Source organism: Xyrauchen texanus, chromosome 37 (assembly GCF_025860055.1).
Source record: "Xyrauchen texanus isolate HMW12.3.18 chromosome 37, RBS_HiC_50CHRs, whole genome shotgun sequence".
NCBI classification, from domain to species: Eukaryota; Metazoa; Chordata; class Actinopteri; order Cypriniformes; family Catostomidae; genus Xyrauchen; species Xyrauchen texanus.
In genome coordinates, this window is record NC_068312.1 from 35,394,651 (window position 1) to 35,455,598 (window position 60,948).

Below are 60,948 nucleotides of genomic sequence, written 5' to 3' on the forward strand. Positions count from 1 at the left end.
GGGTCAACTATATTATGAAGGCACATTTTTACTTAAAGGTTACAATGTGTCCTTAGAACAAAGGAATTTTCATGAAAGTTAGGTAACATTGTCACATTTGTATTGATGCAGGTTGTCACGTGTGGTTTAAATGTCATCCATTTAAATGGATTCTTCTTATACTTTTTACAATTTGCTGAAAAGTCTATAATAGGCTGTTAAATGCTGCTGTAGATTTAAAGTGAAGCGTACATTTTGTTGGTTGGGGGTTATGGTGGTGGGATGAAGTGGCATCATGTCACCCACAATGTTCACATGAAATCCACGCCACTGGTTTAATAGCAGGTTCCATTTCGACAAATAATCCCTATGCACTGTGACAACATGCCCCGCTATTGGGAGATTAATGCCACGAAAGCCACGTACATTTGTGTGCATTGACCTTTAACTTTTTTTCCTGTGAAATTTCAGTTACTAGTCTGTAGCCTTTGCGGTTTGTGACTATGCAGACATTGGCTGTCTGAAAAAACGGTTGACGGTTTGCCCCGGAAGGCAAAATGGGGGCTCGACAGATGCTTTGCACTGGGGATCATAAGAAATAAACATTTTGTTGTTGAATGAATGCTTCCTGTGTGTACAGCCCCTCACTACTTATCACCTTATTTGGCTTGGTTGTTTTCTACAGCTTTTTGCTGAAACCTTAAAAAATGCCTCTGGCTCAAAAAGTAGGCTACTTCTGAACTTTTCATCACCACCTAGAGCTCCGTAGCAAGTCAGGGAAGCAGTATGGGACTTCAAATGTAAAGAGCTCAAAGAAATCTATTGTTGTGAATCTCTAGAGTATCTCACCGCGCTGAAGTCTTCCGGTCGGCACGGAGAGCCTCTGAACTGGCAGGAGAGAAGCATGTCTTTGATGTCATGTCCTGTTCTATTATAAAACTCCCACATGTTGAAGGGTCGTGGCTTGAAGTGGCGGAAGTCGGCTTTGCTTTTGAGAACCTCCATCACACTTTCTTCAACCAGGTGAGCATCCCGAATATCATTTCTAAAGAGAGAGCGAGAAGAGAGAGAGAGAGAGAGAGAGAGAGAGAGAGAGAGAGAGAGAGAGAAAGAAAGAAAGGAGACAGTGAGAAGTTGACTGTTGACATGTAAGGGATAATGTACAGATCTGTCTGTCTGTCATTATCCTGCTTATTACACAGCTACTAACCAAAAAAACAAATACATGGACATAAAATATTGATTTGCGTTGAAATTATTTATCTACTGAATGTGAGAAGAAATAAATCACTCGACAGCTGAAATCCATCTCCGGATTGCATTGGAGATCTGTTGGTGTTTATTTTGTTATTAAAGGTGCAATATGTAAGATTCAGAAACCCTTGTTATTAATGACACCTACGGCCATTAAGTGAACTGCAGCCAGCTACCTGTTGCTCGTGCTCGCGCTCGTGCACACACTCCATAGGGACGCGAGCGAGCGAGCATCAACCAAAACAATGAATAACGTACAAAGAGGCTGAGCTTGATTCACTGGCATCATGCTGACAGATGAGGTAGCATAATTAAAATATCAGTTATGATTGTTTTACTACAAACTTTGAGACAAAACTAAATCTACTTATCAGCTAACATAGCATAATGATACACACATTGCCGTACATACTACCAAACTATACCAGACAGTTTACTGTTGCACTATTGTATGTTTTGTATGTTATATGTTGTACTACAGATATGAAACCAGCATTGAACATTTTAGTGACTTAGAGAAGATCGTTGAAATTATTTGAAAGTTACGAAGCAAGGTAGCTTGCAATTCATCAGCTTTAGCACGCAAGATCGAGTTAGCTAAAATTACACAGATCAATCCTTATGGCACTATATTTCACATGCTTTGCAGTTACATAAGCTTACCTGTCTAATAAGAAGAACACCAATTCAGGGTCAGTTTTAATCCCCAAAACCGAACGATGGTCCCTCCAGGAAGCCAATGCCCTGCCGATGTTCTCTCTAGTTTTAAACATCGCATTCTTTGGATTTTCCCTGCAAAACCGACCCGCTCCCTTCACATGAAAAACAGTCTACAGGCTTTAATAGGCAACCTATGAAGTCCGGGAAGGGTAATTGTTTAAGTTGCGTTACAAGCCGATCACACACTGGCAAAAAAAAAAGTGAATATTACATGAAAATTGTTAAATATTGCACCTTTGATGACCATCAGATGGCTCATTATACAGCTTTTTTGTTTATTATTGCGTTTTTGTTAGTCATTGCTTTATTCTTCAATTGCTTTATTTGTTTACTCATATATATATATATATATACATACATATATTTTTGCTTTATTTGTTTGTCATTACTGAGCAATATCAGATCGCTTGATGGCAGCATTGACCAATCACAATCGAGTATTCCAACTTTTATTAATAATCCCAAAGCACATTTCTTTAATATTGACATATTTGTTTAACATTGATTTATTTGTTTTTATTGGTTTATTTGTTTACTATTGGTTTGTTTATTATTGCTTTATTTGTTTGTTATTGCTATATTTCTTTAATACTGCTTCATTTGTTCAATATGACTTTTTTTATTGCTTTGTTTAATATTGCTTTAAATGTTTAATGTTGATATATTGGAGGTGGGAACTGGATGAACCATCAAAATAATGTTTAATGAGAAATTAAACATAAACACAAAACATAAACACAAACGCACACACTGCAGCTGCATGTGGTTCTCTCTCTCCCGAACTGCCACGTCCCGCTGCATTTATCCCTCTCGTCGGCTGATTATCCCAATTGGGGTGTGGGCGTGCATAGTCACGACCCGACCCAACCTCCTCCTCATCACAGTGTGCTATTGTGTTTTTGTTTTTCTACTCCTTTGTTTATTATTGCTTTATTTGCTTCCTATTGGGTTGTTTATTATTGATTTGTTTACTTCTTAGCTTTATTTGTAAGATACAATATTTCATGTTTGTTTATAATGCATTAACTAACTAGCATTGTTAAAACAGGTGTTATAGAAATTAAGACATGCCAAAAATATTGCACAATCAATCAAGACTGAATCGCAGTTGTAATGTTTACACTGCAATGATGACTGTTGTGAGTCAAATAATGACACGGTGTCAATAGTCATGTGTTCTGTAACTGTGATGAAGAAAATATGCTTATTGCATTTAACTTACTGTATAATGTCCTCACAAAAATATGACTAGTCAAGGTTAATTCTCTGTAAACATACACATTGACAGATCATAGAATTTTGCTGAGAAAGAGAGAGACAATATGTGTGTGCATTTGTGTGTGTGTGTGTGCATGCGTGTGTGTGCCAATGTGCCGGAACAGAAACACTTGGAATGCAGCAGGAATGACTAAAGTCCAATTGAAACCCACATCACATCACAGCTGCTGGGTGTTACAACACTGCAGTAACTAAATCACGACTTCCCGTTAAGCCAAATGGAAGCCAATATGGATGCTTGAGCCAAAAATCACATTTCATTGAAGGATTTTAATATGGGAGTTTGACCTCAGTATCCCAACAAGACACATGCCATCTGCTGTTTGTCTGTCGACTAGTCACTTTTCTTGATACCGCAATATTTAGTTTGCCAGACAAGCAATCAGGGACTCCCCAAGATAAGACTACTATGACTACCCTGTATACAATCACGACTTTGGGGCTGTTCACACAGGAAGCCTTCTTGCACCTTCTTGCATTACAAACAGCTAGATGGACTGCAATGTACGCAATGGTGTTATGTCTTCCATTGAACACAAAAGTAGATGTTTAGCAGTATTAATGCTGCTCTTTTCCAGACAATGAAAATGAAGCACGATCAAGGGATTGCCAGGTTCAAAAAGTACAGACAAGTAACATAAATGTACACTTATGCAACTTTAAAAAATCTCCCTATAAATCTCTGTAATGAGGTAAGGTGGGCAAGGAATAGGCGGAACCGACAAAACAGTCAACGTAAATCTTAATGATAAAACTCAACATAAAACAAATATAAACAAACAAAGACAAACGTGCAACACGGCCTCGTGCGTCTCTCTCTCTCTCTCAAAGTGGTCCCTCTGGCTCGTCTTTATCCCCATCCCGGCTGATTAGCCAGATTCAGGGACAGCCGTGTGTCCTCATGGCCCGGCCTACCCTCCTCCTCATCACAATCTCATTAGTCTGATTTGAATATTATGCGAATGTTCAAATTTGGTGAGTCATGATTGGTAATGAGACACTTGGCAACCAATAATTTTTGGCATCATTGACGCCAGACCTGATGTGACACATTTGAATACCATATGTGGTAGAGAAGATTTTCAGTGAATAATGACTTAAATTTGGGTCTGTTCCTTACAAAAAGAAAAGAAAAAAAAAATCACATGATTCAGAAAACTTGGTATACAGAGCATGATTCATATGGACTACTTTTAAAGTGCTTTTTGTCATTTTGGGAGCTTGACAACCCGTAGTCACCATTAACTTATGAAAAAAAGAACAATATGTATGTACAGTTTAGGAGCAATGTGAGGGTGAGTAAATAGTAACAGAATAAATGTTTTAGGTGAACTATTCCTCGACAGGAGTCTTTGAAACGTCATATAAGTCTAGCTACTGTAGCATGTTTACAAAAAATAGACCAACTATTTAAAATGAGCACAGATGTAAAGCAAGAACGAGTCCTTTCTGAATGGCCCCTTCGAGAATCAGGGACTCCCCAGAGTCTGTGCTCAACCCTGAGCATAACCACAACTGCATTTTAATTTCCACTTTTAAAGTTCAATAAAGCAATGCTATTCATTTACACTCCAATGTGCTTGTGTATTCAAGTGAGAAATAAAGAAGCCAAGAGCACACAATTCACAGAGTGAAACACACCACAATGACTCAACCTCATTATTAATAAAAAGCAGCTTTTGCATGGAGGCTGATTTGTGTTCGCTCACCTTGAGTTCAATAGCGCCAGCAGCTCCCCTGCGTGGTACAGGTCGTTACGTGAGATTCTGCTGAAGCGGATGGAGTTGAGATTGCAAATCGTTACCGCAGGGAAGACCATCATGGGCGTTGTGATCTCATCTAGCTTGGTGACGTGAGGGTATTCCAGGTAGAACTGAATCCGATCGATACACACGTACAGGAGGAAGGTCAAAGAGCTTAGAAAAAACACTACCCACAGGCAGCATTTGGCTGTGATCTTCTCATTTGAGAAGATATGAGAGATGCCGTGCAGAGTCGAAGTGTGAGCGAACACTTGGAGGGGAGGGGGCTGGTCATATTCAATGTCCATAGGTTCCACTTTAAGATCCATCACTGTTGTCTTCATTGGAAAGTTCTTCCACGACTTGACTTATGGCCCAGGTGGGAAGCTATTAACAGCTCCCTAACAAGATATTCAAACACAGAAATAAACACATTTTAGTTCCCGTGTCAGTAATATTTCACATGCAAGTACCTTGCTTAAATATCAGGTGTGTTGTTTGACTCTTGTTACAATAAATGAACCAGTAGCTACTCAGTGAATCATTATTCTCAAGAAGGTGTAATTTGGGGTGCAACATCTTGGTACCAAAAATCATGTTAACATGCAAATTGTTTACATCTTATGGCTAGAAATGTTTTTAGAAAAAAACATTTTAAGTGTCTCACTGTAACCCAGATATTTGCAATTTTTTTTATGAATAGCTAAACGTAAATTATTTTTGTGGATATCAACATTATGCCACAAATGCTGTCTATTGTGTTCAACTTGCATTGAATTCAGAATTTTCCTTTAACCTCAGGTTGTTTCAGGAAGACAGACCCTTTTATATGGGCACTACTACTATAAGTTACTATGATTAAAGCATCAGCTACATTACTAATTAGTAATCACTATCAAGTTCTATTGGGTTCTCTTCATGTATTCATTTATACAGGGTATACGTGTACATTTACAGTAAGTCTATAGCCTATAAAACTTGTTCAAACACCTACAGACAGTGAGAAGAGTGTCATTCACTGGCCACACCAAGTTCCTTGGGAACCGGCCAACAAGAAACAATTACAATACAAACATGGAAATGCACATACAAATATTTATATCAATAAACCTCAGAGAAGCATCACAGATCAAACAACAATTGTCAGGTGAATTTCACAAAGCCTCATTTAAAAAAAATAAATAATCATATTTCACCACAAATTAAAAATAAGAAACTTTAGGGGAAAAAAATATTTAGCCTAAAAAAATAAGCACTATTTATGGACCATTAAGATTTTTTTTTTTCATTATGACAATTTTCATGGCAAAAAATAAAAAAATAAAAAAATATATATATATCATTCATTTCCACAATGAAGAAAAAACAAACAAACAAAAAAATTATATTATTTAAATTATAAAATATATCGTATATAGTGTACATCATGGTAGCATTTATTTATTTATTTATATATATTAATTTAAGATGACGTAGTAAATACAATTTAACTTAATTGTCATTATAATAATGTTACAATGCAAAACAAAACAAATATTGTATTGTTTTGCGGTTTTTCGGGTAAAATAAGACCCGGGCAGGTTTTTCGTGATTCCCCCTGTCATCAAATGTCACAGTACAATAAAATCACAGTTGAATCGCACCAGCATACATGCGTTTTACCTTCATATACAATAATTGTATAATAATTTGCATGTATCAGCATATCTTCGGCACGCATATCAAAGCGACGGCGATTGAAACAAAGTAGCGTGTATCTCTCACTTGTAGCACGCGATCATTACCTGAAGCACTTCAGAAAGATGCTGAGCATGAAAACAGGTGCCAGTTATCCAAACATCTCTCCAGCATTCATTCAATAATCAGCCAACCCTGCGATCCATCCGATAGACTGGTGGAAATCCATATAAACGTTGAAATGATTATCGAAAAGCGATACAGTCAGGGCGAAGAGCCAGCATCGTGCGTTCTCTGGAGCTCTTTCCTCGTGTGTGGAATGGATCACAATTCTGTTCCTAAAGCTTTAATGGCTGAGAGATGAGAGAGAGAGAGAGAGAGAGAGAGAGAGAGAGAGACAGAGAGAGAGTTGTGTGGGCGTGCCATGCATGAACCCCTGGAATTGTGAATCCAAAGTACACCAACAAAATTTACCAGAACATTTCTTGGTATTACCATGCCATGAAATATATCATAGGTTTTTTATATGTACTATGGTAATAATGTACACTATTTTTGTATATGTACCAAGGCAATACCATGTTTATTTGTTTGTTTATTTGTTTTTGGATACATACCGTGGATTTACCATGGTTTTGGATATATAGCCTACCAAGGTAATGTTTCTGGATATGGTAATACTATGTTTTTGAATATTTACCATGTTAGTACCGTATATTTTGGACATGTGCTATGCTAATACGATGGTTTTTATTTTTTATATGCACCATGCTAATACCATGTTTTTGGACAAGAAAAATAGCTAATTTCAAAAGATCAATACCTGTAGCTCGACTACAAGAGCATTCCTCTAGTTATGCGAATGTCATGGGTATAATTCCCAGAGAGTACACAAACTGATCAAATGTAAACTGTACTTTCTTCTGTTATGCGTATCTTTAAAAATCTTGATACTAACCAATCTTGAGATTCACCAACAACAAACCCTTATACCACACAGAACTGTACAGTGGTCTGGCCCATTTAACATTACATGGTATCTTTCTTTAAATGGCCTCATATTGAGGCAGTGCTGTTGCGTAAGTAAAAATTCATTGCTTGTGATTAAATATGAATAGCACATTTTTTAAAATGCATCAGGGGAGAAATGCCCACATCAGTCTGACAGGTTTATGGCTCTGTAAATGTGGCTCAGCATATGTGATCACACACAGTCTCTTTCATTCTCACACATGCTCACATCCTATCTGATATGTTTAAGTTAAGAGAAAGAATTAATATTTCTGACATTCCAGTAAGAGTTCCATAAAATAGAAACACTGTGTGGTAAAATAATGCAGTGTGTGTTTGTGTGTAATATACTTTATTTACAGAGCTGACCCTGTTTCTACTTAGCGGATGCACCTCATATAAAACAAATGTTCCCATGCACAAATGCATCCCATAGTAATACTGCCTCAACTGAATATTACACACTGTACATACTTTTATTTCTTTATTAAACTCCACATGAACCAGGAACACTGGTTCATGTGGAGTTTAATAGCAGCTATATAAAGGAAGAGAATAACAGAAAACAAAGCAATAAAAAAATCCAAATTATGGCAGTGTATGAAATCGTGTTCATTAGTAACTCAATTTATTTATGTACATCACAGTTAAGAACTATGACACGGGCGGAGTCAAATGTAAGCAGATGAGGGCAGGGTTACAGAGTCTCTTGAGTCTTAGAAGTTTGGCCCAGCTTATAATGAGCAAATCAGCAGCCTTATTTAAACATGTGACCCATGGAAGTAGGTACAGAAGAGGGCGACAGATTGCTATGAAGGTTTAGGCCATGCTCTGTCTTATGTTTGTCAGATGGATGCTGTTTGTCATCTGGGTGGGAGGAGCAACTGTCAGCCCTGTCTACCTCTGGGGCTCCCATGCTTGTGTCGCCAAGAGCCCAAGAGAGTCTCCAGGGCCAGCTTTACGAATGCCTGGAAATTATTGCTTCTCTCCCTTCGGCTGTCCTGCAAGGGGAAGAAACACAGACAGATACCATGACTGGAAACAAACAGCAAGTGTAATAAAACCAAATTGTCCCCCAGTGTAAGAAAACAAATGTCTTTTGCAATGAGGCATTTTAGAGTTTTTCTGCATCTCTCCCACACACACAGAACATTGACACTATATAATAAAATGCTGTAATCAATGATTACATATCATTAAAATAATGGTAGCACTATATTATACTGGACTGATCTACATTTATGTACTATATGATTACAACAACTAGGCCTACAGTTCAGTAGTTCGCAAGTTATTATAATCCTACAATGAGGATAGTTTAAACGTGTTTGGCTCAATGTCCTGGGCAAAGGGCTCGAGGCTCGTGATTTCGAGATCAGCGAACCGTTAGCAACGGTTGAGCATTGTAGTGCAAAGTGATATGTTTAAGAAGAGATCAAATTTACTATGATGCCTCTTCGAAGCCTCACGCTATCTGAGGGTTGTCCTCCCCTAAAATATCATTAGAATATGTGTATTGTAAATAATATAATGATATATTCTTAAAATAATTGTTTAAGAAATAAAATAATACAAATGCAAACGGGGCAACAACAAAAAACCCCTTGGTGTCCCCTTCAAAACTTGCTCTTGAGAATTGTTATGTTTATTGTCCCCCCCAACATTTTGATGAAATTTGGATTGGGACCCTCTGCATTGGAGACAGTGTGGTAGAGTTTGGAAGGTCTGGATTTGAGTTGGCAGATTGAAGATGAAAATGTAACGTTCTCTTTTGTTGATCTGATTTGTGTAAATTATTTACTCTGCCGCGTATCCTGTATCCTACTGACGTAAGGTTCGCATACTGATTTGAATGGATAAGCCAAGCCTGCATTTGAATGGGGGTCCTCCCATGCTCGAGCCGAAGAGCCCTCACTGTAATTCGAATGGGAGAGTACAAGGCACGGATATGGTGATTCTCAATGCCTTTGAACGGGATAGCCCTTACTGCGATTCGAATGGGAGATCCTGTGCTGCGATCAAATTACTTCGGCTCTGTTCAGACAGAAGCTGTATAGCTGTAGTGAGCTGTAGCCTGTTCAGAGCAGATGCTGCTGTGGCAGCCAGCTTGTGCTAAAATGTCTGCACTGATTTGGAAAGATGTTTGTAATTAGAGCAGCGGTTGTTTGAAAGGAACTTTCTTGTTGTGTGATTGCCCCTGTGTTCCAAATGGAATAAATCAAACTCGGATTGGCACTTTGAAGGGAGAAAAATCATGATAGTCATGTTGGAAGATAACTTCAAACTAAATTTCTGATAATAAAGGCTTACAAGTGAGAATTTTTGAGCCCTCTACTTCTTAGCCCTCCAAATATTTCACTGTTGATGGTAAAGTCTTCAAAGGGAATAGGGCATGGAACGATTACTCAATGGAACACACCCTAAATGAGCTAAACGGGTGAAGTAATCAGGCTGATAGGAATCACGTGTGCAGGAGTTTTCTGTCAACGTCTGTCCCCCCTATGTTTCCCCTTAGGTTAGCATTCTCCATAGCGGCGTTAAACATTAAACATAGGTGGAACAGACTTCGACAAAGGGGAAACATAGGGGGAACAGACTTCGACAGCGCCGTTAAACATTAAACATTGGGGGACAGACATCGACAAAGGGGAAATATAGAGGGGACAGACATCGACAAAGGGGAACATAGGGGGAACAGACTTCGACAGCAGCGTTAAAAATTAAACATTGGGGGACAGACATCGACAAAGGGGAAACATTGGGGGACAGACATCGACAAAGGGGAAACATAGGGGGAACAGACATCGACAAAGGGGAAACAGGGGGAACAGACTTTGACAGCACCATTAAACATTAAACAAATGGGGAACAGACATTAACAAAGGGGAAATGGGGGGAACAGACTTCGACAGCGCCGTTAAACATTAAACCAAAGGGGAACAGACTTTGACACTAACCTTAAGGGGAAACATAGGGGGAACAGACTTTGACAAAGGGGAATCAACGCAAGGTCTGCTTCGGTGAGGAAAGATGAGAATAAAATAAAGACAATGGATAATTGGCAGCCAGCATTCCCACAAAATACGAATAGTCGCTGCTGCGGCAGCTTGGTGAATAACGCAACGATTGCGATGGAAGAGCTTATCCGATGAGGGCAAATGCTTTGGCAGAGTAGTATGTCATCCAAAACTCGTCATGGGTAAGTGGGCAGAGCCAAATGCAGGAAGAATCGATGCCACGTAGAGGTAAGCAACACGTTCCAATAAGGTTTGTGTGATATCTTACGATTTCGCCAACTTGGGTCATCATGAGTTGTCATGAGATGACCCAACAGTCAAAAAAGTGTTAATAGTGCAAAAATGTCATTCAAATCTTGAACTTTATCAATGTTACAATTTGAGAATGGAGACATTGCCTAATGGGTTTGCACCAAACTAAACTTCAATATTTTCTCCTCCCTTTTAAAAGCATCTAACATTATTTGCACTTAGTGCAAAGAAGATGCTTTTGGTTGTGTATTGACTAAATGCCAGTCGTTTAAGTCATATGGGGCTGTTGACAGGAGTAGTTTCTGAAGCTTATTGCTGCTATTTCCTCCAATAATATTTCATGCCAAAGTTGAATAAAGTTAATGTCTTTATTTATTAAAAGAGTTCAATTAAATAAGGTTGATTCAATTCCACTCACATGTAAAGATAATCCAAATGACACTGTATGGCATGAACTCTGTTACTACAATCTCATGAACACGTTCACCATTAATACGATCTAATAAACACAGTAACCATGATCTCCTGTATATGGTAAAAAATACTTGTGCTTTCCCACCAACTACAGCTTCCAACTGGCCCCCATCTTCACATATATCTTCAAAAGATCACTGGCCCAGTGTGAAGTTCCCTGCTGCGTCAAACGCTCCACCATCATTTCGGTCCCCAAAGAACCCCAAATCACAGGACTTAATGACTACAGACCTGTTGCTCTCATGTATGTGGTCATGAAGTAATTTGAGAGACTGGTTCTGGTTTTTCTACCTAAAGGACATCATTGGACCCCTGCTTGACCCCCTTCAATTTGCTTTCAGAGCAAACTGATGCTTTCAATATGGGACTGCATTATATCCTGAAACACCTCGACAGATCTGGGACTTATTCAAGGATCCTATTTATAAACTTCAGTTCAGCCTTCAATGCCATCATGCCTGATCTTCTAGCAACCAAACTGTCCCAGCTCTTCATCCCCACCCCAATCTGTCGATGGATCACCAGTATTCTGACAGAAAGGCAGCAGCTAGTGAGACTGGGCAAACTCACATCCGGGACCCTCACTATTAGCACTGGTGATCCTCAGGAATGCGTTCTCTCTCCACTGCTCTTCTCCCTGTACATGAATGACTGCACTGCAAAAGGCCACAGGCCTCTGGCCGGCGCTACAGAGCACTGAGCTCCAGGTCATCCAGGCACAAGAACAGTTTTTACCCTGAGGCCATTGTCCTCATAAATGATTAAGCTTCCTCAGGACTCCCCCATAGTGCAATAACATAAATATATATCTCATGTGCATATGTAAATGCACATATTTAATTAAATAATTGTACATACCTCTACCTTGCACAAGCATTACCACTTGCACATGTACATAAGCCATTCTGTTATATGTCCTATTTGTTGTATGTTTATTTAAACTCCTTGTATATATATTACCTTGTTTTATATTCTGTGTCTCACTCTAATTTTCTGTGTGTATTTGTTCCACCTATTACCCAAAAAATTCCTTGTGTAGTGAGAACATTTGGCAATATAGCTCATTCTGATACTAACTCTGATTCCTTCTTCTTCCTCTGTGCTTACCTAAATAGCACCTACTATGCCCTTAGCGCAACACGTGTCCAATTATGGAATTACAAAGTAAAATATAAAAATACAACATACAAAGTGTAAAATACAAAGCAAACAACAAAATGGCCCCTACAGGTTGTTTTGTGCACTTGTGTAAATAGCCTCTACTTTATCATTTCCATTTAGCACTGTTTCTTCCCTGTTCTCCAAGACCCTATCAGAACAGATCTGCAACCCAGCTATGCTGTTTAAGAAGTGACTATTTGGACCCCAGTGTAAATAGCATCTACCACACAGTGTGACTATTTTCACCCCAATAGTCTAGTGGAACCACAGAAATTTTTGACAAACTAGACAATAGGTGTCGCTGCAGTAGTGTGGGGTGCACAGATGGTGTGAAGGTGCAGTACGTATCCTCCTAGTGACCCTGATTTGAATATGCCTTTTGTCCCACATTTTTTTTACCATCCGATTTCCTGTTTCCGCTCTTAATGTTTCCATTAATTCTACTGAGAATAATAAACACAAATGTGTGTGTATATATATATATATATAGGTTGATTTCATTGCAGCGATTCGGTCACAATGAATGTTGGGGAGATCAGAGAAGGATCTGATCTGGAGGTGGGGTCTGTAGACCGCACTCGTTTTCTTCCTCTTACTCCACCGACTTGGGATCGCTTGTGTGTATTGCATCACCCTGTTACTATATTCATATTTTAGTAACCATGTTTTTTGGCATACCATAGTTAAAATCATAGTTTTAATACAATTAACCTTGGTGTTATTACAGTAATATAGTGGTAATATAGTAACCACTGTTCATTCTGTGGTTATTAATTTTACAACAAAATACCATGGTGAAACTATGGTTACTGTAGTAAAACCAAGGTTATTTGATATCTATAGTATCTGCCATTAATTGCACTGGGGTGTAAATAGCATATACCATTATTTGCACCAGGGTGCAAAGAGCATCTGCCTTTTGTTTAGGTATTGTTTGTCAGTGAAACATTTTCCGGTACTTTTATTACCCATTAATTTCAAATGCAAATCTGCAAAATTATGCATATTGTAATATCATGTGTAGCTCTTATTACAACATTTCAAAATAATAAATTCTGGTATTTTGAAACCACTTTCTTGCCCACATATTTCTGCTGTACTGTTTTCAATATTTACCTCCTTGGTTTTTGGTGTCATCTCCTTTCTGATCACCTTTCTTTGGCTGCTCCTTAGGACTCTGAGGTTGCTGAAGGGAGAAAGAAATTCAAAGTCAAGTTCAAACGAAAGCACTTAAACACATCTCAGTTATACTGACAGCAAGGGTTTGTTTCAACAAGGGTTGTTACCTTGGTGGTGGATTTCTTGTCAGTCTTGTTACCTGTCAAAAGTTAAAACATTTAGATGATTAATTTTTACATTGCTGGTTTAGTTTACTATGCTTTTTGCTCGTACTATAGGTCTGCTCTCGCTGTAATTATTTTTATTTTTGTCATGTAATAACATGAAAATAATTTAAAGACAAAGCTATTACTTAATATGAGTGAATCAACCTTAGGTTACTTCAACAAGAGTAATTTTTAAGGTCAGATCAGATAGAAATTCTTCCTAAAGATAACAACGGCACTTTTCACTTTTTACAGAAATGTATTGCACAGTTTTTACAAGTCAGAGTAAAATTATAAAACAGAATTAAGGAGAGTTTTGCATACATAATATGTATGAAAGCTGTTAAACCTTTGCTATAATATATACCTTTTGTTCCAGGCATGTTGGCTGCGCTCCAAGGTCCTTGTGTCCTTTTAGAATAAGCAGTGCTGAGGCGTGGGTGAGGCCCTCATTTATGGATCTGGCCACTGAATGGCTCCATATACAGGGCCCCTTCGGGAAAGAGCGGCAGGAACAAGCAAAGAGCCCCGTCAGCCCTGCCTCTGCACTGTCCTGCACAGGGCCTCTGCTGAGCTCAGGTGAAATCCTGGTAGCATATTTATCTCTTGTACAGTTAATCCTTTCATTTTGCTGAACACCGATTGATGGTTCACTCCCAAACACTTTTCCCCAATTTTCTTCAGAATAATTGTGAATTGTTCTTCATGTAATTCTTCATGCAAACCATTGGACACAATGAGATAAAGGAACACAATATGAAGTACTGTATTTTTACTAATAAGAACAATGGTTTTGTTGTACAGTTACCTGTTTTTTATTATTTTAATTTAGACCCTATGAGTGGACCCTCTCCATGTAGATTTAAACAGCTGTTATAAAGTTACTGATATTACTGGAGTTCTCATCTCATGTGAGTGCTCATGGTTTTACACATATGTTTACTGAGTGCATCTTTTAGGGGGTTCTTGATACTTTTTTTCTGCACATAATTTAATGTAATATAAAAATGCAATGTAAATATAGGCTCTCATTTCTCGTTGCCAAGTGACACAGCTTGGCCTGTCCAGTATTAGTAACATCATATGATGGTCTTCTTTACACGCGCTGTAGTGACGTCGACGATATGCAGATCAGCTTCTGACTTGGCGGGTAGGTCTCATGATGACGTCACTCCCTTCAGACAGAATGAACCGGTGAAAACCTCGCAGGGTGAGTGGCCTTTAAATATAAAATGATTCATTGACATTGCATTTTAGTAAGTTAAAGGTGTTACGAAATCGAGTCTGGTCAAATATTGTTGTCACAGAGTAACTGACACTCGGTGTGTGATGGAGGTTGTTGTTGTTAGCTTCCTTGCTAGCGGTGGCTAATGTGTCAAAACATTGAGTGTGAAATAAGATGTTTTTATTTGTTATTCTAAATATATATATATATATATATATATATATATATATATATATATATATATATATATATACTTATGAATTATTTTATTTGAATGTGATGGCTACGTTACTGCAGATATGTTCGTAGATTTTAACAGTGTTGGGGAAACAAAATTAGCATGCATTACCTAGTAATTAATTACTGTAATTAAATGACTTTCGTTGAAAATAAATGAAGTGATTACTCTTAATTATTCAGTCATTTAATTACAGTTACTTCTGTATTGTGTTAAATACTGTATATTCTATAGAGCAATTCTATACAAAACTATAGTGAATTTAAAATCGAAATTTAACATCTAATGTTAAAATATATGTTTTCTAATTTAATGGTGCCCCCTTAAAGTCTTTTGCCAGTTCATTAATCATTTATTTGATTTTATATGATTTATTTGAAAGAATTAAATGAACAGTTTCATGTCTATTATATTTCATCTGGTCGAGTTTGATCATGGTTTTAGAAATTAAATAGTAATAAGTAATGGAATTACTTTTCAGAGAGTACAGTACAGTAATCTAATTACATTGTAGAAGATGCAATTAGTAGTAATTAATTGCTTTTTAGAGTAACTTACCCAACACTGCATGACAACAAACTAGATACATTGGATTGGATTGTTAAGTTTTTAATTAAATGTATAGGATATCAGTTTATATATATATATATATATATATATATATATATATATATATATATATATATATATATATACACATCTTTTAAATATCATTAAAATAATGTTTTGTATATTCTGCAGCTCTTGTGTTTCCTGCATCTCTGTGTGTTTGTGGTTGTCATGGCTGCTGTTTGGCAGCAGGTGTTGGCAGTGGACGCAAGGTATGTAGAAAATCATTGTCATCATTAAAATCAGCTATTTTCAGAATAGTCTCTTTGGGTCATATAATACAATACAACTTTATAAATCCAGAAGTGATAGAAGAAAAGTCTATATGATTGAACTGCATATCATAAATAAGAATGTATTAAGTGTAACAATTTACATAAGCAAAAATTTTGTCAGTCAGTCAGCTGGTCATTAATTTGACCGGGTCCTGATCTTTGCAGCTGACTGCACATTATCCCAGTAATCACATTCCTCCTTACCAAACAAATAAATAATTGGCCATGAAAATATTGATTTGAGAAATTGTTTTATTTTGTGAGAAGAAAGAGACTGTGGAGTGATATGTATGAGACATTAAACTAGCATATCTATGTGGGAAATTGCTGGGATTGATGGTCAATATAGCAATTTAGTAACATTGGATTGACCAATCGGAATTATTTTTTCCAGAGAGTGGTGTAATAAAATATTTAGATGAATAACTATGGAAAAATAACATTTACATATCTAAACATTTTACAATTTAGTCTCTTGTTATGTGTTAATCTCTTGCCATGGCTAAGTGCGTCCCTCCTTGATTGCTCTGTTCGGAAGTCCTAATGTGTTTTGCCGATGTAGGGCTTTCCTATATTCACTGCTGTATTTTGTCTCTTTTTCTCTGCCTCTCTCTTTAGGTACAATGCTTACCGCACACCTACATTTCCCCAGTTCCGCACGCAGTACATCCGCCGACGCAGCCAGCTGCTCCGTGAGAATGCCAAGTGTGGCTTTGAGCCGGGGCTGCGCAGGCAGTATCTGCGTCTGCGCAGTCAGTTGCTCGCCCTGCGTTACGGGCCTCTGTCAGAGCAGAGCAGCTTCAGAGCCAGCAGTGTGCGCAGTTCCCGCACCACACTGGATCGTATGGAGGTTAGGTGCACTCAGAAACAGGGCAAAGGGTTTGACAAATACGAATGAGGAGTTCTGGGCTTAAATAGGCCCAACAAAAAAAACGTACACAAAAAATAAACCAGACAGACAGCGAAAACTATAAACGGAACATCTACATGTACACCGATCGGACACAATATTAAAACTGCCTAATATTGTGCTGGTCAGTGTCCCACTTTTTACGACTAAAAATTCTACGGCACACCACTATCCCACATTGACTAACCATCGTCAATATTTTTCCTTTTCAAGAACTTGTCCATGTTTTCTGTCCGTCTTAGTAGCGTAATGTTTGAAATTCGGCTACGGCAAAAAAAAAAAAAAGTCACATACAGTGCTTCCGTCATGATCTATTATTACCCATCATTTACATTTTCATATTTTAATGATAATAAGACATTTAATAGCTTTTATTTTTGTTCACATTTTCATTTTTAATTACGAACTCACAGGACGAGCATATAGCAGATTATGCATGTATTTATTTATGAATAGAACAGATGAACAACAGAGACACAACACAAAGCAGATTAATGCTTTTTTCCCCCCACAGTGACAGCGGAGGCCATTCAAATATGAACAACGCAATATTACAAAAAACAAATATGATTCAAAAATTAACTGAATTGAACTCAGTCGACAAATCAAACCTTCCTCCTTTTCCGCATCGACTTAAACTGGGTGCTGACCTGTGCGTAATCAAACGCATCAAGACTGATGCTGAGGCAATTATCATTCGCTTTTGCATCTTTGCCTCGGACAGACGACTTCTCGTGGTAGTTTTAATTTGGTTCTGGAGACTGAACACAGCGTCAAGCATCTCATTGCCCTCCACATGACAAGAGTTGCAGAAAGCTTCACAGAGGGGCGATTTTACGAGTTTGCCACATAAAAAAGCGGGAGGTGTACACAGTAAACATTGAAAATATGTATTTGGAAGAGAGAAAAATATAGCAGAAAGTAATAAAATGACTATTTTATATTTAGGTCTAAGCGTTTTCTTGGTGAATTTAAATTAGTTCAATAACTGGGGTCTCTCATATTCGTTAACGATAAGGTAATATTTAATTAAAACAAAAATTATGAGACATTCAATGTCTCCTCACAAATCTGGACAGTTTTTAAATATTTCTTGTTGCTAAGTACTCTCAAATACATTATTGGTGAAGCAAAAATGTGTGTGGGAAAAGCACTTTGGTGTAAAGTCACTTCATAGTCTTGTATTCTGCAGCGCTGATGCGAGTCATATGATGACCTTAACGTGTATAAATATCACTCACTTTTGTACATTAATCATTGCTCTTCACAATCACAAAAGTGACCGATTATGGTTAACATTTTTTGAATTTCTCCAAAAGGTGAGGATATATTTTATAATTTTCCACGGCACACCTGACAATCTTTCACGGCACACTAGTGTGCTGCAGCACAGTGGTTGGGAAACACTGTTGTAGGTCCCCCTTGTGCCGCCAAAACAGCACCGGCCCGCATCTAAGAATAACATTCTGAGATGAAATTGTTCTCACCACAATTTTACAGGGCAGTTATCTGAGTTACCGTAGACTTTGTCAGTTCAAACCAGTCTGGCCATACTCTGTTGACCTCTCGTCAACAAGGCGTTTCCGTCCACAGAGCCTCACTGGATGTCAACAGAGAATGGTCTACGGTAACTCAGATAACCACTCTGTACAATTGTGGTGAGAAGAATATAATCTCTGAATGCTATTCTGAGATGTGGGTTGGTGCCGTTTTGGCGGCATGATGGGACCTACACAATATTAAGGAGGTGGTTTTAATGTTGTGGCTGATTGGTGTATATTCCTAGATATAAATAGAAACCAGATCCAGGTCACTGTGTTGTGAGCTGCAGTGCATGTAGATTGTGAGCTCTTTGTGCATGATAAGCTTAATGTCGTTGTTGTAGTACTGAAACTCTAAAATCACCCTTCTAGAAGTTCTCTACCTCCTTCATTGCTCCCTAATATCCTCTCTATGCACCTTTGGTCTTTTTTTTAAACTTTTTTCTCCGTCTTTCCATCAGGACTTTGAGGAGGATCCCAGGGCTCAGGGCGCCAGAGGTCACCGAAGGTCTATGAGCCGAGGTTCTTACCAGCTGCAAGCCCAGATGAACAGGGCAGTGTATGATGAGAGGTAAACTCTACCCAAACTCTGTTTTTTTATCATTTAACATCTAATATCCATCCATCCATCCATCGTCAACCGCTTATCCTGTTAACATCTAATAATGGTGTAAAAATAAATACTGTGTCAAACCACAAAGACCATGCAGCTATCCATAAAATCCTTATTCTAACTACTGGGTCTCTTTGATGTCTTTTGTGCCAGGCCTCCTGGTAGCCTGGTGCCCACCTCGGTGGCAGAAGCCAGCCGCGCCATGGCAGGGGACACCACCCTCAGTGAGAACTACGCTTTTGCCGGCATGCACCACATCTTCGATCAACATGTCGACTCGGCTGGTGAGGGAGCTTAAAATGACACAATCGGATTGTCACGAAACCAAAATTTGTGGTACTACAGCAAAAACAAATATTACATTAAGGACACTCATTTATTTTCAAAGTTATGTATTAAAATATGAACAAATTAAAACAATGGCATGTAGAATTTAAGTACCTTAGAATTAAGTAAAGATTGCTTTCAAAAAGCTCTAAAGTATTTATTTAAAGGAATACTGTAGTTCATCTGGAAATGAAAATTCTCTCATTTTCTCACCCTCATGCCATCCCAGATGACTTTATTTCTTCTGCAGAACACAAACGAAGAATATATCTGCTCTGTAGATCAATAAAATGCAAGGGAATGGTGACTAAAACTTTGAAGCTCCAAAAAGCACATAATGGCAGCATAAAAGTAATCCATACGACTCCAGTGGTTCAATCCATGTCTTCTGAAGTTAACGGTTTATTGGTTTTGGGTGAGAACATACTAAAATATAACTTCTTTTCACAGTAAGTCTTGACATCATCAGTCTGCTTGGCAATTTCAAGCTTGATTACACTTTCTAGCACCATCTGCTTGCATCAAGCGCTAGGAAGAGTAATCGAGGATCATGATCGTGTCTAGAGACTGCAATGGCAAGATGTACAGTGAAAAGAAGTTATATTTTTGTCTGTTCTCACCCAAAGCTGATTAGATTTCATCAGAAGACATGGATTAAAACACTGGAGTCTTATAGATAACTTTCACGCTGCCTTAATGTGCTTTTTGGAGTTTCAAAATTTTGGCACCCATTTACTTGCATTGTGAGGACCTACAGAGTTGAGAAATTCTACTAGAAATATTCTTCTACATTTGTGTTCTGCAGCAGAAAGTCATACACATCTGGTATGGCATGAGGGTGAGTAAGTGAACTATCCCTTTAATTAAACTGTCAGTGATAAAGAACAAATAAAATATTTATGATCAGTGAGTGGTTTTCTTTCAAAATGAACAAAGATATACATTTAACGATTCATAAACATGCAGCCACATCATATGTGAATTTTTCAAATGTCAAATTGCCAAATGTCAATCAGACAGCACTGGGTTACTGAATTGAGTTGGGACTCTGTATTCCGATATTGTAGAAAGACAATTTTTTTTTGAGTATCAGCTTGGTACCAAAGTACCAGTACTTTTGGTATCCCTAGACGCAACTAAAAACTTAACATTCAAAAATATCTAGGTTTGACAAAAATGATGTGTGCAGCTGCTGAAACTGTGTCGGAGTAAGGTTTTTCTACATATTCTTTCAGCAATAACATTTGCAACAATAGCTGTTTAGGTTTTATTTCCTGGGTCTAGACTGTTTTACCTTCTAATTTTAGCCCTTTACTATTTTATCTCCTCAGTTCCACGTTTGCAATTCGCCAATGATGATAAGCACCTCCTTGCCTGCTGTTCATTGGATGGGACATTGTCTGTCATGACACTGTCCCCTCCTCCACCAACTGTAAAGGTGACATTGAAGGGCCACGCCGGGCCTGTGACTGACTTTGCCTGGTCACTCAGCAATGACATCATAGTGTCCACTTCAAAAGATGGCACTCTACGTATCTGGAACACAGAAGATGGGAGATGTATCCGTGAGGTGGTCGACCCAGAGGGCAGTGAGCTGCTGTGCTGCACTTTTCAGCCCATGAACAACAATCTGACTGTGGTGAGCCCACATTGCAGCCATTATTGTTTCATTCTAAATGACATTAGACAGGAAAGACCATTTCTTAGAAACATCTACTCACATCTGTTGTAAAAAATATCACAAGGTTATTTTTTATATTTAAATGGGACAAATTATAAAAATGTATAGTAAAACTGTCTATTTACCTGGTGGAAAAAATATGTTTCCTATCCTGAATCTTATCTATTGCTATTGATAATTTTGCTGTTTAGTATTTATAGCAAACGTTTCTTGTCTTGTCTGTTCACAGGTTGGCAACAGTAAACACCACCTGCAGGTGGTGAACATCTCCACTGGGAAGAAAGTGAAGGGAGGCTCCAGTAAACTCACCGGTCGAGTTCTGTCTCTCTCCTTTGATGCTCCAGGGAAAATCCTGTGGGCTGGTGATGACAGGGGCAGCATTTTCTCTTTCCTCTTTGACATGGCCACAGGTACAGTGATATTTTCTTATATCTGATATACAGGTACTGATATATTTCTTTCATCACATTCCCAGTGGGTCAGAAGTTTACATACACTTTGTTAGTATATGGTTGCATTGCTTTTAAATTGTTTAACTTGGGTCAGATGTTTTGGGTTGCCTTCCACAAGCTTCTCACAATAAGTTGCTGAAATTTTGGCCCATTCCTCCAGACAGAACTGGTGTAACTGAGTCAGGTTTGTAGGCCTCCTTGCCTGGCACACGCTTTTTCAGTTTTGCCCTTAAATTTTCTATCGGATTGAGGTCAGGGCTTTGTGATTGCCACTCCAATACCTTGACTTCATTGTCCTTAAACCATTTTGCCACAACATTGGAGGTATGCTTGGGGTCATTGTCCATTTGGAAGACCCATTTGCGACTGAGCTGTTAACTTCATGGCTGATCTCTTGAGATGTTGCTTCAATATATCTACATAATTTTCATTAATCATGATGCCATTTATTTTGTGAAGTGCACTAGTCCCTCTGGAAGCAAAGCACCCCCACAACATGATGCTGCCACCCCCATACTTCACGGTTGGGATGGTGTTCATTGACTCCAAACATAACGATAGTCATTATGGCCAAAAAGTTCAATTCTTGTTTTGTCAGACCAGAGGAAATTTCTCCAATAAAGTAAGATCTTTGTCCTCATGTGCACTTGCAAACTGTAGTCTGGCTTTTCTATGGTGTTTTTGGAGCATTGGCTTCTTCCTTGCTGAGCAGCCTTTCAGGTTATGTCGATATATTACTCGTTTTACTGTGGATATAGATACTTGTCTACCTGTTCCTCCAGCATCTTCACAAGGTCCTTTGCTGTTGTTCTGGGATTGATTTGCACTTTTCGCACCAAACTACATTAATCTCTAGGAGACAGAATGCATCTCCTTCCTGAGTGGTATGATGGCTGCATGGTCCCATGGTGTTTATACTTGTGTACTATTGTTTGTACTGATGAATGTGGTTCTTTCAGGTATTTGAAAGAGGCACTGAGTTTGAAGGTACACCTCCTATTAGAAGCTATTTGGCTAATTCTCTAAAGGCTTGACATAATTTTCTGGAATTTTCCAAGCTGCTTAAATGCAGTTAACTTTGTGTATGTAAACATCTGACCCATGGAATTGTGATATAGTCAATTAAATGTGAAAAAATCTGTCTGTAAATTTTTTACAAAGTAGATGTCCTAAACACCTTGCCAAAACTATAATTTGCTAATATTAAATATGTGGAGTGGTTAAAAAATGTCAAGAATGGTACTCTATATGAACTGAACAAAATATGGCTTTTCATAAAAATGTCAAAATATCAGATATATTTTTTAAACTTCACACACAGTTTTGAGGGTCTAAAGGGGTCCTCTCTTTTTCATTTTCATTTTATTTTTTGTCACATGACAACAAATTGGCAAGCCACATGTTGGTTACACAAAATGGCTTGGTGATTTGGTGGAGAAGTTTTTTAAAAATATTAAAACAATATATATATATTTATTTATTTATTTTCAAAAGACTATTCTGCACAACTCATGGCAACATTTTCAGCTTTTCATGTGATTTCATGCAGTCTCCATACTGCTACAACACATGACATTTTTTACTTTAACCCCATAAAAAATATTTAAATGACTTAATAAATCCAGACAAAAATAATGAGCTCCACATCATTGCAGCATTAATTTATGAGACCCCCAAATCTCCTAGAATTTAAAGCATCTCTTCCAGAATCTATTGCATTTTCTGATATAGTTCGACTCAGTGCTGTTTTGCTGAAAGGAGTAGGTTACAATAGATGGATGCTCTTGTTCTATAGGAAAACTGACCAAAGCTAAGAGACTGGTAGTGAACGAGGGCAGTTCTATCTCCGGTATTTCAGCACGCTCATGGATCAGTCGAGAGGCACGGGACCCCTCTCTGCTCATCAATGCCTGTGTGAACAAACTTCTGCTGTACAGGTCAGAATGTACTTTCAGTAATCAAGATTCTATATGTATTTACAAGATGAGTGACGAGAGTGTCCCTTTCACGTGACGTTGCTAATTATTATTGATAAATGTGGAACTGGTATTAACAGGGTGGTGGATAATGAAGGTACTCTGCAGCTTAAGAGAAGTTTCCCTATCCAGCATGGATCCCAACCACTACACAGCATCTTCTGTCCTCTGATGTCCTTTAGACAGGGAGCCTGTGTTGGTAAGACCAATCATACTGTTCAAACTTTTGAAGGAGCAGTTTTCTTTTTGTTCTATTACCATCTATTTTGTTCATCCTTTATGTAGTCACTGGCAGTGAGGATGCGTGCGTCTACTTTTTCGATGTTGAGCGCAACACTAAGGCCATCGTTAACAAGCTCCAGGGTCACAGTGGGCCTGTGCTGGACGTTAGCTTCAACTGCGACGAAAGCCTGCTGGCCTCCTCCGATGCCTCTGGGATGGTGATCATCTGGAGACGTGAGCAGAAGTAACCTTGACAACAGCATCTTTCTTGCCGGCAGGCTCAAATCATGTGCAATGCAAGTCCTGAACCCTACTGTAAATGTAAAAAAGATGACTGTTGTTATGTTGTGAGTCTGAGCTAACTCGTTTAGACCATAAAAGAACCACGTGTTCTGTTGTCTTTGTTTTAGGACTGACATTCCTTTGTTGTTGGTTTGGGATGTTATGCTATCAGTGCTTTGCAGTCATGATGTTTAACTTAAATGATAAGAGGAGAGGTTAATATAATATTTTGTTCACTGTGTGCATTTTTTGTCTTTGTAAATACAGTATGTGTGAGAATGAGAGCGCTTGAGGCAATGAAGAATGTGTCACTGATGTTGTGTTGGCAGCTTGCACAATAACACCCCTGTATTTATGCCTTGGTAAAATTCAATAAATTGAATCACACTAGCTCAATAAAGCTACATTTGGTCTCTATATGCTTTCCTTGGAGTAATTCTAAAAATTGTTTTTATGAAGACATCTCACATTGAAGGTGCTTTTTGAGATCGGAAAGTTAGTGAATTGAAAGAAGTTTAGTTAAAAATCCTGTCCTAACACATCTGCCTGAAATTTACATTTAAATTTTTTGAATGGGATAGTTCACCCCAAAATTTAAATCCTCTCATAATTTATAAATTACTTGCCCTCATGCCATCCTAGATGTGTATAACTTTCTTATGCTGAAAACAAAGAAAGTTTTTTTTGGAATATTTCAGCTTTGTAGGTCTATACAATGCAAGTGAATGGGTACCAATATTTTCAAGCTCCAAAAATATGTAAAGACATCATAAAAGTAATCCAAACTACCCCAGTTGTTAAATCCATATCTTCAGAAGTGATACGATAAATGTGGGTGAGAAACAGATCAATATTTAAGTCCTTTTTTTTATCAGTCTCCACTTTCACTTTCACAATCTTCTTTTGTTTGTGCCGATTTGCATTCTTCATGCATATTGCCACCTGCTGGGAAGGAAGGAGAATTTATGATAATAAAAAAAAGTCTCACCCAGTTTCTCACCCAGACCTATCATATCGCTTCTGAAGATATATATATATATATATATATATATATAAAATGACGATATATAGTACCACTGGAGTGTTATGGATTTCTTTTATGCTGCATTAATGTGCTTTTTGGACCTTCAGAATATTGATACCCATTCACTTGCATTGTATACATATACAGAGCTGAAATATTATTCAAAAAAATCTTAGTATCCTCCAGAAGAAAGAAAGTCATACACATCTGAGATGGCATGAGGGTGATTAAATGATGAGAGAATTGTCATTTTCAGGTGTTTTATTAGAATTTGAGCTAAACTGGCTAAATTAATATTTTCCTAGATTAGATTATTTTTGTAGTAAGACATTATAGGAACAAGATTTGGATGTGTAAAGGTATTTATGTAAAAAAAAAAAAAAAAAAAAGAGACATGATTTTATTTTTGGTGCGGGAAGGCTTTTATTTTGAAAATATAACTGCTGCTGTTTTCACTCTGCTTGTAGTGACATGTGGGAGGAACTACTTCCGGTTCTACAGTGGGTAAGCGAACAGAAAAACAAAACATTAAGAATAAAATGCATATGTTTACGGCTGTGAAATAAGAGCCGATAGAAAGAACGATATATTAGAAATTTGATTTCAGAAACTGTGTTTATAACAAATCCCATCTTTGGATCATATATTTAGTAAGAGGTCGGCAGCTAACATGCAAGCAAAGAGGTTACCCACAATATATAACAATTTACAGAATGTGTAAATCTGCTTTCTGTGTTTATTTATTTATTTTTTACCATCATAGACGTTATTATTATAAAGACGTCTTGCAAAGCGTTAAAGTAGTTTGAATTGTCTTGCATTTTAAATTGTAGGACCTGGTAGCTTTTTGAGAGGTGTGGTCCAACTGATAATGCATATTCATGCAAGAGAAGAGACAGTTTATTATTTTAAAGCTTGAAGAGAGTGCAATTACTGTTTCATATTTGTGTATTTATTATTTTCAAAATATTGTGCAACTGATGAATGAATGTACTGCAAATGCTTCAGAACTGGTTTGGTAATGTATTCTGTTATTTAGTTGCCCAAGACCTACAGTTCTCTTATCTATGGTGTAATATTGCTTCCACTTGTGTTATGTTTGGTATATTTTACTGAATGATAACAGAATTGATACACCCATGAATCTGCTCTATTTTAAAGCGTGAAGAGATTGTAGGACAAAGGGAAGAGAACATGCCTTTCTTACATGGATTCAGGAGGATAGTGTATGAGTACCAGCCCCTGGTGGATTCAGTGATGTGTGTCCTGGGAACAGAGGAAGGAGAAAACCCCCAGCACAGGTTAGGATCTCAACCGCATTTAAAAACATATAGGTTTCCTATATGTTATGTTGTCCATAATTTTTTAACCTCTGCATTTCACAGGCAAGATGGTGAAGAAAGCATCTGTAGGGCTCTTGTGGAGCTTCTGGATAAAGAGTCGCAGTCTTCACTCTTCATGGAGGGAATCAGCTACTCCCTGTTTAAAGTGGCTGAACTTGGGTTGGTCAGTGCAGCACAGGTGCTCTTGCATTACGGGGCTGACCTAAACTTTGAAGGTAGATGCTAAAAACAGTATTTGACATTATCATCATCATCATCATCCAAAGCATATAAAACATCATGGAAATCTCACAACTATTTTTTTGCTCATTACAGACCCTGTATCGTACTACAACCCCTTGCACATTGCAGTGTTGAGGAACAAACCAGACATGGTTCAGATGCTGATAGATAAGGGAGCTGGAATTGACAAGAGAGACAGGGTGAGAACAACCTCTTAAACAGTAACATTTAGTGTAATAGTCCAAAAATGAGGCCTTTACTTTTCCCAATACTTTATATATGCTGTTATTCTCTTCAATAGATTCATGAAAGCAGTCCTCTTGACTTGGCCAGCGAGGAGGCAGACAGGCTGCCATGTCTGCGTGTTCTTCTAGACTTGGGTGCTGATGTAAATGCAAAAGATAAGAATGGTATTTTGGTAAAATTATTATTATTTTTCTCTAATAGAAAAAACAAAACAAAATACACACATATATATATATATATATATATATATATATATATATATATATATATATATATATATATATATATATATCTTTAATAGAATAAATTGAGGGTGAGTAAATACTGAGAGAATTTAAATTTTGGGGTGAACTATCCCTAAGGTCCACTACCAGTCTGTACACCACCTACTAGGTCTTTCTTACAGCTATTTTCCACATTTTAGAATAATAGTAAAAAGAGCCATAGATTTAGAATTTGATATAGGTTTTCAGATTCACAAAATTTTCAATTAAATTCTTATTCTGATTAATTTGGGTATATTTCAGTTATGATGTCCATTTTGCTCACATATGAAATAAAATCTCTCGGCTAATGCTTTTAATTATATAGGGATCTTTTTAACATTTAAAATTACAAAAATATTTATTTTACAATTTTTATGTTATCATTAATTTTTCATCATTTTGGTCACATTTTAGCTTTTTAAAAATGTATTTAAAATCTAGAAATTTGTGTGTGTGTGTGTATATATATATATATATATATATACACTCACCTAAAGGATTATTAGGAACACCTGTTCATTTTCTCATTAATGCAATTATCTAATCAACCAATCACATGGCAGTTGCTTCAATGCATTTAGGGGTGTGGTCCTGGTCAAGACAATCTCCTGAACTCCAAACTGAATGTCAGAATGGGAAAGAAAGGTGATTTAAGCAATTTTAAGCGTGGCATGGTTGTTGGTGCCAGACGGGCCGGTCTGAGTATTTCACAATCTGCTCAGTTACTGGGATTTTCACGCACAACCATTTCTAGGGTTTACAAAGAATGGTGTGAAAAGGGAAAAACATCCAGTATGCGGCAGTCCTGTGGGCGAAAATGCCTTGTTGATGCTAGAGGTCAGAGGAGAATGGGCCGACTGATTCAAGCTGATAGAAGAGCAACTTTGCCTGAAATAACCACTCATTACAACCGAGGTATGCAGCAAAGCATTTGTGAAGCCACAACACGCACAACCTTGAGGCGGATGGGCTACAACAGCAGAAGACCCCACCTAGTAGTACCACTCATCTCCACTACAAATAGGAAAAAGAGGCTACAATTTGCAAGAGCTCACCAAAATTGGACAGTTGAAGACTGGAAAAATGTTGCCTGGTCTGATGAGTCTCGATTTCTGTTGAGACATTCAGATGGTAGAGTCAGAATTTGGCGTAAACAGAATGAGAACATGGATCCATCATGCCTTGTTACCACTGTGCAGGCTGGTGGTGGTGGTGGTGTAATGGTGTGGGGGATGTTTTCTTGGCACACTTTAGGCCCCTTAGTGCCAATTGGGCATCGTTTAAATGCCACGGCCTACCTGAGCATTGTTTCTGACCATGTCCATCCCTTTATGGCCACCATGTACCCATCCTCTGATGGCTACTTCCAGCAGGATAATGCACCATGTCACAAAGCTTGAATCATTTCAAATTGGTTTCTTGAACATGACAATGAGTTCACTGTACTAAAATGGCCCCCACAGTCACCAGATCTCAACCCAATAGAGCATCTTTGGGATGTGGTGGAACGGGAGCTTCATGCCCTGGATGTGCATCCCACAAATCTCCATCAACTGCAAGATGCTATCCTGTCAATATGGGCCAACATTTCTAAAGAATGCTTTCAGCACCTTGTTGAATCAATGCCACGTAGAATTAAGGCAGTTCTGAAGGCGAAAGCGGGTCAAACACAGTATTAGTATGGTGTTCCTAATAATCCTTTAGGTGAGTGTATACACACACACACACACACACAATATATAGTTACATGCTTATTGTTCAAATGCATAATTTGTAATATTTACTTTGTTTATATAGATATTTATAGCAAGTGCTTAAACTGTACTGTCTCTTTAAGAATAGTGGCAGTTCATTGAGCATCTCAAAGAGTGATTTATTCTAACTGTAGAGGATTGCGCATGGAGTAAAAGGTCAATCTTGGGATTTGAAGAATAGATAAGATTGTTCAAATGAACCAGAATGAGCTTTTTTGCCAAGTATGCTTACACATACTTATTGTGTGCCGTGTCTTCCTGAAACGAAAGACAAGGAAAGCACAAGGACCAGTTGGTGTTTCACCCACATGTCTAAAAGCCTGTGGCAAAACCAGCTGGACCCCATCTTCTCACAGATGTTCAACACAGCTGCTTCAAATGCTCCACTATCAACGATGTCCCAAATAAACCCAAGATTGCAGGACTTAATGGCCACAGATCCGTCCCTCTGGCATCTGTGTTCATGAAGTCATTTGAGAGACTGGTGTTAGCCCATCTGCTTATCAAGCAAACAGGTCTGTGGATGATGCAGTCAACATGGGATTGCATCATATCCTACAACATCTGAAGATCGCGATTAATTAAAAAAATTATATTTTTCCCAGCTAGAATAGTAGTTATCAAAAGTAGAAAATAAAAGGGAAGTATGGGAATTATGTAGTGAACAAAAATATTAAAGAAATATTCCGGGTTCAATACAAGTGAAGCTCAATTGACAGCATTTTTGACAATGTTGATTACCACAAAAATAAACTCGTCCCTCCTTTTCTAGAAAAATTTAAATAAAATTAAATCTGGATTACAGTGAGGCACTTGCAATGAAAGTGAAACAGTAAACCCTAAAACCAGCATAACATGCTGAGTTAAATAACTTTATAGCTCAAATAATACACAAGTTTCTTCCTTTTAAACCATCCAAAAATCCACAAATGCTGTCGATTGATCTTAACTTGTATTTAACCCAGAATATTCCTTAAACAAATCAGTCAAAGCTATCTTTGAATGTCCCAATAAAGTGTCCTGGGATGCTTTTTAAACAGTATTGAAGGAGTTGCTATTTATGCTGATTGCTTGTTGGCTGCTTTTCATTCTCTATCCAGTATAACAAACTGACTTTACTCTCTAACAGGAAAAACTGCCTTGCTCCATGGTCTGGCCAGCAGTGATGGACTCACAGTCAACAATGCTGACAATATACAGCTGCTTCTAGAAAGAGGTGATTCACTGCACAATGTAAACTGAAGCTTTCTTCATTCTCATTAATGCTGAAGTCATGTGTACAACCTTGATATCTGTCCTGTGCAGGTGCCGATGTCAACGCCACCACACATGATGGCGAGTCCCCCGTCTCCTCGCTAACCTTTCTGGTGAAGGAAGCTCTAGACAGCAGTGCAGAGGATGCAAAAGAGATCGGCCGGTTCTGTACCCGCGTAACTCACCTTCTTATCAGCCACAGCGCCGACCCCAGCTGCTGCTTGAACGCTACTGACGGAGAGGTGTGGGAACCCTCGTTAATCTACACCAGCCTGGAGCATTTTGACATGTTTTTTCCCCTAGCAGCCATTCTACTCCAGCACGGAGCTTCATTCTTTTGCTCTCACCACATAGCCTCCTACTGGACAGGTCAACAACTGATATTCTCACGTCTTGCAGAAGCTCTCCGTGAACCTCTAGATGCTACAGAAGTGGATGAACTCATGGCTAAAGCTGAAGTGCTGTTGGATCTGGCCACGATCTACTCTCCAGTCATGCCTCCCCTCTTCCCTCGGTCTGAGCTGCCCGTGCTGGAACAGGTCTCCGCTGCTCAGCTACTGCTGGAGCTCTACAACAAACTAGAGGACCAAGTTAGCCGGCCACTAGCATTGAAGTGCCTTTGCAGGAGACTATTCCACCGCTGTCTGCAGCCCTGGCCCTATGAGGAGAAGGTGAAAGCCCTGCCCCTGCCAGACAGGCTGAAGGATCTGCTGCTCCCAGAGCTAAGCTGGAGGAACAGACCCGGCTGGGACAGCTTTAAACTCCTCCGTACACTGCACTGAGAGACAAACAGTCATGTGTAAGTGTGGTTGTAAATATCGATCCCTTGATGACTACTACATTCATTAACACCTGGATCAAATAAAACGGATAAAGAATACAATAACTCAGTGCCTGCTTAATCTGATCAACATACAGAACAAACAGATGTGATCTGGCTCTGTGTGTGGTGCACCAGAACTTAACAAAGAGAGAATGCTCGCATGGGACAAATTTAAGGAATATTCTGGGTTCAATACAAGTTGAACTCAATTGACAGCCTTTGCGGCATAATGCTGATTACCACAAAAAATCAGTTAGACTTGTCCCTCCTTTTCTTTATAAAAAGCAAAAATCAAGGTTACAGTGAGGCACATACAATGGAAGTTAATGGGGGCCAATTTTTGGAGGATTTAAAGGCAGAAATGTGAAGCTTATTTTATTTTCACTTGCATTAGTTTTTTCTGTTAAAACTTGTGTAATATTTAAGGTAAGTTTAAATAATTGTTTTAGTGGCTGACTACTAAGTAACAGTGATTATAGGGTTTACGCTGTTATGTTGTCATGGCAACGAAGTTGAAAAATTGGATATAGCTTTACACAGAAAAGGTTAGTCATTTTATCACACAAAAATCATGTCAACACATTGTTTAGATCTTGTAACAATAATTTTGAAACATTATTTTAACGTTTAAGAATTGGCCCCATTCACTTCGACTCTATGTGTCCCAGTTTCAATTTATTTATTTTTTAGAAAAGGGATGAGTTGAAAATATATATTTTTTATGGTAATCAACATAATGCCACAAATGCTGTTGATTGAGCTTAACTTGTGTTGAACACAGATTATTCCTTTAAATAAAAAATGCTCATGGAAACAATGTAACTTGGTGTTCATTGTGCCAAAGTGCCCCTAACTGCAATTTACTTCATCTTGTCAGTTCATTATTTTCTGTTTTGTAGTTCGTAGTTTAAAAATCTTTTTAGGGGTAGTTCGCCCAAAATAGTTCTCTCATCATTTACTCACCCTCAGGCCGTCTCAAACTCATATGACTATTTTTCTTCTACGGAACTCAAAGATGCTTTGAAGGATGTATGATATGTTTTTGCCAATACAATGTAAGTCAGTGGGGTCCAAAACTTTCAAGCTTCTAAAAGGACATAAATGCAGCATAAAGGTAATCCATGCAACTCAAGTGGTTTAATCCATGTCTTCTGAAGCGACATGATCACTTTGGGTGAGAAACAGACCAAAATTTGAGTCCTTATTCACTATAAATCTTGACATCTGCGGTCTCCTCTGCACATTCATGAGAGAAGCTTGTTCACACACTTCCACCTACGAACCAGACACAGTGTCGCCAGGCTCACTGATGTCTACATTTATAGTGAATAAGGATTTAAATGTTGGTGTGTTTCTTTCCCAAAGTGATTGTATCGCTTCAGAAGACATGGATTAAACCACTCGAGTTGTATGGATTATTTATATGCTGCCTTTTGTCTTTTTTTTGGAGCTTAAATTGCATGGACAAAAACACATCATATATCCTTCAAAATATCTTCGCTGTGTTCTACAGAAGCCAAGGTCGTGTGAAAAAACTGTCAATTATGAGAGAATTATTATTTTGTGTTTGTTTAACTGTGCCTTTAATTGTTTACAGTTGAATCTTTAATATCTTGTACAGCACCACTGCCAAATGTGATCTTATTACTTGTGTGCTGTTTAATTTATTTTGATTGTGATTTGTGAGTTGCTGTCTGTAAACAGTCTCCAGTTTTGGCATTATCGGTGAATCGTGTAAAATGATAAATTATGCCTTAACAAGACAGCCAACTTTGTGTTGAGGATATGAAAGAGAAGTTTGCTCCTCTTCTATTGTACAGTGTCTTGAAGTTGTGTGGCCTTGTAAATAATCAAGTATCATTCATATCCTTTCATATGTCTGTTTTACATTTTATGAGACATCTGCTGAATGTCTCATGGACATCTGAGACATACTTATTGACATGTCTTGTTGATGTATTGCAGATGAGCAAACTTGAAAAAAAGACATCTTCCTGATGTAAATATACACATCAAATAGACATGTTGATGTACATGTGCTTTCAAGGAATTGTTACAAAATGTGAGGTATCTACCCACCCAAAATGGAATTAACTACCATTGGTTTCATGCTGGTCACACACAAATATACATTCTGAGATGAAAATAAATAAAATGTTGTTGACTTTTAAGTGCAAATAGTCAATGAATCAGATTGCAGAACAATCCTAGCAGGACAGTGGCTGCAGTGGCCATCAAATCCAGCACTCCCTGGTACTGGTCCAAAGGAAGGGTTCTTCCCAATTTGAACCTTGTCAAGTGTAGGAGAACACAAATTTGGTAAAGAAATTAAAGGGAATAAAAATAAAACAGAATTAGGATTTGTCAGAGACTTTGTGTATCAAAAACATCTAAAACTTTGAGACCATGCTATAAGATCATAAATCACTAGCTACAAGAGGTAGTCAGCAGCAAACAAGACAGTTATCAAACAGCTAACAGAATGGGAAAATCTGTTTCATGTATTTACTTTCTATTGTTTCAATCTTTCGCACAACAATAATTCTGAGAAAATTGGGACAGTATATGGAAAATGCTAATTAACAAAATTCTGATTTGTAAATTAGTGATTCACCCTGTGAAACATACACTCATTTCAAATCAGATGATTGCAAAATTCTCCTAAAAAAAATAGGACAGTTGAGTGTTTACCATTGTGAAATATTTATTCTAATAACACTTAGTTTGTTAGGCTTAGCAAGGCGAATTTCCCCCATTCATCCATAATGCAGGTCTTCAGCTGCGCAATTGTAAAGGGCCTTCGTTGCCATATTATACGCTTATCACACATTCTCGATTGGAAAGAGGTCTGCACTGCAGGCAGGCCAATGTAGCAACCACACTCTCTGCTAACGCAGCCATGCACTTGTTATCTGGGCAGTGTGTGGTTTGGCATTGTCCTGCAGTAAAACCACCATATGTAATATATATCATGACGTGGGCTAACTCGGGAATACTTTGGTAAACCTTTGTCTGTCAAAACCATTTGCCTTTGCATCCACAGATGCATCCTTGTCAGACTGAAAGGAAGCTAGTGATTTACGTGTTAACAGCACCCTCATACATAACATGCCCTACATGATAACTCATCGAGTACCTCTCTGTCATTTCTTGAATTATTAGTTGAGCAAATTGCTAATGCGGTCAATCGGTTAACCAGCTAACCGTCTAAATTCCTACTTCAAGAATTTATAAAATGTTGTGATGTGTCGAATTCATGCACAATTACATGCACCATATTCGCTGCTTTATATGTACCCCCGGATGCTAATGCTAAGGCAGCCACGAAAGAACTCAGAGCAGTTATTAGCAAGCTGCAAACAACACATCAGGATGGAGCTTTTGTCGATGCTGGTGATTTTAATCACACCAATTTGAGAACTGCACCAAATTTCAGCAAACCGTTTCTTGCCCTACAAAAGGAGATAACACCATTGATCATGCTTACGCAAACATTATGGAGGCCTACAAAGCTGCTCCCCTCCCCCATGTTGGTCAATCAGATCACATAACCCTGTTCCTACTCCCCAAATACACCCCATCATCAAACGTATGAAACCCACAGTGAAGACTGTAAAAGTGTGGCTGGAAAGAGCAGACTCCTCACTACAGCATCAGTTCCAGGACACAGACTGGAACACCTTTGCTTCTCGGGCAACACTGGATTTCCACACGGACGTGTGTTGACACAGGAACTACCCATAAATTAATCAAAACATACCCCAATCAAAAGCCTTGGATGAATAAGTCTAACTCCTGCTGAAGGCTCGTGATGTTGCTTTCATGTCTGGCAACCGGGAAGACTACAACTCATCCAGGGCCAATCTGAAGAGGGGGATTAAAATGCCTCACAGACTACAAACCAACCAACAACACCCCCTCAACCAGTTATGCCACCCCGCGAGATGAGCTTTACACATTTATGCTCGCTTCGATTGTGGAAACACAGAACCACCAATCAAAGCTGACCTTCCACATGATGGCCTGCTGCTCACATTGTCCACCAGTGATGTGTGCTCAACACTAAGCAGAGTGAATGCACATAAATCTGCTGGCCCTGATGGATTCCAGGCCGTGTGCTCAAGGCCTGTGCTATGCAGTTATCTGAGGTCTTCATCAACATTTTCAACTTGTTCTTGGCCCAGGCAGTTGTCCCCACCTGCTTCAAGACAGCCACTATTGTACCAGTACCAAAACATGCTGCTGCAATGGCCCTCGATAACTTTCGCCCAGTAGCTCTTACTCCCATCTTTGCCAATTGTTTTGAGAGGCTGGTTCTCACCCACATGATGCCATATATACTCTAATGGCCACCATCCATTCACACATTACGATTTAGTTTAGTTTTCGTTACTTTTCACAGTTTGTCTGTAAGTTTTCATGTTTTGTTTTGTTTCAGTTTAGTTTGTTTTTATTTTAGTTTAAGAATTTTTTTTTATGGCTGCCAAAGCTGAGCATTTATTGGTGTCATTTAAAAAGTCTAACATTATGTTTATTTGGGCAGTCTTGTGCCAACTCTATCTAGTGGTATTTTCATGTTTAATGTGGATTGTAAATGTTATAATATAGGACAAATATGGGAAAGATGAAAAAAGACATTTAAGCTTGATCCATATTGTATCCATATGTATTTCATTAAATTATTATAAATCATTACTAAACTAATCTTCGGGGAGTAAACAATTAAAGGGATAGTTTACCAAGTTCTCTAATCATTTACTCAACTTCATGCCATCCCAGATGTATATGACTAACTTTATTCTGCTGAACACAAATTAAGATTTTTAGAAGAATATCTCAGCTCTGTAGGTCCTCACAATGCAAATCAATAGGGGACAAACCTTTGAAGCTCCAAAAAGCACATAAAGGCAGCATAATAATTTATGCATATGACTGTTGTTTAAATCCATGTCTTTAGAAGTGATATGATAGGTGTGAGTGAGAAACAGATCAATATTTAACTTTTTACTGTTAATCTTGACATCAGCAGTCTCTTTGGCAATCATGATTTCAAGCTCCATTATATTTCCCAGCGCCATCTAGCACTCTGCGAAATGTACAATTAAGTGTAATCAATCTTGAAATCATGATCGTTCCTGTAGACTGTAATTGGAAGATGTTCTGTGAAAAGGGAGTTATATTTTGGTCTCACCCAAAACATATAAGATCACTTCAGAAGACATGGAATAAGCATCTTATGGATGAGTTTCATACTGTCTTTATGTGCTTTTTAGAGCTTCAAAGTTTCAGACCCCACTCGCTTGCATTGCTTGGACCAACAGAGCTGAAATATTCTTCCCAAAATATTTGTGTCCAGCTGAAGAAAGAAAGTCAAACACATCTGGGATGGCATAAGGTTGAGTAAATGATAAGAGCGCTTTAATTTTAGGGTCACCTATCCCTTAAAATCAAGGATTTTACTTTGGGATGTGTGGCAGAACTCATTTCATAACCACTGGTGGGAAAAGCAATGGTAAACTAAATGGCAGAAAGTTGAGGAAAATCTAGTTAAGCTTATAAACAAATAAAAGTTCACTTAATGTTATGATATGGAAGTGTAGAAGAAATTATAAAAATGTATTTACTATTGAGTGGTGGTGTAGTGGTCTAAGCACATAACTGGTAATCTGGTAATCAGAAGGACACTGGTTCAAACCCCACAGCCACCACCATTGTGACCTTGAGGAAGGCACTTAACTCCAGGTTGCTCCGGGGGGATTGGCCCTGTAATAAGTGCACTGTAAGTCGCTTTGGATAATAGCGTCTGCCAAATGCATAAATGTAAATTAAAATATATATATATATTCTAGAGAATAATTTTTCCACTGTCCCACTTTACCAATAGGCCCTGCTGCTTCAACACATCTGGAATTTGGTCAAAAGAAGATCTTCAAAGGTTCAACTCCCCAGTATTGAATATTTGGTAATTTTGTTTTGTCTAAGGTAGAAGACATCCTAAGCTTTCTTGAAAGGTATAATGTTAGGTTATGTGTCATTTGGATCATAATTCAAAGTGTCAAGAAAATAAAAATTTCCAAAATTGTCCCACTTTGCCTATATTCAGCATATTATGTCAAAAACTAAAATGTATTCGAGATCATTTTTTATTTTAGTTTGTTTTGGAGTTATGAAAAAGTACTTTAGTTTCAGTTTATTCCAATAATTTCAGTTTTTATTTTAGTTAAAATATATATGTATATATATATATACATTATGACTGACCTAGGCTATAGTTCCAAATTCTTGAAACACTCTGAAATACTTTTAAAGGTAGTGAAGGGATGAGAATGTTGCTTATTTAACAATACATTCAATCACCACTAGAGAGAAGCATTTACTTCTGTTCTGTCCACTATTTGTTAGATTTGCTATGGTTGGTTTACAATGACAGGGTTCATTATAAAAACACATAGCTCTACATATGTTCCAATTCCATTTTAAGATGCCAAAAAGGAAAAATAGGCTCTGAATTATTTAGCTTTTGACCTCTGCATGTCAGCTGAGACAGAACTTACAGATAACAGAGTGCTCTGATTCAAAAAGCTAAAGACAACTGCTAAATAGAAAAAAAAGATTGTGCTGATTACAAAACATTTTTAACAGCTACCATTTTAGACATGTACAAAAAAAAGCAATGCATGATCAATACTGTTTTTTCCTTCACAAGCAGCTCATAATCTCTGTCCTCACAGACCTTTCCCTCTCTTTCCTCCTTAACTCGCATCACTTTGCCAATCCATTTAATTTATTTCCCCTCCACCACTCCCAAGAGCCCATCCCAGCCTGGACAGGAATGTAATCGATTTGTGCTGTCAGAAAAAAACCCCTTCGTCAGTCTTGCCCGCTGCTATAAAAAGCCCTGCCTGTGCTGCTACATCCTCGCAGAACTCCCTCCACAGCAGCATTAGCACTGCGGAATCCTTCTCTGCTCTCTTCTCTCCTCATTGACCATGAGCTCCATCAATTACAACCCCTATTTCCCATCTGTGCAGCGCAGACGGATGACAGTGCGCAGCGGGACAAGTTTCGGGGGAGGAAGCAGTCGGTCCCGTCCCGTCTACATGACTTATGCATCCCCATCCCGCTCCTCGGCACTCTACTCTACTGCAGCTCTGCAGCGTTCTGCTGCATCAGCAGATCTGGAATTGAGCCAGGCATCTCAGCTGAGCTCAGAGTTCAAAACTGTGCGGACTCAGGAGAGGGCCCAGCTTCAGGACCTCAACGACCGCTTTGTGGGCTTCATTGAGCGTGTGCACGGTCTCGAGCTCCAGAACCGGGCCCTGGAGGCCGAGCTGCTCCTATTGCGTCAAAGGCACTGTGAGCCCAAGAATCTGAAGACGCTATATGAGCAGGAGGTGAGGGAACTTCGCGCAGCGGTTGATCAGGCACGTTGGGAGCGCCAAGCAGCTCAAGACAGGCGGGACAACCTGGAAGATGCGCTCAAGGCTTTGCAGGGTCGCTATGAAGAAGAAGTTCTGGCCCATAAGGAGGCAGAAGGCCGGCTGGTGGATGCCAGAAAGGGGGTGAACGAGGCAGTGCTAGCCCGTTCTGAGCTTGAGAAGAGGGCCGAAACTCTTCTGGATGAGCTAGCTTTCTTGAAGAAGCTCCATGAAGGTGAGATTGCCGAGCTGCAAGCTCAGGTGCAGTACAGCGCCCAGATGTCAGTGGAGATGGAGGTGGCCAAACCGGATCTCTCTTTGGCTCTCAGAGACATCCGAACCCAGTATGAACGCCTGGCCCACCAGAACATCCAGGCAGCCGAAGAGTGGTTCTGTGAGAAAGTCAACACTGTGGCAGAAGACACAGCCAAACATGCAGAGAAAATACGCACCACTAAAGATGAAGCTGGAGAGTATCGTCGCCTACTGAAAGCCAGAGACCTGGAGATCGAAGCATGCCAGGGCCAGAATCAAGCTCTGGAGAGACAGCTGCAAGAGGTGGAAGAAAAACAGAGTACAGAGATAACCACCCTACAGGTAAAATATTTAACTGCATGTCCTCAATAAAAGCTACATGCAGTATTGCACTCATACTGTACAGTTCTCTTTTAATACCGTTCTGTTTTGGCAGGATACCATTGGAGACCTGGAGAATGAGCTAAGGACCATGAAGAATGAAATGGCTCATTACCTTAAAGAATACCAAGACCTCCTCAATGTGAAAATGGCTTTGGATATTGAAATAGCTGCTTACAGGTTTGTGGATGGATGTCTGACTTTGTCCATTTGCAAAAGCTTGCATATATTTGTACACCAAGGTTATTAATGGAAACAAAAACTTAACCAGTAAAGATTAATAAAGTGAAAAATAGCAGTGCACAAATATTTTCTGAAAAAAGTATGAGTAAAAATAAATAAATGTGCAAAACTCATTTTAGAAAGTCTCATCTCCTAAACATGACAGTAGACTATGGGTGTATTCTTGCAAATGCTACCACCCAATTAGAATTAAGCTGATGTCTGATTAAAATGTAACACAAGGAATTTTCTGACAAATTTGTATGTGTGTCGTCATAGACAGATGAAACAATTTATTGAAGAAAACATAAACTAATCCTAAAATTAAATAAAAGCAGAATTTAAAGTGTCTTCTTGCATAGATACAAAAAAAATAAAAAATATTTAAGGACAATTGAAGTTGTCTTTAGTGTGTAATTCCTGTGACACTAGCATCACCAAACAGAAATCCAAAATTTACTTCAACAGGTTCCAGAAAACTCCCCTCGTCTTCTAATGGTCGAGCCGATGTTGCTGTGTCCGGCAGTACAGGCCACTCAAAATAGCAAAGGAATGTTATGATAGTACCATTGAGCCACAGTTTTAACTTTTTGGTGAAATCAACCTACAGATATCTTACTTATATCTGACTTTATATAATAAGATGGGATACGAGAAAGAATTAAATAAGTTTTAACTAAAACTAAACTGAAATTGAATATCAAATTACAAAATATCAACAAATTCTAATAATCTTGATCTATGCCTGTTGTCATTTCTCCCCAACAGGAAGCTTCTAGAAGGAGAAGAAACCCGCTTTAACGTAGGGGGTATTGGTGGCATGTCAAGTGTGTTTTCTCCCTCCATCACCGCCTCTCCTTCTTTCGGCCGGCCCATGTTCTCTGTGCAAGCCAGCCTTACCTCTCGTGCCCCCTATCTTCTGGGGACCAGACTGATGAGCTACTCTGCCATGACAGATGAGATTGTCGAAGCCAGCCAGGCACAAGAGGCAGGAGTGAGTCCAGAGAATGAAGAGGAGGAAGAGGGCGAGAAGGAGGAGGAAGAGGGCGAGAAGGAGGAGGAAGAGGGGGAGAAGGAGGAAGAGGAAGAAGAAAAAGGTGAATAGGAAAAAGAGGAGGGTGCACATCATTTATTTGAGGCTCGCTACAAATAGAGTAATTTTGCAAATCTGTCCAATATTTTAATTTTAAAGCATCTGACATACTGCAAAAGGATGACGAGACATCCCAATAAAATCTTTAGACTGTTGTGAATTAAACCAAAAATTTTCTCACCCTCATGCCATCCCTGATGTGTAAGACTTTCTTTTGCAGAACACAAACAAAATATTTCAGCTCTGTAGGTCCATTAAATGCAAGTGAATGTTGACCAAAACTTTGAAGCTACAAAAAGCACATAATGGCAGTGTAAAAGTAATCCATAAGACGCCAGTGGTTAAATCTGTGTCTTTAGAAGCTATATGATGGGTGTGGGTGAGAAACAGAACAATATTTAATGCTTTAAGTCATCCATACACATCTGAGACAATTAATAAATAATGACAGAATGTTTTGGTGAACTACTCCTTAACCACCAAGCTCTGATATTTCTCAATTTTGTTTTTTATCATTGTCATCTGGTCACCCTCTACTGCAAAAATAACAAATGACTCTTTTTCATGTGAAGGAGATGAAGAGGGAGGAGAGAAGGAAGGAGAACAGGAAGAGGAAGAAGCAAAAGAGGAGGATGGAGATGAAGAGGGTGACAAAAAAGAAGGAGAAGAAGACGGGGTGGAAGAGGCAGAGAAGGATGACAATGAAACAGGAAAAGAGGAAGAGAAAAAGAAAGGAGGAGAAGAAAAAGAGAGCAAAGCCGAGAAAAGCAAGCCAAAAGAAAAGTAATCAGACACAACCAAAATCCCTGGTGCTAGCAAGAGGTGATCAAACCTCATACACACAGTACATCTCAAAAATGCAGACATCACAGCAAGTCCTTTAATGCTGAAACCCAAATATATGCATGAACACATGCCTTATATATGTGCTTGGCAGGAAGCTGTTATTGCAGGTCCCTTATGTTGGCTTGATTGTTCTTGTTTTTGTTAAGATGCTACAGAAAATATGTAATTATTTTCGCATTTTGTGTCATTTTGAAACTATGAACTGCCTTTGACTACCCAAGTGTGCTTAGTAATCAAAATGCCTTAGACCAGACCCTCAAAGACAGGCTTGTTGTCTACCAATAAAAACTTGACAACACTCCTTATCTTGGTGCGATACTTAATGTGTTGTGTTCTTTTCTGGCAATGTTTAGAATGGAATATTGTCTACTGAACGAACACTGTATGCTGCCAACTTAAAAAAAAAAACAGTATGTGAAACTGTTGCTAGCTGCAACGTTGACTATGATCGGAATAGCCGACTAACATATTGAGCTTACTCTTTCTGAATGGAATGAATACTAAGAACAATATGCACATCTTTATGTGCTGTAGGCTATGCAAACAGAGCACACTGCTTCAGATGCTGTATCCTGACTCGACTTTGCATTTTAAGTGTGAGGAATGAATTAGAGGATCAACCCAATTTTCAACAAATTTAAATTTTACACTAAATTAAATAATAATGCAAAATAACACTTTTTTTTTAATTCCCAAAATGATAACTGGACACGACTAGCATTAAACATGAGGTCATATGACAACAATGTGGCATACTACTATTTGAAACATTAGTTTTATTTTTTTTAATTGTTATGGCAGTGAATATTGCTCATTAAAAATTATTATTTTTTTTTTTTAAAAAGGTCTTCACTCTTGCCAGGCTTGGCAAAAAATTAGATGTTAAAAACAGCTGTTGATATTACTTCCAGCTCATTCGTCACACTGGAAATGGAAGGTCATTTTTCCCAGCAGGTAAATATACAGTAGTAGGTTATCTGGGTATTCCACGCCTATACAGAAATTTTGCATACTGCACAAAATATATACTACGTACTGCAGAAATAGTAAGAGTATACAATACAGTATACAATTCCACACAGCCTCTGTTCTTAATCAGGAACACTACTACTAAATATCCAGCTTTTATAGATATAATTCAAGAGCTAAGCTGAAGTGATTCACTAAGTGATGTCATGTGACCATTTTGTGCCCATTCAGCACTTTGAACAAAGAGTACAATGCAGAATCCACATTGTCATGTGCACGGGTTGGTATTGCATAGTGGTAAAGGATCTGAGCAGGAAACCGAAATTGTGGGTTTGAGCCAAGGAGGTCTGTAATATTTTATGAAAGCTATCCGTCAGATTTACAATACATCTCAATGACAGTTGCTTGGTTGGCGCATGAATATCTGCCATCTTTGCAAATGGGCACTAAGTCAATTTCAGGCCCAGGTAAAATATTTACTATAATAAAATGAAATATTACGGATAAATACTGTTTGATTTATTGTTTGCAAAAAAAATTATTTAGTCAGAATACACGGATTCTTTTGAATGGCTGTTAGTAGAGAAATATGCTTTTTGGAACCAGATGGTGTAGTTACAGCATCTGCCAGTAGTGGCTAAATGGGCCATCCTAACCTAAGCTAAATGACTACCTAATTATTAAATTATGCAAAATAATAATATTGCACTGTTGCAGTCATCCCAGATTTTCTGCTAATCGAGGCCCAGCAATCTTGAGTGATGCTCAGCACAAATCTATATTGATTTGTCATTTGAGATCTTGAAAAGCCACATTTGTGTTTTCAGAGCTGAACATCCAATTAGCATCCCCACATCGACATCCTTTAGCACAAATGCAGTTATGTGATGAGCCAGAGGTCCTCGCTCAAGCTCTAATCAGCCGAGTGCTGCACATGTTCTCAATTATCCTGATTGAGTACTACTTGCTGCCGTCTAGACACACTATTAGCGAGCGGTCATGTCTGAAATGAATGTGATTTATGTACACCGAGTGATGAAACATTTGTAAGATTATTTATGTGTCGAATTTCCAACCTAGTTGTTATTATTCCATGTGGTCAGGTGAAAGAAAGGCAAATTTTCTCTGAAAACAGCAGCTTACAAATTTGAGCTGAATTCTTTACCATCACCCCAGTGTTATGTGAATATGTAATTTTTTTTAGATGTAAGTATTGGACTGAGTTTGGCTAACGTGCTAAGCTAGCAGCAGCGCCACATGCATTTGAAACATTACATCTTTCAACTGAAAAAAGGCAAATGCTTCCATGTAGTAAAAACCTCAGTGTTCCATTTGATAAAATACTTTCTTGATACTGTACATCACCGTACAGAACCCTTAGAGTCCAGCTTTTAAGGCCGAAACATTCTCAACGCGAGTATGTATGCTGACGCTTCTAGCTACACAAGCTCGATTTGGTGCCTTGTTGCGTTCCAAAATGAGGCAGAGTGCAAAACATTCACAAACTATTTATAAAGAGAATTTTCTTTCAAGGAAACTGCTGTCATGGCACATAAATTTATAGCAACTTACCTGAATAATAACAAATCCAGTATCATGGCATAGACTTTGGAAGGGAACTCTATCGCCCCCTTGAGTACTGAAGTTTGTTATTGCCACAGAAACTGGACAATGTGTTGGACAAGCGCTCGAATCTGCGTGTGCGTACTTGCGTAAAGTATATTTCTGGCCTTACCCTTGGTTTACATGCCAGGGACTATGTCTTTTAGTGTGGAGGATGGCAGTTCATACATTTGCAGTTAACGTTTTAATAAAATGTACAGCCTTAACATTTCTTTGTTTTGTAAAATCAATAAGACACTCAAGGTCATGCTTTTTATGCTATTTATATATGCCTAAGCAAGACTCTTTAACCATGATTATATTCACATAGCACGACCACTCATAATAACCAAACCAAGAGCGTTGGCAAGAAATTACTTTTGGGTCGGCCTCAATAAAAAAGGATGGGCCAAGTTTTTCCCCACATTGTTTTTATCCAAATTTTCCTTAACAAAAGAGAAGCAGCACAATCAAAAGTTTGTTTCACACTTTCAGAAATCAGAATTTATGCATTTTCTAAAACTATTTTAGAAATATATATTTGAAGTCAAAGAATAATCTTGAATATTCTGGGTGGGCCTGGGTCCAATATGGGTGGGCCGGTCAATATGGGCCCAGGCCCACTCGACCCACCCTTGGCTACACCACTGAACCAAACAAACCTAAAAGCTGGCAGATACCTTTAGAATTGTGTGTGGTAAATTTTCATAATATCCCAAGATCCATTTAGAAGAATAGACATATTGTACTGATTATTGTGGAAATCACTAATCAGTAATTTTTGTACTATTTGCTCCTAAGTCTTTGCTCTAAATATACTGAATATATTAGACACAACTAACGCAATTCAAATGTACAGTAGCATAAACTCCAAACATCTAAAAAGCAGAAACAACTATGTCAGGACTTAGGAGAGTTTTTATTGATTGAGGTGATATTGATATTGCAGATCGACAGAGCAGCACCTTTAGCGTTCACAGCATCATGTTAACAAACCGACTCTTATCATTGATTCAGTGCATTATGTCTTAAGACAAAAAGTAGACAAGAAAGACATCATATAGTTTAAAGAATTAAATTAAGTTTCTGCTTGAAGTGCGCTTGCAAATGTCAATGTTGTAGTAGCACCATTATTGCTGAATGACTGCTGATGAATTTCGAATCACTGTAAAATCTTTCATTAGCAGACTTTATATCATTCAAGACATTAGCAGCATAAAGTACTTGCATTTTAATTCAAACTCAGCACGGCTAGGCAGCATGTCCTCCCAGACCACACATGCAAGTCAATTGTATAACACACATGCAATTATTTTGCTAGCTGCATCAAACTGCTTTCAAGTTGGTTTTCACATTTTGCATCAAAGAGAATAATTTTTAACAATTGGATAGAACTAAATTCCTTTTAAGCATCAGTCTTTCCCTTTGATTTCCATCTTTGGTTGTGGGGACACTTTCTCCTCCTTTTTGGTAACTTGCTTTTTCTCCTGTGGCTTTTCCTCTGCTTTTTTCTCTATCTCTGTGTCTGGTTTGGTTTCCTTGTCTCCATTGGTAATGGTCTCCACCGTGCTGGTTTGAACCTCTTCTTTTGGGCTGGCTTCCTCTTTGGCCGGGCTTGTCTGTTCTCTGTTGGTTACAACTTCTTTTCCCTTGTCCTGCTCATCTGCTGGGCTTTTTGGTTTCTGTTTCTCTTCACTCACTTTTTTGTCCCCATTTTCTGATTCAGCTTTTTGTCTTCTTCTCCAGAGTCCCCTTTCTTCTCTTCATCTCCTTCAGATTTTGTTTCCTCTTCCACAATGTCTTTTTCATCAACTTCTTCCTTTTCCTCATCATCTTTGGCTTGTTCTTTACCCTCTGCCTGTCCTTCTTCATTCTCCTCTTCCTCTTCTTTTCCTTCCTCGTCTTTGTCACTGCTTTCTTTTTCTTTGTTATCTGATGTTGGAGATTTGTCACCACATAGCTCTGTCTCCTCAATTACTTCAACTTCCTGTTCCTTTTCCTCTTCACCTTCCTCTGTTTCCTCTTCCACTTCTTCCTCTTCCTCCTCATCAGCTATGCCCTCTTCCTCCTCAACAGCTTCTCCCTCTTCTGCTGTTTCTTCCTCATCCCCACCCTCTTCCTCTTCACCCTCAGGAGCGCTAGAACTCACTTTGGCTTGACTAGCGGCAACAATCTCCTCCTCTTCCTCCCGCTCTTCCTCTTCATCTGCTTCTTTCGCCACCTCTCTAGCGACTTCGGCCAGGTCATCATTGATGTCACTCTCTGCTTTGGTCTCCTCAATGATTTCCTCCACTATTTTATGCCTGACTTTAGAAGTTTTAGGCTGGCTGTAAGCGAAGGTGGCGCTGGAAATACTTCCAGAAATGGTGCGAAAGTGCGTCTCCTCACCTTCTAGCAGTTTCCTACATTTGAAAAAGAAAATAATGGATGTCTCATAAATCAGATCAATTAGGTGTCAAATAACAGTGTGAGACATTATTACATTCATTGTACTGCACAACACTAGGCCTACCTGTAAGCTGCTATTTCAGCATCCAGTGCCATCTTAACATTGAGCAGATCCTGATATTCCCGGAGATGACGAGCCATTTCCCACTTTGTTCCCTTCAAATCATTTTCTAATTGGTGGATCATTTCCTTAAAAAGAATTATCAACATGCCCATCAATTTCCATAAAAAAAAAAACACACAATCCAACTGCAAACATCTGTATACTTTTTGATAAAACTATGCTTGGGTAAATGTTCACATACCCAATTGAATACCCTAGATTGATCTTTATGCTAAATAATATTTTGTAAATAAGCTAACTCAACAAACTCAAAGAAGGAAAATCTGCAGCAACTGTACAATGTGAATGTGCAGACTGTAGCCTACCGTAGCGCGTAATTACGCACGCACTGCGTCAAACACCTGTAAAATAACAGTTGTCTTAAAAGCTAGTGAGCAGCACAAGGTTTTGAAACACAGCAAACATTCGCATTTTTTAAATATTAAAATTACATACCAATAGGCCTATTATACAAATTATAATAAAAATACATTTAAAATATAAAAAATTCTGAAGTTCTTTTCAATAAGTTACATTTCATAATAATTTCATTTGTTTTTACTCTTGTTTCATTTCTGAAACAAGATTTCCTAAACAAACCTGATAACTTGCAGCGTCGTTGTTGTGGCGGTCCTCAATATCATGCAGCTGCCTTTCCAGAGAATCTTTGGTGCCTCGAAGAGCCTCCAGTTCTGAGTTCTTGGCTTGAATCTGACGGCGGTAATCTGCGAGCTCATCCCGTATGGACTTCATAGCATCCTTGTTCTGTTCCGCGGCGTCCGATAGCATGGCGTAGCGGCACTTGAACACCTCCTCCGCCTGCTGGAGGTTCTTTGAGGAGAGCCCGTCCAGCTGCGCACGGATCTCCCGGAGCGCCGCAGTAATGTCGGTCTTCTGGAGATCCCTCATCTCCACCACCGGCACCTGCGCGGCTTGAAGCTGAGCCAAAAGCTCGCTGATCTCCTCCTCGTGGTTTTGGCGCAAGAAGTCCATTTCGTCCACAAGAGCCTGGACTTTCCTCTCCAGTTCCAGTTTCATCAGAACCGAGTCGTCCTTGTCTTTCTTCATGCCTCGAATCGCGGCTTCCATGTGCTCCTTGAGCCGGGCTTCATCTTCGTATCGCTCTCTGAGTCGCTGGAGATCCTCGTCAATGTGGTCGGTGTCCAGCATGATCTGCGCTCTCTCTTTGTGGAGTTGCTCCAGGGCGAAGCGCAGGTCTTGGAGCTCTCGGTCGTACGCATCGCTCTGCAGTGACTGCGACACCTTCTGTTGCTTCAGCGCTTGGATTTCGGAGTCCAATTGCTTGTTCTGCTCCTCTAAGAATCGCACTTTGTCGATGTAACTCGCAAAGCGGTCGTTTAGCCCTTGGAGTTGCTCCTTTTCATTAGTGCGCCCTGAGCCTCCATTCAGCGCATCGCTCAACTCGAAACCCTCAGGAGACGCGAGCACCGCGGGGGTGTACGACCTGGAAACGGGGACATTTGTCGCTCTTTTGAATGAACAGGAATAACCAGGACTGCTTTTAGTCCAGGAGTGCGAGCGCGTTGCGGACGCTGGAGGACGGAGAGCCCTTCTGCGGGAAGAATTCACTATATCCATGGTGAAAGGTGCTTGAGAATTGGTGGTGTAGTAGTGAGAGTATATGGCTGCTTTCTGTCCCGCTCTATTTATACGCAGGATTACTTACGCAGTGAGGCAAGAGCAACCCCTCCCCTTTAAAAATCGATAATATGAGGAACTTGGGTAGTTGTTGGGATGTTTAGCAATTCACATCAATGCCCCACAATTGTTGAAGACCTTTAAAATTGAGGAAGGTATAAAGGTGCTGTGCCTTTTTCCTAAATAGTTAAAGTTAAATAAAACATGTTGTTATTATGCATGCCTGCTGCATCAAAGTCAAGATTATTGCACTCGCAGCAAGCTGAAGGGTAACATTGAATGTAACTTTTCACAGGCTGTACAATATACAATCACAAATAATAAATGAGGTGAATTTGGATAACTGACAAATAAAATAAACTTTTTTAAACAACTAAATTAAAAAAAATATTACATTTAAATGTAAAATATATATATATATATTTTTTTATTCGTTTTTTAATTAGTTAAAGATGAACTATAGCAGGTGACATTGCAAGACACTAAAATGTTCACATCAAGAAAACTGCACCAACAATTTAGGAAAAAATAAATAAACAATGAGAGCATGTTTTAATGAGTTTAATCAATTTTTTTTATCTATTTAGTTATTACACGTATTAAATTTATTTCAAATCTAATATTTAATGTCATATTTATTTATTGCATTTTAATTTAATCTAATATTTATACATTATTATCAGTATTATTAGCCTATTTTTGGATTTACAATTAATTAATTCATTCATTCATAATAATATAATTGGGTTTTAGCTACTTTGTACATTTATTTGCGAAACTCAGTTTTTAAAGTTTTCATAGACTATTTAAATCCTTAGTCAAATATATGAAATAATTAGTATTAAGCTGACAAGAAGTGAGCTTGCTGATGAAATAGCACAACTTATTTATTGTGTTTTTTTTTCATTCATTCTTTAAACATTTGCCTTTTTAATTGATCACTTACCCTTATTAACTGCTTGTGAAAGAGGTGTAAAATATCTCGTTTAACCAGATGTTGTTACTGGTCTATTCATTGATATGCCAGGAAGAACAAGCCAGCTCCCAGCCACAGTTGATGCATTGGGGATTTGCACCTTTTGTCAGTACAGCTCAATAATGCAGCAAATAAAGGTTAAAAAAAATTTTGCAGAACACTGTAAAAGATCATATAGGGGTGATTTTAATTTAGCATGACAAAAGACCAAGAGCCTACTCGTAAAAGCATTCAGAATAATATTTGAATCAGTTTATTTCCTCCACAGAACACAAAAAGCACATAGAGGCAGAATGTAAGCCTCAGTTACCATTCACATTCATTACAACTTTTTTCTGTACCGTGAAAGTGAATGGTGACTGAGGTTGTCATTCAGACTAACATCTCCTTTTTGTTCCACTAAAGAAGGTAAAAAAAGTCATATGAGTTTGGAACAAGATGAGGCTGAGTAATTGATGGCACTGAAATTCTCTATTCTGTTATAATATCGATATAATAATAACTAATCCAATAAGATTGCAATATAATAAACCATTAGACGTCAGTAAAATATTTTAACCAGATAATGGCAATAGTGTGTAAAGAACAACAGATACATTATGGTCATGATGGAAAATACTCATAAGTCAGAGGTTAAGAGAAGCCCTTCTACAAGGGGCAAGATCAATAGAAAATAGTTAATCAATAGAAAATCTGACAACCTGGATGTCCTAATGTGAGGGATGCTCAAACTCAGAGATGCTCCTAGTGATGGAGGAATGTGTAGGAAATGAGTTTCTATGTGTACTCTGTGAAAATTCTGTCATTTACTCACCCTCATGTTGCTCCAAACTTGTAGGACTTTCTGTCTTCTATGGAACACAGAAGGTACTGACAGCCTCAGTCACCATTCACTTTTAATTTGATGGAAAACAGATGCAGTGAAAGTGAATAGTGATTGAGGCTGTCAGCTCCTATACTCCTGTCTAACATCTCCTTTTGTGCTCCATGGAAGAGAGAAAATCACACGGATTTGAAACAACATGAGGGTGGGTAATTTATGTCATGATGTAATTTTTATTTTGGGGTGAACTAGCCCTTTAAGCTTATATATGTATAGTATGTAGCCAGTTCTCTTTATATCAGCGCTTGTAATTCATCCATCTCATATGTCCTTATTGCCTGCCACAGCGGAACACTATATGTTGGTATGGCCTAAACAAATTTGCTTTTTTGCCACCTATAAAATTGCACAGTCATGCTTTTGGATGCTTAGATATTGCATTGGTTGATGTTTCAATCCAGGCTGTGAGCCAATAGAGAGGTGCAAAGATGCTGACTCAGATCCCAGGGCATGGGATCGGCCAATACATGGCCAGGCAGAGGAATACAACAGAATTCAATTACTGCAATAAACTAATGGGAACATAAGACTAGGAAACACATATAGGATGTGATATAAACCCAGATTAGTAATGATGTAACAAACATAGATAGACAGAATTAAATTGCCACAATTACAAAGAATTAATTAATATTTTCCCCACAGTTGTCTTTGGCTTGCTTGCTGTTTTTTTTTATTCTATTCTTTGAAAAGGGCTTCTTTTAGCCCTGATTAAGGCCTGTGTGTTGAAACATTTTGGCAAATGAATGATTTATTCTTTATATTTCTCCATTCCACAAGTGTTGCTGGGTTTGCTTTTCATTAGTACTTCATTTTTTTCCATGCACCTCTCTGGTTTTGTGAAGTTGCATCAAAACAACTAGTTCAATAAAATTATTATATTTTTTGAACCAACCACAGCTGTGTGGTCTTTTACAGTCAGTGACATAGACACAGCAGGACCATTTAAGAAGAGCATGTAAATAAAAATAAATGATTAGAAATGGTGAAAAACTTAAAAGAAATGGTGACCAGTTATATGAGCTAAAACATACACTTCCCATATATATACATATAGATTGAATCTAAAATATTGATGTTAAAAAATTGCCAGGCTTCAACTACCCAACAGCAGCCTAGACACTATTAGGAGTTGGTGAGAGATTTTGACAAAAATAATAATAAAATGGATTAAAATGTATGTACATGATTATATTTTACTATACTGTGTTTTATATTATTTGATATTGGATATTGTTATTTCGGTAACACTTTTTACAATGAGGTCGCATTCATTAACAATAGTTAACTAAATAAGTTTAGATGAACTAACAATTGACAATACTTTTATTAATATTAGCATTTATTAATATTGATGTTAATTTCAACGTTTGCTAGTATATTTTTATGTTAAAAGTTGAGTACGTTAAAGGAATAATCAAAGTTGTATACAAGTTAAAGGAATATTTCTCCCAAAAATGCAAGTGAAAGTTAAAATGGAGATTTAGACTAAACAAATTACTTAAATATTGTTTGGTTTCTCACCCACACATGTTATATTGCTTCTGAAGATATGCATTAAAGGACTGGAGTCTCATGGATTACTTTTATGTCTCTTTTAGGGTTGTCACCATTCACTTGCATTGTATGGAGTTATTTTTCTAAAAAACTTTGTTTGTGTTCTGCTGATGAATGAAAGTCATACACATCTGGATGGCATGAGGGTGAGAGAATTTTCATTTTTGGGTGAACTTTCCCTTTAAGCTCAATGGACAACATTCGTGGAATAATATTGATAACGGCAAAAAAACATTTTCAATATGTCTATTTAAAAAAACACAAGGAAAATTTGCGGTTACAGTGAGGCACTTACAATGGAAGTAAATGGGGTCAGTCCATAAACATTAAAATACACTTTATTTCAAAATTCTACACATAAGATGATAGCATTATACATGTGGACATGATATTTGTGTGATAAAATCACTTACTAATCTTTTCTGTGTAAAGTTATAAACAATATTAATACTTCATTGGTATGACGTAGAACAAAAAAAGTGAGTTTATCACACACTTACCAGACGCCAGCCACTTTACAGATAAATGCATTAAAATCATGCTGCAAGTAAATTTGTATACCACTAAAATTCTATATATATTGTGCAGCCCCACTGGCCAGTGGCCAGCACTAAAGTCTTAATATGGGAAGGCAATCTGTTGTCTCTGTAGTTATAATAGCATCTTAAAATCCTGCCCACATACTTGGCACATTCGCTCAAATTCAATAATTCATATAATAAACATTTTTACATGAAAAGCATGCTTGTTTAAATCTATTTGTTTAAAGGATTGGACCTAAGATATAAATGGAAATCAGCCTATGTTATCTCCAGAGAATGATTAATACAATTATTATGCAATAATCACACATGACTGTGATTGGTGCATCCTGAACTGAGTGCTGAGAAAATAACAGGTGTCACGGGACAATGCTTCACAAGGTGCCGGACAATAAGTAATGATATTAAGAATGTTAAATAGTCATAAAAATCTTAATATTTTCTAAGTGGTAACATTGCCCAAATGTTGGTCGGGCCATTTTAGATTTTCTGAAAGTTGGTAGGGACATGTCCCTACCATCCCTACCTAAATCTACGCCTATGCTTCCAAGTAATTTGTCATAAAAATTGAATCAATATCTGCATTATAAGCTGTCTTAAACTAACAATGAACAATTGTAAATGTATACATTTACATTAACCAAGATTAATAAATGCTATAAAAATATTATGTATTCTATATTTTTATTGTGTATTAATGCTTTTGCAATATTATATGTAAAAGAGTCATGCCAATGAAGTACTTTACAATTTGAATTTTGAGCAGTGTCTTGCTCACATTGTATTGCTTGCCTTGTACAAACCCAGCAGAACTGAACATAATCTTACTCTGGCTGTCAGCATCTCTCTCCACTTGTCAGCACCTCTCTGGCACTGTGAGCGTTAGTGCAGGCTGACATAACTCTTTTTTCCTGCAGACACGCATCCCTCCTCCCTCATGCAGTCAGCCCTTCAGTTGTCCACACATTACTGGGTGTAAATCAATGGCTCCGCCCTTCTGCAGCACACAGCTGCACTTGGCTAGATGCTCATTTAGGGGAGGCCTATATGTCTCATTTACAGGGTCCGGCAGGGTGGAAACACTGCTTGTGTTTGCTTCAGTGCAGCCTTGAGTTTGTGTTTAGTAGATAAAGCTGGAGAGTGGATCAGTCTGGGAGGGAATGTACACGTGCACAACATTGTCTCTTGTTGTGCACAAAACAGTGGGGTCCAAAAGTCTGAGACACATTGAAAATCTGAGAATGAGAAGTGAGAAATTTACAGAAAGGTTTCGTTTTTTTGAGTCTTTCGAAACAAGAAAATTGCTGATGTATATTGATGAGGAAATATTTAAGATTCTTCACAATCAAATGTAAGCAAATTTGTGATATTGATCATGTCAAAGGAATGTTAAGCTCAATCAACAGCATTGGTGCCATAATATTTATTACCACAAAAATGATTTTGACTCGTCCCTTCTCTTCTTAAAAGACAACAAACAAAAACAAAGCAAACATCGAGGTTACCGTGTGAGACACTTACAATGGAAGTGAAGGAAGAAATGTGAAGCTTATAATTTTATAAAAAGCCCTAAAAAGAATTGTTCTCTGAAAACTTGTGTATTACTTGAGCTTTAAAGTGGTTTTTGCAGTCATTTTAGGTTTTTGGGTTTATGGCTTTATGTCGCCATGACAACAAAAGTAGTACAATTGGATATAACTTTACACAGAAAAGGTTAGTAAGCAATTTGATCACACTTAAAGCATTTTAACACACATATTGTTTACATCTTGTGGCCATACTTTTTAAACTGTGAGTATTTTAATGTTTACGGATTGGCCCATTCACTTCCATTGTAAATGCCTCAATGTAACCCAGATTTAACCCAGATTTTTGCTTTCTTTGAGTGAAGCACACACAATGCTCTTTGGAACATTCTCTAATCATGCTGGGACAATTATTTGTAATGACATTTTTATAAAATTATAAAAATGCAAAATAGAAGCATTTTCATGGGTTTTGGCCTTTTGACTTTTGGCCCCCTCTATATAAAATAAACATTAACAAAAATTATTTTTAAGACTAGACGCATGCATTTAAATGCTTATAAATGACCTTGAATTGTCATTGATATATGTCTCATATGTCAACGATCATGTCTCGTTAATACTTATGTAATAAATAGTTTGGAACTGATCAATTAATATTGATCTGTTTCTGCTCTAACTACACACAAATGAAACTGCAACAACAACCTAATGAAGAACATTGTCACTAACAATACATATCACTAACAAGAGACAAAATCAATAGCATGAGGATAATCAGATCTTCTCAGTTTACTGTATGTGTTTCATAGCACTGTTTAAAGTGTCTTTTTTCCAGATATTTATGAAGCTCAGATTCAGTACTTAAAAGGGATAGTTCACCCAAAAATGAAAATTCTCTTATAATTTACTCTTATGCGAATATAACATGTGTAGGCCTATGACTTTCTTTATTTAGCAGAACACAAACAATGATTTTTAGAAGTATATCTCAAAATGTATATGTATAAGTTCATACATGCAAGTGAATGGTCATCAGAACCTCTGTAGCTCCAAGAATCACATAAAAGAAACATAGAAGTAATCCATAAGACCCATAAGAAACAGATAAAAATGTAGGTCCTTTTTTACTCTAAATCTCCACTTTCACTTTTGATTTTACATCAGAAAGTCACATCTGAAAATGAAAGTTGAAGCGTAGATTTAGAGTAAAGAACTTAAATATTGTTCTGTTTCTCATCCACACCTATTATATCACTAATGAAGATATGGGTTTAAACACTGGAGTCATCATCTGGATTACTTTTATGTTTCATTTATGTGATTTTTGGAGCTACAAAGGTCTGAACACCGTTCACTTGCATGTAAGGATCTACAGAGCTGATATATTTTTTCTACAAATCTTTGTTTGTGTTCTGCTAAGATAGAAAGACATACTCATCTGAGATGGCATGAAGTTGCGTAAATGACGTTTTGCGAATTTTCGTTTTTGGTTTCATTTTTGGTTTTCATAATTTCTTTGAAATATATGACTTTGTTTGGAATGGAATACAGAATAATCCACTCACATTATACAGCCTACTATTTCTCAAAAACAGTATGTGAAACAGTGTGTAGCATGCAACAAATTTCAATCAGTTTTGACATTCAGTAATGACATTCAATTAATATTATGCATTTGGGAAAACGAACAACTGACTGTAACTTCATTACTGCAGTGGACATAAATCTTTTGAGAATCTGTGTTTGGCCGCCCCGTCACACACACACACATAGCCTAACTAGGCTCAGGCTGACCTGTATATTCTGATTCTCTAACAAATTTTTTATGAGCTATTTCTTTTGAATCTACAGGGCGAAACATACAGCATGACCATTATTGTCCGATTCCTAAACAAATGACTCTCATGAGCAACCAGTGTAATCCGATTTCAGCACAAAGGAGTTTTTGAGCTGGTTCTATTATTCAACAGTATATTCATACTGTGTGAAACAAATAGCATGAACAGTATAGTCTGATTTACGACCGAATGACTCTTATGAAATGGTTCATTTGAATCTACTTTACAGTTTGAAGGATTTTCATTAGTTTGTTCTTTTGAATATACATAGCGAAACATACAGCTTGACCAGTGTAGTCCAGTTCACAAACTCTTATGAGCTGGTTATTTTGAATCTACGAGGCGAAACATACAGTGTGACTAGTGTAGTTCGATTTCTGAATGAATGATTGTATTGAGCCAGTTCTTTTGAATTTACTGGGCAAAATATACAGCATGACCAGTGTAGTCTGATTCAAGAACGAATGACTCTTATGGGCTGGTTCTTTTGAATCTACATCACGAAACATTCTGTGTGACCAGTATAGTCTGTTTTACAACCAAATGAGCTGCTTCTTTTGAATCTACAGGGGGAAATATACAGCACAACTAGTGTAGTACAATCACGAATTAATGTCTCTTATGAGCCGATTCTTTTGGATCTAAATGCGAAACATACAGCGCGACCAGTGTAGTCTGATTTAAGAACTAATGGTTCTATTGATTCTACAATGCGAAACGTACAGCATGACCAGTATTGTCCAATTCACAATCAAATGACTCATATGAGTCACTTCTCAAAACACACTTCTTACTGAACTAAATACTTTTATCAGCAAGTTCTTTGTAATGAATCAAAAACATGCTGGACCACAAATCATTCATTTAGACATTTCCGACTTGAAATGAACCCAGAATTCATTCACCCAGAGTAATTACTGGACATTAATATGACATTGTAGTTATAAATACACATAATCTGTTCTGTTGTAAATAGTGGTGTTTTATAAAAATGAATGAATGAATGATTGAATGCATTAATAAAATATATTTAATTCCTTTTGATTCCAGTTACTTTTGGTAACTGAAATGAACAAACTACCGTGCTAGGCTACAATCTCCTTTTGTGTTGCACAGAGTAAGGAAAGTAATAAAGTAAAAAAAAAAAAGCTTGAGCAATTGAGATAATTTTTTATTTTGGGGTGAACTATCCCTTTAAATCCATGCATTTGGTGCAATAGATGCTTTATTGCATACATACACAGTCTTGCTCCATAGCTGTCACCTGAACTTTACCCTCTCTCCAGAACCTGAAAGGCAGCACCCAGAATCTGCAGTGCTTAACTACCCCCGCCCCCCCCCCCCTCTCTCTTTGTTACAGTACAGAAGAGGAGAGGTGGTCCCACCCGTGACGTGGATCATTCCACAACTGCATTGCACCCAGACCACACCCACATCCAAACCACAGACAAATACACCTAAAAGCAGCACTGACTGACGCTGATGAATTGCATCCTATATTTGATCTAATTGTGCTGCAGTGGTTCACTCTACAGCAGCACAGCTTCTGCAGGTTTGGAGTGGATTGGCACTACCAACCATTCTAAAGTTAATCAAGTTCATTTGCTTTATTCTGCCAAGCTCCTGCATCATCTTATCTATCTGCTGATGTACTTGATAATGTGCTGCAGGAAAGCCAATGCCAGTATTTGCGAATTAAGTAATTTGTATTGTGTTGCTAAAAGCAGTCAAACGCATTAAAGTAACAATGACCCAGTTCAATAAATATGGGCATGTGAAGAATAATTGAAATATTTAAGCATTGAATAAGCTTATGCATGCACAACAGTAGTTATTTTATAGAAGTTTAATTTTTTTTAAAATTAGGGTAAGGGATAATTCAGAACTGTTAACAAATTTCCAACACTTATAAACTTTATCATAGGACGACTGGAAGCTATGGACATGAACGATACCTCAAATTGTGTGGCATATTGAGGAGTGGGGTGCTGTTATAGTATTATAAGTGTGCTATTATACGTGGTCAGACTTAAACAATGATAAATGGACAATTAAACAAATGAAAAACAGATTGAAGGAGGCCACCCAGAACACCATAGCAAACACATTACTATGTCTTAGCAACCACATAGCAATGCCATAACAACCACATAGGAACACCTTAGCAACCACTCAAAATACTTTAGTTACTACATAGCAATGCCCTAGCAACCACCCAAGAACACCTTTGCAACCATATTGCAATGCCTTGGTAACCACCTAACAATTTAGAAACACCACACCGCAACACCCTAGCAACCACATAGAAATGTATAAGCAACCACCCAAAACACCTTAGTAACCACACAGTAACACTTTAATAACCTCCCCAAACACATTAGCAATAACATAGCAATGCCTTAGAAACCATCCAGAACACCTTAGCAACCAAATAGCAACACCCTAGCAACCACCAAGGCAGAAAAAATCCTTAGCAACCACATATCAACGCCTTAGGAACCACCCAGAACACCAAAGCAACCACATAGCCATGCCATAACAACCACATAGGAACACCTTAGCAACCACTCAAAATACTTTAGTTACCACATAGCAATGCCCTAGCAATCACCCAAGAACACCTTTGCAACCATATTGCAATGCCTTGGTAACCACCTAACAATTTAGCAACACCACACCGCAACACCCTAGCAACCACATAGAAATGTATAAGCAACCACCCAAAACACCTTAGTAACCACACAGTAACACTTTAATAACCTCCCCAAACACATTAGCAACAACATAGCAATGCCTTAGAAACCATCCAGAACACCTTAGCAACCAAATAGCAACACCCTAGCAACCACCAAGGCAGAAAAAATCCTTAGCAACCACATATCAACGCCTTAGGAACCACCCAGAACACCAAAGCAACCACATAGCAATGCCATAACAACCACATAGGAACACCTTAGCAACCACTCAAAATACTTTAGTTACCACATAGCAATGCCCTAGCAATCACCCAAGAACACCTTTGCAACCATATTGCAATGCCTTGGTAACCACCTAACAATTTAGCAACACCACACCGCAACACCCTAGCAACCACATAGAAATGTATAAGCAACCACCCAAAACACCTTAGTAACCACACAGTAACACTTTAATAACCTCCCCAAACACCTTAGCAACAACATAGCAATGCCTTAGAAACCATCCAGAACACCTTAGCAACCAAATAGCAACACCCTAGCAACCACCAAGGCAGAAAAATCCTTAGCAACCACCCATAATACCCTAGCAATCAGAGAGCAACTACCCACAACACCCCTTGCATTGTGACGACAACTTTTTCATGACTTTAGCACCACTAACATTTTCTTAAGAACATAAAAAAATCTATTTAACACACTTATATTGTGAGGGATTTGCCTTTCAGTATGTGCACAGAAACATTAGACTCAGCCACAGACAAAAGGGAATGGCGAATCAATATTTAACATAATTAAGCATTCAGCAAAGTGAATATAGCTATAAATAAATGGAGGAGTCCCAGTTTTGGATTCCAGAAGCAAATGGTTGCTATAATTTTGGGGAAATGAGACAAAGCGGTGACATCTATGAAGCAGTGTCAATGCCATCAGCACTTCCAAAGCCCAGAAGCTCTGCATTTCCTTGACAAGATTTAAGGTTGAAGTGCTGAGCCTTTGACTTCGACAGAGATGTTTTAGCAGAAAGATGCTGCTCGAGCTAAAAGTGCTGGCCTCGGTCACGCAAGCACTTACGGATTGAATGTACCCTGCACTGCTGATCAATTCACTTTAATGTCAGGAAAAGAGGGAGGGTACGTGGTTCAACCTTTGAGAAGAGGAGAATGTCATCTAGAAACTGAGCATGTCCTTTACTTTCCATGAGGCATAGGCATTCAATATTTGACTTGTATTTCATTATTTGTTTTTCTCTGTTACACAAATGTATAACCTCTGGCATGACGTTCTAAGACTCAAATATCTCTCTTCATCTTTGAGTGCCTACGTTTTTTTCTTCGATTAGAAAAGAAGAAATTACAAATGAGATCTTTTTTATTCTCCTAGAGTGTGATTGAAAGGAGTGCAAATGGAAACTTATGCTCAAGTCTCCGGCTTCTCAGATGTTTCTCCAGGAATTCCACATGTCACCATTAGAGTTTTAGAAGAGATCTCAACGTTCACACAAAATGTACCAAAAGACAGATGTCCCAATATAAACTCAAACATTTCTCTTCCGATTGTGTAGAACAACCAAATTAAATGAGCTAGGATATGCACATTATGCACATGCTTACAGCTCTATACTTTAAATGTACACTGCAAATAATTATAATAAAAAATAATAATCATTTCATTTCATTTTAAAGTCTTAATTCGTATTTTTGTCTTGTTTTCCAGTAAAAATATCGAAGTGTTCTTAAATACAAAAATACTTTAACAAGATATTTTTGGCAGTTTATGTAAACAGTTGGCTCATTTATGTTTGTTTTTATTTATTTATAATTTTAGGAGTTACATCTGAGACACAGCTGATACTTATAGACCTCCATAAAGTCACATGAGCTATGAAAGAGTAACCTTTGGGCAATAAATAACCTCTTGGTTCCCATAAAATTTGCATCAAAATGATCTTTGTATAAAGCTTCTATACGTTCCACTGAAAATATCTGTTAAATGTGCTAAAATACTAAAAACATGATTATAAAACTGATTACCTTGATAGAAAAATGAGGATCAAGCATTTTATTCCGTTAAGAAAACACTTTTTGAAGCATTAATTGCTGAAAAACACATTTAGATTTTCCAACAGTAATGCTGATATCCTGTTGCACAAGCCTGAAAAGATGTTGCTATGGAGGAGCTGGACGTAAAGGAAACTTATGCTGATTCACCAAACGGAATTGCCAAAAATAATGTCTGTTTTTAAACAGGTTTCTCTGAACACCCCCCATCTACAGTACCTTTGGTTGGACAGATGAACCAGTCCAGAATAAACCAACATGAACGAGCATGGAAATTCATGCTGGTCTAAGCTAGTCTTATTGTCAGCAGGGATGAGGAAACCATGAACATAAAAAAGTGATGATAAAAGAAGAGGTTTATGGATGACAAGATGAAGAATCCAACAGGGCAATAAAGGAGGTGAAGACAGAGGGCAGACGGGAGCTGGTGCCAGCTACAGCGCAGAACATGGTTGTGTCTGAAGAAGTGAGAGGGGATGAAAGCTGATTATTAAATCTGTGATGACCGGATGGACAGAGATTCAGCGGACAGAGAAGAATAGAGATAAAAGGAAATAATTTTGAAAAACTACCAAGAAATCTTTAGTTAAGACTTTAAACTGGATAGAATGTTCTTATTAAATTGAAATGTGAAAATCTTAAATCTTAAGTGTGGAGGATGAAACAATGATTGTGAAAGTTCTGATGAGAGAAGAAGA

The 60,948-nt window shown here is 38.0% G+C and overlaps 5 protein-coding genes across 7 annotated transcripts in view; 3 read left to right on the plus strand and 2 right to left on the minus strand.

Moving 5' to 3' along the window:
• The window catches only part of LOC127630922 (acid-sensing ion channel 1A-like), a 24,895-nt gene extending 17,944 nt beyond the window's left edge, over nucleotides 1-6,951 (minus strand). The window contains exons 1-3 of the mRNA XM_052108803.1: nucleotides 6,758-6,951; nucleotides 4,941-5,374; nucleotides 829-1,024 (exon numbers count right to left, since the gene is read on the minus strand). Of these exons, the coding sequence (XP_051964763.1) occupies nucleotides 829-1,024; nucleotides 4,941-5,317 (573 nt within the window). The 5' untranslated portion in view covers nucleotides 5,318-5,374; nucleotides 6,758-6,951. The remainder of the gene's footprint in view (nucleotides 1-828; nucleotides 1,025-4,940; nucleotides 5,375-6,757) is intronic.
• A 7,354-nt stretch (nucleotides 6,952-14,305) lies between these two features.
• LOC127630443 (WD repeat-containing protein 13-like) lies at nucleotides 14,306-24,650 on the plus strand. Of its 2 annotated transcripts, none has more exons than XM_052107963.1 (10): nucleotides 14,306-14,469; nucleotides 15,002-15,100; nucleotides 16,095-16,174; nucleotides 19,150-19,259; nucleotides 19,455-19,585; nucleotides 20,960-21,267; nucleotides 21,539-21,719; nucleotides 23,557-23,698; nucleotides 23,818-23,936; nucleotides 24,023-24,650. In XM_052107963.1, exons 1-10 carry the CDS (start codon nucleotides 14,346-14,348, stop codon nucleotides 24,205-24,207), a joined length of 1,479 nt encoding a protein of 492 aa, XP_051963923.1. In that variant the 5' UTR covers nucleotides 14,306-14,345; the 3' UTR covers nucleotides 24,208-24,650. The 2 variants fall into 2 exon arrangements, with proteins under 2 accessions (XP_051963923.1, XP_051963924.1); XM_052107964.1 differs by lacking the exon at nucleotides 14,306-14,469 and adding an exon at nucleotides 16,856-17,087 and having other exon boundaries at nucleotides 15,026-15,100.
• Nucleotides 24,651-25,725: 1,075 nt separating this feature from the next.
• asb6 (ankyrin repeat and SOCS box containing 6) lies at nucleotides 25,726-33,533 on the plus strand. Of its 2 annotated transcripts, none has more exons than XM_052108696.1 (7): nucleotides 25,726-25,769; nucleotides 26,427-26,566; nucleotides 26,651-26,823; nucleotides 26,924-27,030; nucleotides 27,132-27,240; nucleotides 30,226-30,312; nucleotides 30,402-33,533. In XM_052108696.1, the coding sequence occupies exons 1-7, from the start codon at nucleotides 25,737-25,739 to the stop codon at nucleotides 31,130-31,132; spliced, it is 1,380 nt and encodes a 459-aa protein (XP_051964656.1). In that variant the 5' UTR covers nucleotides 25,726-25,736; the 3' UTR covers nucleotides 31,133-33,533. The 2 variants fall into 2 exon arrangements, with proteins under 2 accessions (XP_051964656.1, XP_051964657.1); XM_052108697.1 differs by lacking the exon at nucleotides 25,726-25,769 and adding an exon at nucleotides 25,787-25,949.
• Nucleotides 33,534-38,122: 4,589 nt separating this feature from the next.
• Nucleotides 38,123-41,648, plus strand: LOC127631050 (neurofilament light polypeptide-like). The gene is made up of 4 exons (XM_052109007.1): nucleotides 38,123-39,188; nucleotides 39,283-39,407; nucleotides 40,218-40,546; nucleotides 41,115-41,648. The coding sequence occupies exons 1-4, from the start codon at nucleotides 38,163-38,165 to the stop codon at nucleotides 41,327-41,329; spliced, it is 1,695 nt and encodes a 564-aa protein (XP_051964967.1). The 5' UTR covers nucleotides 38,123-38,162; the 3' UTR covers nucleotides 41,330-41,648.
• A 3,217-nt stretch (nucleotides 41,649-44,865) lies between these two features.
• On the minus strand, nucleotides 44,866-48,122 carry nefmb (neurofilament medium chain b). The gene is given in 4 exon segments (XM_052108958.1): nucleotides 44,866-45,691; nucleotides 45,694-46,361; nucleotides 46,472-46,596; nucleotides 47,111-48,122. Coding segments are annotated over 4 exon segments (2,112 nt in total). The 5' UTR covers nucleotides 48,110-48,122; the 3' UTR covers nucleotides 44,866-45,371.
• Nucleotides 48,123-60,948: the final 12,826 nt, after the last annotated feature.

Excerpts from the sequence above, each read along its gene's own strand:
- LOC127630443 (XM_052107963.1), top strand. The coding sequence starts at position 14,346 with ATGGATCTGGCCACTGAATGGCTCCATATACAGGGCCCCTTCGGGAAA. Across the intron at positions 15,101-16,094 it reads ACCGGTGAAAACCTCGCAGG|CTCTTGTGTTTCCTGCATCT; the intron begins GTGAGTGGCCTT and ends TATATTCTGCAG. Across the intron at positions 16,175-19,149 it reads GTGTTGGCAGTGGACGCAAG|GACTTTGAGGAGGATCCCAG; the intron begins GTATGTAGAAAA and ends TCTTTCCATCAG.
- asb6 (XM_052108696.1), top strand. The coding sequence starts at position 25,737 with ATGTGGGAGGAACTACTTCCGGTTCTACAGTGG. Across the intron at positions 26,567-26,650 it reads GGAGAAAACCCCCAGCACAG|GCAAGATGGTGAAGAAAGCA; the intron begins GTTAGGATCTCA and ends TGCATTTCACAG. Across the intron at positions 27,031-27,131 it reads GAATTGACAAGAGAGACAGG|ATTCATGAAAGCAGTCCTCT; the intron begins GTGAGAACAACC and ends TCTCTTCAATAG.
- LOC127631050 (XM_052109007.1), top strand. The coding sequence starts at position 38,163 with ATGAGCTCCATCAATTACAACCCCTATTTCCCATCTGTGCAGCGCAGA. Across the intron at positions 39,189-39,282 it reads CAGAGATAACCACCCTACAG|GATACCATTGGAGACCTGGA; the intron begins GTAAAATATTTA and ends CTGTTTTGGCAG. Across the intron at positions 40,547-41,114 it reads GGAAGAGGAAGAAGAAAAAG|GAGATGAAGAGGGAGGAGAG; the intron begins GTGAATAGGAAA and ends TTTCATGTGAAG.